Source organism: Lepisosteus platostomus, chromosome 5 (genome assembly GCF_059453375.1).
Source record: "Lepisosteus platostomus isolate fLepPlt1 chromosome 5, fLepPlt1.hap1, whole genome shotgun sequence".
Taxonomy (NCBI): Eukaryota; Metazoa; Chordata; class Actinopteri; order Semionotiformes; family Lepisosteidae; genus Lepisosteus; species Lepisosteus platostomus.
In genome coordinates, this window is record NC_142615.1 from 44,059,960 (window position 1) to 44,120,907 (window position 60,948).

At 44.4% G+C, this 60,948-nt stretch overlaps 2 protein-coding genes, 5 non-coding genes and 3 pseudogenes across 7 annotated transcripts in view; 6 read left to right on the forward strand and 4 right to left on the reverse strand.

Annotated features, from left to right (window-relative positions):
- LOC148666950 (uncharacterized) overlaps positions 1–3,784 on the reverse strand; it is a 34,708-nt gene extending 30,924 nt beyond the window's left edge. The window contains exon 1 of the mRNA XM_088632927.1: positions 3,706–3,784. Within this exon, the coding sequence (XP_088489053.1) occupies positions 3,706–3,784 (79 nt within the window). The remainder of the gene's footprint in view (positions 1–3,705) is intronic.
- A 3,210-nt stretch (positions 3,785–6,994) lies between these two features.
- Positions 6,995–13,316, forward strand: LOC148666953 (uncharacterized). Its single transcript, XM_088632404.1, has 10 exons — positions 6,995–9,685; positions 9,909–10,043; positions 10,162–10,296; positions 10,546–10,611; positions 11,084–11,175; positions 11,297–11,423; positions 11,518–11,638; positions 12,171–12,229; positions 12,337–12,451; positions 13,017–13,316. Exons 1-10 carry the CDS (start codon positions 7,079–7,081, stop codon positions 13,031–13,033), a joined length of 3,474 nt encoding a protein of 1,157 aa, XP_088488530.1. The 5' UTR covers positions 6,995–7,078; the 3' UTR covers positions 13,034–13,316.
- Positions 13,317–19,175: 5,859 nt separating this feature from the next.
- trnam-cau (transfer RNA methionine (anticodon CAU)) lies at positions 19,176–19,247 on the forward strand. The gene has a single exon. It is a non-coding gene; the product is annotated as a tRNA-Met (tRNA).
- Positions 19,248–41,934: 22,687 nt separating this feature from the next.
- On the forward strand, positions 41,935–42,053 carry LOC148666955 (5S ribosomal RNA; annotated as a pseudogene).
- A 2,004-nt stretch (positions 42,054–44,057) lies between these two features.
- LOC148666956 (5S ribosomal RNA) lies at positions 44,058–44,176 on the forward strand. Its single transcript, XR_015937343.1, has one exon. It is a non-coding gene; the product is annotated as a 5S ribosomal RNA (ribosomal RNA).
- A 1,930-nt stretch (positions 44,177–46,106) lies between these two features.
- trnaw-cca (transfer RNA tryptophan (anticodon CCA)) lies at positions 46,107–46,178 on the reverse strand. Its single transcript has one exon. It is a non-coding gene; the product is annotated as a tRNA-Trp (tRNA).
- A 3,996-nt stretch (positions 46,179–50,174) lies between these two features.
- LOC148666958 (5S ribosomal RNA) lies at positions 50,175–50,293 on the forward strand (annotated as a pseudogene).
- A 2,004-nt stretch (positions 50,294–52,297) lies between these two features.
- On the forward strand, positions 52,298–52,416 carry LOC148666959 (5S ribosomal RNA; annotated as a pseudogene).
- Positions 52,417–54,337: 1,921 nt separating this feature from the next.
- trnaw-cca (transfer RNA tryptophan (anticodon CCA)) lies at positions 54,338–54,409 on the reverse strand. The gene has a single exon. It is a non-coding gene; the product is annotated as a tRNA-Trp (tRNA).
- Positions 54,410–56,852: 2,443 nt separating this feature from the next.
- Positions 56,853–56,935, reverse strand: trnal-uaa (transfer RNA leucine (anticodon UAA)). The gene has a single exon. It is a non-coding gene; the product is annotated as a tRNA-Leu (tRNA).
- Positions 56,936–60,948: the final 4,013 nt, after the last annotated feature.

The following is a 60,948-nucleotide window of genomic DNA, read 5'->3' on the forward strand; positions in this document are numbered from 1 at the left end:
GATTTTCTGAAGATTACACCACAGGTAATACACTGGGACAGGTGGGTCGTCTTCATGGCTCAATAGCATTTCAAATACAGCACCCACTCTGCTGAAACCAAGTGTTTTACACACCAGACAGGCCCCCAAACCTCATACAACCTTACTGTAGCTGTGGCCCCTTTCTTTAATTTTTTATGATTTTCTGAAGATTACACTACAGGTAATACACTGGGACGGGTGGGTCGTCTTCATGGCTCAATAGCATTTCAAATACAGCACCCACTCTGCTGAAACCAAGTGTTTTACACACCAGACAGGCCCCCAAACCTCATACAACCTTACTGTAGCTGTGGCCCCTTTCTTTAATTTTTTATGATTTTCTGAAGATTACACTACAGGTAATACACTGGGACGGGTGGGTCGTCTTCATGGCTCAATAGCATTTCAAATACAGCACCCACTCTGCTGAAACCAAGTGTTTTACACACCAGACAGGCCCCCGAACCTCATACAACCTTACTGTAGCTGTGGCCCCTGTCTTTATTTTGTAATGAGTTTCTGAAGATAACACTACAGGTAATACACTGGGACAGGTGGGTCGTCTTCATGGCTCAATAGCATTTCAAATACAGCACCCACTCTGCTGAAACCAAGTGTTTTACACACCAGACAGGCCCCCGAACCTCATACAACCTTACTGTAGCTGTGGCCCCTTTCTTTAATTTTTTATGATTTTCTGAAGATTACACTACAGGTAATACACTGGGACAGGTGGGTCGTCTTCATGGCTTCATGATTTTTTGACTGTAATCAAGTGTTGTGCATTTGTGCAAGTGTCAGGCCTCCTGACCTTTCACAGTCATGCTTTGTTGTGTGAAACTTTAATTCTCTTTTTAGGATTTTTTGAACATGGGAACTTCCACCGAGATGAATGAGGTGCTCTTCAATAGCTTTTTCATCTATACACACAAGCGTATGTAACCAAGACACTCAGAACCAACAGAATCAACGTGAAGTCATAGAAAAACAAGAATGCCCCCGAGACATCTGCACCCCCCTCTTGGAACACTCTGGTATCAACACCCCCAAACCAATCCATACCAGCTAACAAGACTCAGAATCGGTGCAACCCTCCAACCTGGACCAAGAGCAGGATGGGACAAGTACCTGCACCACACTACGCACCCCTCATCCAGACCAGCAGGACAGCCAGACAGCACCATCATGACACACATAATGAGATCACTTTCTGTCAGTATGTGTAACATTCTGGGCCTGGGCTCCTCTGTATTTTGGCTGAAGGGAGTTCAACAACATTATTAAACGGACTGACATCATAATCTGACAAGATACATTGTTTAGGGGAGACTTGTCCACCCACTGTCCCCCTGGTAACGTGAAGATCATTGTCCCTTGGCTTACCTAAACCAGAATCACTTGGGTCTCCGGGGCGGATCGGTGTATGGTACAAAGTCTTAAAAACAGAACATTGTTGAATTGTCTATAAAAAACAACCAATATCCCTTGGATTTCCCAAACACAAAGCTGGAGCAAGTATACTAACTCCATACCCTTAAACTACAAAAGGCCTGTGGCGTAGACAGGGTAAACAGCCACATCATGTGACATAACTGCATGAGCCTAGTGATGAGCCTAGTTTAAAATACTCAACCCCATCCTGAAGTACGGATGTTTTCCTTTGGCCTGGAATCCAGGACTGATCACCTGACCCTAACAACTGCCGGAGCATTTGTGTGAACAGTAACCTGGGCTAGCTATTCACCAGTATCTTCAATACCCTATTACTGGCAGCTTGCCAAATACAGTGTCCTGAATAGAAGTCAGATCGACTTCATATGAAGCTGGCACATATCTGACCACATACGCACTCAACACACACTTTAAATGAACAGAAAAATAGTGACCTGTGTCTTTGATTTCTAAAAAGCAATAGGCTCTATTTTGAACAAATAACAAATATACAAACTTTCAATGTGGGGTAAGAGGTACAGTCCACAACTGATTTTTTTTAGCGTACTCAGAAAGTATAAGCGGTTTGAAAATACTTACATAAATTATTTTAGGAAGACTGTGTTGGTTTTTGTATCATTTGTGTTTGTGTTGACTCTTATTGAGATCTCCAGTCACCTGCCCTTATAGATGCCTCTTTTGCTTATGTGTTGTTAGAAATTGAGCTCGCCTGTGTGCCTGCTTCTAGGGTTTTTTTAAAAAAGGAATAGGTTGGTTTTCTATTTTTTTTACCCCTTGCCCAGTAGCAGTCTACTACAGGGGGGATTCTGGGTCCTCTCTCCATACAGTATGTCTCCTTTTGCATTGTTTCCAGACCTGGGCTGATTTGAGTTTTTCATGGTAATGGATTACAAGGGTAGGTCTGACAGAAGTGAATGTGGTGGATCTGCCATCTGCCCAGGCAGGAAGGTAGATACAGTATATGTAAACAGGTTTTAGCATTAATGTTTTGCATACAATCACCCTTTCCAAAAGGTGAGATAACCAGAGAAAACAGGACACAGCTTTTCTAGGGACTTTTTTTCCCTACAGTATTTATGGTTACGATGGGTTTTAACTCTTTGTGGAGATAAGCTATTTTTATCTTTTCTTTGGTGTAGGTTCATGAATGCATGGGCTTTCTTTTCTTCCATGTCTTGTTCCTTTGTTCAGTTGTTTTGTATTCTTTCTGTTTTGTCCCCTTATTTTTGTGCTGGTGCTAGAATTTCTGCTGGCTTTTCCATGTTTTTCCCTTTTGCTCTTTGATTTAATTTTTTCCTGTGACCCATTTTTCCTTATTTATCTCAATGTGATATTTTCCCCTTCTCCTCAGCTGTTGAGTCTCTTGCACTTTCTTCCCTGTTATCAGTATTGTCTGATGTTGGATTGCATTTTAAGTTCCTTATTTTTTAGTAATCCTGTAATTTTTTTTCCACTGTTATTCTCATCTTTTATTGTACTATTGCTGTTATTGCAGTCTTCCCACAGTTTATTTTATTCTTAAACAACATACTAAATAATATAAGAATACATGTTGTGCTCATCTCTTTCCTGCCACTTGCACTCCTGATATTGTCTTCAAATAATTCCAATATTTTAGAGCTCTATATTTTCAAGCCTTGAAGGCCTAAGGTTGTTTTTTAAAGTGTTTGAATGTGATGTACTAACTACTGTCTACAATAACAATAACATACATAAATTACCAATAACATGCATATAAAAAATAGCCCAGAAATCAAGTATGAAGTAAGGAAATGGCTGCAGCTATGAATCAGAATTTTAATCTATTGGTTTTGTAGTTGGTTGGAACTTGGAACTAGTTAGACAAGGGGTGTGAAGATTCGTTACAGATGTATTTTGCTGTACGCAGAACAAGTGAACAATAGACGGACATAATTTCACAAGACAACCCAGTTGGTTCTTGAAATTTCCAAACCACACATCAGAGTGAAAATTAAAACAAATTGAGGAAGGACCGATAGGAGAAGATCAACAATGAATCATTAACATTACAATGCTTAAGTTGCCTTTATAATAAAGACAATTTTGTCCTTTTGTGAGGATCATGTCCACATTGGACCTGTTTTTTTAAGTTGTTTTGAAATTTCACTTAGGGTTCAGAACATTTCACAACTACTAATTTTTTTTCCTACCACCTCAGCTAATTCTCTCCCCCTTTAGGTTTGGGTGGGGGTATGGGTTTTTTCCAGAAACCTGTTATCATTTCTTTGATGTTGGACACATTTGTCTTCAGGAAGTTTTCTTCACACCTCCTATCATACTCATCTGACATGTCCATAGCTACACTCATTTACTTGCAGCAGACAAACAATGACAGAGTCGTCTGCAAATTTTATTAAGTGTCTGGAGTGGTGAGAGCTCTTGAGGGTGTTTGCTTACAGGACAAAGAGTAACGGAGACAATATGCATCCTTGGGGGAACCAGTAAAACAATACCTGTTGTTGGATAATACATTGTTGACTTTCACACTCTAAGTCTGTTCAGAAATCAGTAACCCCTCTGATGATGTTAAGATCAAAACCAAAGTTTGATAATAGCTTTGCTGCCTGTACTTGAGGTCAAATGCAATTGCATACAGAGGAGGAAGTATAGCACAACAAAAATAACACACTTCTAAATCTACCACAGCACAGAAAAAAACTAGAAAAATCACTTATAAAACCACAGGAGTACACAAACATAACACAAACTAGAATGCCACATAGACAATAATCTGTAGCAGAATATCTGCTTATGTTGTATTTTCTTTGTGGATGTTTTTGGATGTTGTATTGGCCTTGGCAACTCTGTGATTTAACAGTCATGATAATAAAGCATTTTTGAATCTCTATGTGAGTGGAACCTGTTGAATATTAGTTCAGATGGCTAGCTGTGTCAGCAGGTGTAGGCTGCAAAGGATCAAGTAATAGTTTAATTCCATGCTGAAAAGAGAAGAAAGAAAACACAACATTTTGGCTGTGGAGCCTTCTTCAAGGGTTACAGTTGAAGAAGGCTCCATGGCCGAAACTTTGTTTTCTTTCTTCTCTTTTCAGCATGGAATTAAACTATTACTTGTTAAATATTAGTTACACTTGGGTTTCGCAATATAATATAACCAAGAGGTATTGTTATTTTTTTAATACTTTTACAGCAGTCAAACTGGCATACTCTGATATCTGAGAGAGAGTTTAATATAAAAATTTTCTCTTGAACTGTCATGAACCAGTTTAATTTGTTTTTACCTCTCTACAAATCAGCCTTCAAAAGCTTAACTCATGTAGCTGTAATGTACATGAACACCATTAAAAAGTTTTCCTTTCTCTATGTGGCACGTGGAGTGCTGAGAACGCATGCTCCAAGCTGCTTGCTCCTGTAAGGAATTAACAACTTAAAGATTAAGTTAAATTATAAATAGGCCTCACCCTGTACATAGGGAGTTATGGGACATGTTTCGTTTAGAAGGGATTTAAAAGTAAAAAGTAAAGCCTGAAATAAACAAACTGTGCCATGTAAGACCAAGGTAAGGAATGTTTGTTACTATTTGTTTTGTCTGGTTATTTAAACCATTCCGTCTATTTCACACTTAACCAATTTTGAATTAGAAAGACTACAAACTGTGCAAACTTCCAAGTCTGTAAGGGTGTATGATGTAGATCATTCACAAGAGCACACGGCTGCTTGTTATAATTGTAAGAACTGTAGTTCACTACTGTTCTTTTGACTCTTGAGCTTGCATCATACAGCCGTTGGAGTGCATTTCAAACCTAAGAGATATCAAACTCATTTAACCTGTCAGACATATGTTAAATGGGTTGTGACTTTTGGCAAAGTTTTTTGCTACATAATTTGTTTCATGAATACCATTTATCTCTATAACAACTTTCCTGTCCCCAGAACATATGTTTTAAGCTGCTTGATCCCATTGGGTGCAACCTTTCCATTGTATTCATAATGTGTTGTTTGCATTAGGAGTGTGTTAAATAAGCAGAAAAGAGGCCTGTTTTTTCTGTTGCTTCTGATCTTATACAGTGGTCAGAATCTCTCATCCAAAAGCTTATGAGTGGAAAAAAATTAAGTACAGATGCACAATCCATTAAAAACCATTTAAAGAGCATAAGGGTTTTCATCACATGGACTTGTTCGACTGTTGAGGATTTCTGTTTTGGTTGAGGATCAATTAAAGGACAACAACCTGAAACACTATCTTCGATCTTTCCAGAGCTGTAAGTAGTCATTCCAAGTTTATTAACTTGTCTCTTTTTTTCTATGTACTTTTCAATAGCCACTGATGTTATTTACAACAGTTTTTTTTTTCAAAATTGCATCTTTTTGGACAAATTTTAAAGAATTGGCACAATAGGCGGAGGAGTGGCTCTGTGGCTCAGGATCTGCACCGGTGGCTGGAAGGTTGCTGGTTCACATCCCATGGTTGACAGAGGAATCCTACTCTGTTGAGCCCCTGAGTAAGGCCTTTAATCCCAGCTGCTCCAGGGGTGCTGTACAATGGCAGACCCTGTGCTCTGACTCCCAGCTTTTCTCCCTGTCTGTGTGTCTCATGGAGAGCAAGCTGAGGTATGCAGAATATGAAGTCCTAATGCAAGAAAATGTATATGGTCAATACAGTAATCAGATTTATTCCATGCTGAAAAGAGAAGAAAGAAAACACAATGTTTTGACCATGGAGCCTTCTTCAGTTATGATTTGATTTTTTACAATCATACCCACAAAAACTTTGCAATTTTTAAAAATCTTGCAAACACAACCCAGATATGTTGACTTCTTTAAAAACATTTTTTTAAAAGAAACACATACTTCTTTTCTAGTTTTTTTTTATGTGGTGGCTGCCAGGAATCCTCAGTGAAAAGGTATGCAGATCCTGTGCAGACGCAGGAGCAAGTAGTTATTGAGACAAGAGAACAATCCGAAACGTCAGGCAAGATCATAGTCGATCGGCGAAAGGTAGATCAAAATCCAGGAAGTACAGAGAGAAGCAAACAATCCGAAACAGAAGGCAAGGCCCAAGGTCGAGAGGCAAAAGGGAGATCAGTAACCAGTAAGCGAGATTTAGAGTAAACGCGAGGTAGAGCTCTCAAAGAGAAGACTCAATACCGAGGGTTTGGATGGTTAAAATTGTGCTGCTTGCCGCACAGTAGAGTGTGTGCTGATGGATTAACACGTGCGGCGGTGCTTGTTATAATTAACCCGCTGCTGGTAGTGGTTAGTTCTTTTGTGAGTTATTCTCCGCTAGCTGGTGGTTGTGACAGTGACAGAATGCTGTTTTGTGATTGATGCTATATCAAAATATAGGGCCCGTAAAATTAAACACAGAACTAAAACCATTTAATGGACTTGTACATCTGTTGCGCTCCTACACTATTAACATCCATTGGGCATTGAATTTCAATTATGTTTCCAGTCCATTCAGATATGTTCTCTATTTTTCAGATTGCTGGCAATGCCACATGTTAAAGGAGGACAGAGGAGTAGAAGGCCAGACCTGTGGTCAAGGGCTGGTGGAGTAGGGAATGTGATCAACGAATTTCTGAAGTTTTCTAAACTCGAAAAAAAAATTAGGTGGAATGACAGTATGTGGTCAACACTGTCAAACAGACTCCTTGGAGAGGAATGCCCCAGCAACAAGAAATGGTTATCAGTGATTTGGCATGAAGATAGAAAACAACTAAGAACCAAAGTGCTTAGGGCGCAGAAAGAGGAGAGTATTGGTAGGGATTCCAAACCAGATGACAGTACACAATCTATAGTCAATATTTCAAGTCAAAGTGAGGGACATAGTTTGGAAGGCAACACAGAGCTCAGAAGTTCATCAGAAGATACAGAAGATGCATGGGCAGCACACGGCAGCACAGACAGTGGTGACATGTTAGAGGGAGAAAAAATCTGTGTAGAATCAGAAAAAAAGCCTGAAGAGCACAGTGAATATTCCCAGGGGGCAAGCTCATCTGGGACATCACCTCAGGATAAAAGGGGATTAAGAAAGATTATGTCTGTGCCTAAAACTTTCCAAGTATGTTTAAAGGCTGAACAATGGAGAAAAATAGCACCTCTAAAAGGTACATCTAAACTAAGACGACCATGGACCCAGATCTTATATAACGAGTTCAGGAAGATAAATCCTTGTTGCCCAATAGCCTTCAAATACCAATACATCAGGAAAGAGAACAGCAGAAAAAAAAAAAACTTTCTGATGATAAAAGCAGTCTGTACCTTCAGGTCCTGCAATGTAAAATACATTATGACAACAAGACACAAACCAATGGGCAATGATGACATCACAATTGATGTTGTACGAGCAGGGCAAATACAGCACAGTAAAAGGGAAACAAAATTTCGACAAGCACGTCAGCCTTATCGTCGAAAGATTGCCCGTGCCCTCACAAAAGGAATCAGCAATGTGTACTACAGGAACCTGAGCAGAACACCGCTTGCTGAAATTGCAGCAGGCAATTTATCTAAACCACTAACACAGAATGTCCTGAAAGTCATTTCATCAGAGTTCAGGAACAGTAAACGCATTCACTATGATCCAGTGTTTGAATTACATATGGCACAAAAATATATGAAAGCATGCGACTTCGACATTGTCCATTTCCCAGGATATATACAGATTTTGCAGTTAGACACATTTGCTGCCTATCTTTACACAGAACAGAGTATGCGAATTCTTATTGCCCATCTAAAGATGAAGGAGAAAGTCAGCCTTTACCTGGATGCAACAGGAGGGGTAGTCAGAAAAATTCCATCGGAGAACAAAAGAATTTTGTACTACAGTCTTACGTTACCTGGAGGTGGAAAAAGAAAGCCTCCATTACCAGTGTCTGAAATGTTGACAACTGACCACACCATTGTCAGTATAGAACGTTGGCTACGGAAATTCATGTTTGACATCTCAACATGTACTACCAAGAGAGTGCAGCATGTAGAAACTGACTACAGCTGGGCCCTGATTCACAGTGTTCTTTTTGCCTTCAATGGGGACACCATCCATGCATACTTAAATCGTGCAATGAAAGTCTGCCAAGGCAAACTTAAGTACACAGAACTTCAGATGTTCACTGTTCTGCACCTTTGCTCTGCCCATGTCATAAAGGCTGTCTCTCAAGCAATTAGTAAAAAAACAACAGACAAAGGACTGCGAGACTTTGCAACATTTTCCTTTGCCATCCTGCAAAACAGCACAACTTTGAGTGTCGCCAGAAATGTTTTCAAACACATGTGTATTGTACTCTCAAGCAGGAGGTTCACAAATGAAGTCCAATCTAGTGTCTGCCTCCTTAACGCTTACATTTCTCAAACAACCACACCAGACCAGATGGAAAAGGAAGCAGAAGTCAAAGACACAGATGAGGTACTGTACCCAAAAATGAGAGGCAGCCTGGGCCGCTCTCCTTTCGCTGTGGAGTTCAAAGGTATTTATGAAGACAGCATATCAGCTCAAGGACATGATGACTATGGGACACAACACAATGTGAACCCCTATTTCTGTGAAGACATAATAAGATTTCTGTTGCAAAGATACATGGCACTATTTCCACTGTGGAGTGGAATTTTGTTGGGTGACCTGGCAAGATATGCTTCAGACAGCAAAAAAGACATATCAATGTCAGAGGTAGCACAAACAAGAGCCACTAATTGTCATGTTGAGACCTGGTTTGGCATTGTCAAGCATTCAATACTTCAGCACAGGAGGAAACTGAGGCCAGCAGAGTTTATTACGATAATGAGACAATCCCTCCAAGGCCGGTACAGAGAACATATAATCCAAAATGCTCTCCCCAAAAAGGTTTTGACGGCTCCATTGATCACCACTAAGACACGTCATGAACATGCACAGGAACAATGGGCAAAGAGAGCACCAGGTGTAGGCAAAGAAACAAAAAATAAATTCTACAGCGCACCACAGAAAATTCCAATCCCCAAAAAAATGAGAACACAGGAAAAAAAAGTTAGCAATAGAAATATTGAAACAAATGAAAAATCGCCAGATGACAGCAACGGCCTGCAAGTACAGCAGGGGAAAGCAGGAACCACAGAATATAAAGAATGGCAGCACAAAGAAGAAAGGAAAGTGTCACCCAAGCAAGCTGCCGTGGGCATGGCTGAAGTGATCACACCACACTGTGATGCACGCCCCATCTCAAAACTTATAAAAGAGAAAACAGATTTCAAAAAGAAGGTAGGATTTGTATTTCAAATATTTCTCTGTGTGGACATTCACTTCTTTTTCAGAGCTTATGAATGTCATCTTCTACTACTGTAGGTGTTCTTTGTCGTTTCTCTCTAACTTGTTATACTTGTTGACATACTTGTGTTATACTTGTGGTGTGTAATCTCAATTTTCATTATGTTAGGTCCAGTGATCTCTTGTGTATGCTTTTGGCTTGGTAAATCTTTTTTAGGTACACGCCCTTTGGAACATCAATCCGAGTGAATTAGTGGTTGCAGTTTTGCCATCCATGCACAGTGCAGACACATATATTCTCAGACACTCGGAGTTTGTGTCTCTGAAACCAGATGAGTGGCTCATAGGCGAGGTAAGATGAAAGTGTTTGATTGCATGCATTTGTTAAGGTTTCTGAGCTTTTGTGTAATCAAATGTGTGTGAGTGCGTGAAATCACATCTTCTTCAATTGTGTTTGCTTTTTCCATAAGACCATTGAGTGTTACTTTCAAGTAGCGAAAGAATCCATGGACTTGGGGAAGAAGGTTTTCCTAATGAACCACTACACAACTGGTGTAATCATGAGTGGGAATAGAGAGCGCATGGCTAGACAACGTTTGTCCAAGGTAAGGACATCAAACACAAATGTTGATGGATTACATTAGTGAGGGGGCAAACATGGTTTTTCACTAACTGATGATTGTTTTATCAATAGAGAAACAAGGAGAGCTACAAGCAATCAAAACAGGTCACAACTGTGCCCATGGTGCTGCCTAAAGAAACTACCTTTATAGTCAGAAATCAAAATTCAAAGGTAGCACACCATCCCTGTGAGGCAGCCTGTTGTACTAATCTTGTCATTCTTTTCATTACAGGTCAACTTTGAAAACTATGAAGCCATTATTAGCTTTTTTAACACTGGTGTCCACTGGAAATTGTTGGTAAGTGTGGTGCAGGTAATCCAAAACAGCGTAGGTTTATAATTACACCTGGAACCATTACAGTTCAAGTGATTATCCTTGTTGCATCTAAAAAAATTACAAAGTCACAATGTATGTGTTCCTCTCCTGTTAAAAAAGGTGGACATTGATAGTGAGTGTCCAAGGCAATGGTGACAGTGCACTTTTCCTAAATTATTATTGTGAATACTGCTGTGTAATGAACAGACAACCAAACAAGTCAAAGTGTCATGTAGGAAAAAAAGTACTGTTAGGTCATTTCCTGACTGTCTTTGCCGAGGTTTGCAAAATATTAAATGTTAAATAATATATAAATATAAATATTATATATATAAAATATTCAAATATTAAAAACCTTTGTTTAAACAACATAAAACTCCTGAAACTGCCTGTGTGTCTGGCCCCACATTAAATGCAACTTCATGTCTGATGATGGGCCCTTTGTTTCTTGCAGTATCTGTATGCTCCATCCCAGAAAGTCTTTGTGGTCGACCCTATGGGGAGTGATGAGATGGGAGACTCCACTGCAGCGGCAAAAAGGTTCAGGTAAGAAATCAAGCATTAGTTTCGTGGTGAAATTCTGCAGGGGCACACATACATTTCAGGTTCAAGTTCAGCATGACAAATATTTCCTCATTTATCAATAACCTATTGTTTTGATTCACAGGGACTTTTTTAAGATGCGAAGGAATGTCCTAGGAAAAGAAGACTGGTTGAATATCAACTGGCACCCAAGCGTGATTGGTCACACCAGGCAAGCAGATGCCTCAAGCTGTGGGGTCTTTGTGATGCAGGTCAGCATAACCTTTCCACGCCTAAATTTTGGACTTAAAACTATTGTATGAGAGATTTTTAGGGAAATAATTGAAACAAACTTTTGTCTGTTAGATGGGCGCAGACATCATTAACAATTTCCCGGATATTCCAACATATATCGAAATAAACAGCAGTGCCAAAGAAATGAGAAAGTTGCGGGAAGACCTGTCAATCAGAATTCTTGAGGCTTCAGGTATTGTACCATTTGATCCTCATTGCCTACGTTTCTTGGTGTATATTATTTTCCTGAAGCATGTTCTCTCTCTGTAACAAGTCTGGATGAAAAAGATTCTCAATTTATTTATATGCAGAACTCATTTGGGTATTCTTTTTGTACTATATAACACAGTGATGAAAAGTTAATTAAATCACATTTCACACAGTTAAAATTCAATGACACTTTGGCCTTCGTCGTGGTTGACACAACCATTGTCTGGGAAAAGTGTGGGTCTAAATTGCCCATAGTGAAGCAAAGCAAACTGAAACATGATAGCTGTGTTATCATGTGCCCCCTTAAAATCATAGCAACACACGCTGACGCAAAAAAGGGTAACAGGTGTTGACAGGAGTATTCTGAGACATGACAATGTGCGGTTTAAGAAGCAGTAGAACACCTAATCAGGAAAGTGCATACGAAAAGGTCTCTATCAAACTGTCTTCAATTATGCAACAATGATCTGTAGATAACATTGGAAAAATCAGTCTATTTGGCATGTTTATTATAGCTCCTCTCCAGGACATGTGCCTGATGTGTGGAGAAACACCAGTGCGGCAGACAAACTGGGTAAGTGAACATCATCTCTATCTGTATGTGTAATGTAAGCACATAATAACAAAACATGCCAGTGAAAGGTGATAGCTGAACTGATATAAGGTTTACTGTCCGTGTAGATTCAGTGTGACAGTTGTGAAAACTGGTTCCATGAATTGTGCATCTCAAAAGAAGAGTATGAAAGCGCAAAGAATGAAGTAACATGGATATGTACATTTTGCCAACCCCAGTTTGGTGAGTATGCTCTGCATGCAAACTATCACTATGAAAGGGTTTTTTAAGCAGGACATGTAGTTTTAGATTCAGCAGAAACATACAGTAGGATGACATATTTCAGTGGACGTTATAATTGTTTGTTATTGTTAAGAAGTTTGGATTGCAGGCTTGTCTTCTGGCATTAATGGTTCTATAAATTAGAGATAACTTTTCAAAAAACACACCAAAGAAGGCACACATAAAAGATTACTGATAATCTGTGCAATTTATTACATGACACAGGCATCTCAAAGATAGAATTACTGTGTCAGATTAATGATTAGACATGGATGCATCAAATCACTTACTAGGTTTCTTTCCAATAGTATAGAAACAAAGACACAACCATGAACACCTAAAAGAGCTTGCCATTTAGCACAGAAACAATATAACGTCTTGCTGTAAAAACACAAAGTAAGAAAAAAGGAGTTTGATTAAGAGAGATCTGGAAAATTGTGCAAATACCTAGATCTTGATTTGTGACCCATTTATACTCCTTGGATCCTTTGCAGTTCGTAACCCTTCTTACGGTTTTATATTTCAGGCACTGTTGATGAGTGAGCATCCACCCCCTACTCCCGAGCATTACATAAAAGACATGCTGGAAACTCAAGAAGACTGTCAACGTGTTCTCAGCAGAATTCACCCCCAAAAGACACGTAAGTACAAGTTTCAATATCCCCCCAAAAATTTTATCTTGGGTAAGAGTAAACTTTCGTACACTTTGCCAAACAATAATGAAAAACACTAGAACACAAAATCACTAGAAACCATTTGTTATCTATTGCCAGAAACCAAACAAAGTCTGTATGAAAACAGTAAAAAAGTTAATCATGACACAACACAGTCCCTTTTAAATATGATCACTACACACTGTTAACATCACTGTAGTAGTGCAAAGAAATGTAAAACGACAGTATGTCACCATGACATGATTTATGTGAAAGATTTCCAGATAAAATTGTATCCATCCTAGTAAGATAGATTAATCAAGAAATTCCACTCCGTTGTGAGAAAGATCAAAGAAAAATGGCTTCTATCAAATAGAAGTGTATCTAGGGTGATTCCTTTTTATTAGGTTTCCAAAACAGTACTCTATCTACCTTCAGACAGGGCACAGTGCTAAAAGGATTCTAACCGGAACAATAAAACACAATTGCATCATCGAAGTCCGAACCCCACTGGCTTTCAATATCGTACCATGTACATCTCCAGGAGTGGAGACTCATGAAAAAGAACAGCCTAGACACCAAAGTGATACTTTTCTTACAGTAAGGTTAAGGTAGTTGTAGGATGCTGTCTAGATCAATGAACAGATTATGTTAACAATAGCAAGCACGTAGCAGAGCATTTAGGCACACAGCCCCTAAATTGTGGAAATATATGTCAGACCTTTTTAAGGATGCCCCATACCTATAAGCATATTTAACAATGCTGTAGTCTTCTACATCGTCTCTGTAGTCTTCTTTATCCCAAGTGATCTAATTCTTTAGGAGGTGCAGAAACATAGATATCAAGTGGGTAAGTAGACAACCACGTTGCAATTGTTTTTTCTGTGTCTAACCCTTTTTTTTTCTCCACACCATGCCTGCCACTGTTCTCTCTTCGGTGCCTTTGGTTGATATTGAGCTCCGTCCCCCATGACAAGGGATCCTCCTGGATTTCTGAAGCAAGGAACCCAGCCTACAAAACTCAAGATCCTGTACTGCTCAACCCAGTGGATGGGACACACTCAACATTAACATCTAGTCTCACATAATATATGAAATAGAATTCACCGTGTCAATCTGCATGGTTGTGCATGTGAACTGTTTCTAGTAACTATTTGTCATACACAACCAGGACCTGGAGGGGAGGTCAACCATCAGGCCTTGGACCCCCAGAGATTTTTTTTCTCCTTTGGAGTTTTTTGTTTTTCTCTCCTTCGTGCCTGATGGTTACACAGTCACATCATCAAGACTGCATACCACACCTTCATTGTGATTACAGATATAGCTTATTTAAAATGTGAAATTAGGAAAAAACTAAACGAAACATGGGAAATAAAAAGAATGTAAAATAAAATTTTCAGATGTTGTGATGAAGCTTTTGACTCATGAATAGCACCCACCTGTCCCAGTGTATTACCTGTAGTGTTATCTTCAGAAACTCATTACAAAATAAAGACAGGGGCCACAGCCACAGTAAGGTTGTATGAGGTTCGGGGGCCTGTCTGGTGTGTAAAACACTTGGTTTCAGCAGAGTGGGTGCTGTATTTGAAATGCTATTGAGCCATGAAGACGACCCACCCGTCCCAGTGTATTACCTGTAGTGTAATCTTCAGAAAATCATAAAAAATTAAAGAAATGGGCCACAGCTACAGTAAGGTTGTATGAGGTTTGGGGGCCTGTCTGGTGTGTAAAACACTTGGTTTCAGCAGAGTGGGTGCTGTATTTGAAATGCTATTGAGCCATGAAGACGACCCACCCGTCCCAGTGTATTACCTGTAGTGTAATCTTCAGAAAATCATAAAAAATTAAAGAAATGGGCCACAGCTACAGTAAGGTTGTATGAGGTTTGGGGGCCTGTCTGGTGTGTAAAACACTTGGTTTCAGCAGAGTGGGTGCTGTATTTGAAATGCTATTGAGCCATGAAGACGACCCACCCGTCCCAGTGTATTACCTGTAGTGTAATCTTCAGAAAATCATAAAAAATTAAAGAAAGGGGCCACAGCTACAGTAAGGTTGTATGAGGTTTGGGGGCCTGTCTGGTGTGTAAAACACTTGGTTTCAGCAGAGTGGGTGCTGTATTTGAAATGCTATTGAGCCATGAAGACGACCCACCTGTCCCAGTGTATTACCTGTAGTGTTATCTTCAGAAACTCATTACAAAATAAAGACAGGGGCCACAGCCACAGTAAGGTTGTATGAGGTTCGGGGGCCTGTCTGGTGTGTAAAACACTTGGTTTCAGCAGAGTGGGTGCTGTATTTGAAATGCTATTGAGCCATGAAGACGACCCACCCGTCCCAGTGTATTACCTGTAGTGTAATCTTCAGAAAATCATAAAAAATTAAAGAAATGGGCCACAGCTACAGTAAGGTTGTATGAGGTTTGGGGGCCTGTCTGGTGTGTAAAACACTTGGTTTCAGCAGAGTGGGTGCTGTATTTGAAATGCTATTGAGCCATGAAGACGACCCACCTGTCCCAGTGTATTACCTGTAGTGTTATCTTCAGAAACTCATTACAAAATAAAGACAGGGGCCACAGCCACAGTAAGGTTGTATGAGGTTCGGGGGCCTGTCTGGTGTGTAAAACACTTGGTTTCAGCAGAGTGGGTGCTGTATTTGAAATGCTATTGAGCCATGAAGACGACCCACCCGTCCCAGTGTATTACCTGTAGTGTAATCTTCAGAAAATCATAAAAAATTAAAGAAATGGGCCACAGCTACAGTAAGGTTGTATGAGGTTTGGGGGCCTGTCTGGTGTGTAAAACACTTGGTTTCAGCAGAGTGGGTGCTGTATTTGAAATGCTATTGAGCCATGAAGACGACCCACCTGTCCCAGTGTATTACCTGTAGTGTTATCTTCAGAAACTCATTACAAAATAAAGACAGGGGCCACAGCTACAGTAAGGTTGTATGAGGTTCGGGGGCCTGTCTGGTGTGTAAAACACTTGGTTTCAGCAGAGTGGGTGCTGTATTTGAAATGCTATTGAGCCATGAAGACGACCCACCCGTCCCAGTGTATTACCTGTAGTGTAATCTTCAGAAAATCATAAAAAATTAAAGAAAGGGGCCACAGCTACAGTAAGGTTGTATGAGGTTTGGGGGCCTGTCTGGTGTGTAAAACACTTGGTTTCAGCAGAGTGGGTGCTGTATTTGAAATGCTATTGAGCCATGAAGACGACCCACCCGTCCCAGTGTATTACCTGTAGTGTTATCTTCAGAAACTCATTACAAAATAAAGACAGGGGCCACAGCCACAGTAAGGTTGTATGAGGTTCGGGGGCCTGTCTGGTGTGTAAAACACTTGGTTTCAGCAGTGTGGGTGCTGTATTTGAAATGCTATTGAGCCATGAAGACAACCCACCCATCCCACCTGTAGTGTTATCTTCAGAAAATCATAAAAAATATAAAGAAAGGTTCCACAACCCAAAATAAAGCTGGGAAAAGTCAGAGGACCCGCTTAGTGTGCAAAACACTTGCAGCATTGTGGGTGCTGTGGTTTAAATGCTATGGGTTTGTGAACAGAATACCCCTATCCCAGTGCATTGTGCCATATTAAATAAAAGCATGAGAAAAAGAGATTCAGAATGCAAAGCTGTGTCAGTGTTCTGTGTAAAAAATCGGTTTGAACATCATGGGAGCTGTTTTTAATAAGATGCTGAGTAAAGAATATTTTAATCTTCCTGCTGTCAGTAGTATTTTCAATATAGTTGACCCTTACCTGAATGAAAACAGGACGTAAAGGAAGGGTTTCAGAAGTCAAACAAAGCTTTATTCCCGTGCTTACAGTCTGGGTAATGGGAGACTGCGCTGTTCTGCTTCCTATGGTCATATACGGGTTTTTCGCACGAAGCGATTTGAACAGTATTTCTCGCGTTGTGAACGTGTGCACACAGCGGTCCCCCGGGTTCCAGTTCGTGCGTAATTACGCATCGATGAAAAACCGGAGGTTTAAAAAAAGATAATTAGCTCACTGATAGTTTGATGTAAAGAGTGTGGAAATATCTACAAGTCGTGGTCTTTAAAATGCATTTGGTTTGACGGCGTTCTGTGCTTCCATTGCGAAGATATGGACAAAAGAATATTCGTGCTTGGTCAAAAAAATGTCATAAAAACGAAAAAGTAAAGGCTGAGAAAGCATCCACAATGTATTTTATACACAAAACAAGCATTCTCGCAATTCTAAGAGGTTTCGTGAAAGCGCTACAGGCGTGCCAAAATCGTTTTCGAACTTCGAGCTAACTTTACCCCGGTCGGGGTGACTAGGTTTTTATACTGGCAGGACAATGCTACCACACACATGGTCACACTACCGCTCAATCAACACAATCAATTACATACAGAGACCTGGATTGTTCTCAGTGTCTAATTAGAACCTGCTTCCAGTCTGAGGTGGGACTCCGTGAAGCCGCCTGAACACTTTCCCGTGTGTATCTGAGCTCAGCGGAGGAGTTCCACGCAATTTCGACAGAATTAAATCACCCACACGTTGCTCAGATTAATTTATTGTTCAATTAGTTTCTAATTTCCGAGGACAGTGTGTTAAACTCGCTGTCAGACAGAGTACACTTTCTTATATCGAGGGGGCTGTTCTATCAACATGTACCGCAATGAAAATAATTTTACTATTTTTCATGTGTAATTGCATGTCAGATTAAAATGTGTATTACAAGCATTTCTTTGTTTTCCAGTAAAGAAATACTGATCAGCTTTTGACATGATCTGATAATAATTTGTCTGATTTTCCAGAGATTGCTTTTGCTTCGCAGCACTGAGAACCTACGGAAGCCCGTTTCCGCCAGTGAGTAAAAAAAAAACGCACTATGGTATCTCTGAATTGTGACTTAGAATCATAGAATTGCGACCTAAAAACTCAGAATTTTGACTTTATCTCTCACATTTGCGACTTCGAAATAGCCCATATTTCATTGTCTGTCCTTTTGTTATTGTAACGGATTCGGGTTCTAGGGCTTGTGCCCTTGCCGCTCCCACCCTACTTCGTGCCTCATTGTATTGGCTCGAACCCAGGTCTTGCTAGCTAGAACCCGAATCCGTTACAATAACAAAAGGACAGACAATGAAGTTGTACAAAGAATAGACTACTTTGAGCCGTCCAAATTCCATTATGTGAATTTAAGCTTTTTTTTATTAATAACAGCATTAGTAATACAATGCGTGCTCAGAAACCTTACTTATTAGCTTATGAAGCAATAGTGTTTCGACAATTTGCGGTCTTCAAAAAGTAAACGCTGAAGTTTTTATACTTCCTTGTGAGCAGATCACCTTTGATTTAGAAAAGGAAAACTTACTCCCCTGTTGCTTTCATTGTAATATCTGAATCGAGACCCAAGCGCTAAGAAAGCTGAAAAACGCAGAAGTCATAAACCCGATTTTAATTTAGATACACATTTTCTAATGCCGCCTTCATTACCAGACAGTCTATTTCTCGAAAGCGTGTTATGTAAAAAAGAGAAAAACGAAAATATATGGATGACAATATTTAAAAGCTGAAGATTTTACTTTTGAGAAGTTGTCATTTTATGTATCTAGATGCTTTTCAACCACTGCTTTTAGAACTTTGCTGTGCTTCCTGAATCATTTTCAGTGTTATAAACTGGGTATGGAAGTAGCGATCACTTTGTAGAGCAGTTGATAGACTGGAGCTGTTCAGACTACTCTTGTTATTCCTCAAATGCTTCCATCATTTTTCTTTCAGGCTAGGACGCGAGTGTGTACATGTGTTTGGTTTTCGTTTCACTGATTCTCATTGAAGATTTGTGAATTAACAACGAAAGAATCAGTTGCCTCGGAAAGCAGAAGGTTTGGTTCTCAACGATCTTGAAGACACGCCCATGTAGAGCAGCGTGTGATGATTCGTACTATAAAAGACCAAGTGCTCAAAGTGACGTCTGCGTTTACCGTTTAGACTTTTCATCTCGGGCGCACTTTTAGAAAGCAAAGATAGAGCAGTTGTGTTGAATCACACTATGACAGCTATCAGCAGAGTGGCGCAGCGGAAGCGTGCTGGGCCCATAACCCAGAGGTCGATGGATCGAAACCATCCTCTGCTATGTATTTCTTATGCACGATTGATAAGCACACCATCAGTTTAATGAAGTACATTAAAACTGATTTTTCTCTCGTGTGTATGCAAGCTTCACACTTTTCATCTTTACCAATAGCAGATGCCCAAATGTATCTTTGGTTGTTCTGCAATCCTTGATAGTTTCCTCAAATCCTTCAAATGAACATCCATATCAAAGCAATTGTGTTTATATATATTACAATTAAGGTACATATTAAAAATATCAACGCACATTTGTATAATGCTCATTTAATAATAATTGTCAAAGATTGTCAAGTTTAGCTTGCATCATAGTAATTGAGCAATAGTCTGTCCTAATTAAAGAGTACCCAAAGTTTGAAAGTACAACATAGAATAAGAGTACCTTTAATTGCTCTAAAAAGATTTGTGTCTCCCAGGCACCTCTTTTGTCTTTGATCTTTCTGGTTTGTGCCACCGAAGTTGAATTCCATCATCAGTTAATTTGTCTTAAGTCTGAAAACCAAATTATGACTGAGCTTAGACATTTCTGAAGCGAGTTTTCACTCAACGTTTATTTACTCAAATATTTAGTATCAAATGTACTACTGTAATCCTTATATTTTAAAAGACAATTTAGCAGTTTTGCACCTTGCAAATTCAGTGGTTAACAAGGTATCTTTAAGCTAAATTTTGTGGATATTTTAACTTGATCAAAGTAAAAATGTAATGTAAAAACATTTAAAAAATCTATAAGCAATACCTTAACACGCTTTCTATAAGCAATACCTTAACGTCACTTTCAAAGAAAGTGAACACACTTTCTTTGAAATCACTGTTGCCTACTCTCCAAAGTTGGTTTATCTGGAAATAATATTATATTAGAAATAATATTAGAAGCTATTTTTACTACTGGATCTTCACTAATCAACTAATCAGACATACCCATTACACATTTTCACATTTTAACTCCACTTTTCTGCAGTATTTGCTAAGTCCTAGAATACAAAGTGGCCATATTTCAAAGTTCAAAAGTTGTAGTAATTTCTTAGAACATGAAGCTTTTTATAAAACACTTTATTTTGGCATTAAAAGATTAGCAAGATTATACATTATAAACTAAAAATAAGAATGTATGCCAGAGATGGATCCTTGGATCCTATTAATCAGATGTAAGCTGTCATATAATGACCTATCTGTAACCTAGAATACTAGTAGTGAATATTTTCTACACCACAGAGAGAATATAATATCATACCAGTAGGTTTTGATTGTCCATGTTGTCAAGGAGTCACTTGTGTGTACAGGACTCTTCCATTGTGCTCAGCCTCTTGATGTGGAATTGGGAGTTCACCAGTTCTGTACACTTTCCCACATGCCTCAGTTCATCTCTGATCTCTATCAGGAGACCCAATACCCGAAACTCTGAAATCATTCACATTTTGTATCAGCATTTGTAAGGAATTAGGTCAGGATTTTTTTTACACTATTGTTATATTAGCATTACTGTAGTGTTGCTAATGTGCTACATGCAATTTATAATCCTAAAAATGTAAAATTCTCACATTTGTAGTTGATTTTGTGTGATCTTCACCTTCACACTATTTTATATGCCATTTATTGCTTATTAACGTTCTATTTTTAATCAAAATAATATTAAGACCTGTATGTATTCAAATAGTATTATCATTATTTATACTTACACATCAAAAGATGATTTCTGAGAAAAACATGACAGTATTTAACCTAAATGCCAAACAACAAATATCAGCAATGCATTGTGGTATATAACCAGAAAAGATGCTGTGTTAGATATGTTTTCAATTTCAATTATATATGCATTTATTAATGTTGTCAATATTATTACGGTTGCAATTTAACCATGGTGAGAATCCCTGCCTGTCATACAGGAGAGTGGGGTTTGATTCCTGACAGGGAGCTAAGGAGCTTTTTCTATGACCTGTTTACAATTTAAACTGTAGTGTGAGACACCTTTCTTTTACAGAAATCTATTTTTTTAAAAGGAGATGAATTAGTTATAACAACACAAAACATCAAAGTGAAGTTGCTTTTCAGCAACTCCTTGGCTACATGGGAATTTAGTTTTTTTGACAGCAGGGTCATTTGCAAAATTAAACAAGGAATTGATTCACTCCTGTGGAATACTGTATAAAATGGAAGACAGGTTTGATATGGAAACAACTACACACATTTTAGTTTTTTTTCCAATTGTACTCCCATCAAAGTGACATAAGAAAAGTCATTGTCAGAAGTGGGATATGAAAACAAGCCACCAGGAGAGACCGATGTAATAACTTCACCAGAAATATATTGAAAACAAATGGGCTGTCACTAAGGAAATTCATAGAGAAATACAGGTCCCACCATAAAACACCATAAGGAGTGCAAAACATGTTAAGTTATTTCTGTACTTCATCAGTGTCGGTAAAAGAGGGAGTCAAGGACACAAAGACTCTAGTTTGGGATTCAGGCTGAGAAAGGGAAGTGTGACTTTGGACACAGGGCATTGCAGAGAGGAACAAATGGCGCAACGAAACAAAATGCCAAAACCAAAATGCCATTGAACCAGGGACCTTTAGAGCATCAGGCTTTCTCAGCTGAGCTATTTCAACCTCTGTGTATGATCCAACCTCTGCTGTCTGCAGTAGCCTCCCAAAGTTCCAGCATGAGTGCACGAAGAGGAGTGGTAGAGTGTTACTGCAACGTCATTCAGAAGGGGAGTGATCCAGCTCAGCTCTCTGAGGTTTGGTAGATACATCTTCTTCATGAGTAATGTAGGATCAACTTCTTCAGGCTGGAGGAAGGGCTTGCATTTCGGCAGTAGTAACTGACTGAGTAGTGACTTCTAGGACCTGGTCTTATCAGGTTGCTTTGCCACGTTTGTCAGTTCTGCTGAAAAGACCTGCTCTAGGAAATTTAGGAAGCAAAAGAATGACTATCTGAAAGGTGACATGATCTGCTGGCTGTTTGATGTGATCATGAATGACACAGGAAATTCGAATTCTTGCAATAAGACAAAACGAGATCCATAAAACGCTGGCAGAAGTGCAAAATGTGAGAAGATAAAAAGACACCTGTTTCTGCCCGCTTTCAAACAGGGGATCTTGCGCATGTGTGATGAATGTGATAATCACAATATTACAGAAATGACAGCAGCATTGAACATGGCGAGACGTAAAAGATTGTTAATTTCCTTCAAATACTCACAGTGTGTTTATTCTGCTGTATTAATTTACTGTGCTCATCCGGCAGTTACAAACTTGTTATCTACACACTGTTCCCAGAGCTGGATAGGTGACTCCACATTCTACAGCTCTCTAGCAAAAGAGGAAGTCTGACTATAGAAATGGAGAAAATCTCCTTTTCAGAATGTGGAAATATATTCCTGAGAGAAGTCCTTTCTCGAAGTTCAACACTCTCTGCAAGTCACCCATTCCCACCTTGCGCAGTGTAGTGGTTATCACATTCTTTTAACACACCAAAGGGTTTCAGTTTGAAAGCGGGCGAAAACAAGTGATCACTTTTTGCACGTTTGTCACTGCTGACGTTGCTTTATGGGTCTATTTTCTATACTGTGCTGATCAATTGGAAATCAAATGGCAAAAAAGACCCGTTCCCACACCTAAGGTCAAATATTAGGAATCAAAACTGTTCGAGTGTATGGAAGCACACAGCTTTATTAAGATTTCCAAGTGCTAGATCTTTTTATTCCTAAAAGACCCTATTTATGTTGTATGAGAAATATTAATATTAATACAGAATATTTTTTCACCAAATAAATTCCATTTGGTAAATGAAATGAAAACACATACCCTACCAAACCTTGAGTACAGGCCATTCAGGGTGATAATACAAAACCATTTATAATTCAACAAATAAAACCTGTCAACTGGTAATCACCACTTATCATAAAAAATAAGTAGCAATACACAGTAGGGGACTCTTGGGTGCAAGTTAAATCCATGCAAGGAGGGGGTTTAGTGTTACATTTCCAAATCAGATATGCAAATGAGAGATCTGGCCCAGCCAATCTCAAAGCTCCCTTGGTTTGGAATGGAGCTGCTCCCCTCTTCTAGTTATTCACACTGGAGTTAGGTTACATATTAGCACATTTCATCTAACAGTTACTCCAGAAACAAAAACGTAAACAAATGACCTGGAATGTGACCACACCTATTAGAATGTAGTTCAACAGATAACTTGTAAACCTTGTCATAAGATTTTTTTTGTTCTACAAAATATACTTTATTCCACAAAAAAAACATCTCAAAAGGAACATCTCACACATATTAACACTCCATGTAATAAAAAACAACGGCGTAACGGAGATTGATTGTCCGTTATCAATCTTTGCAAGTGGGGGCGGATTTGCGCAATTAAGAGAGCCCCTCCAAACCTACCACTCGCTATTGTCCTTTAATCCCTGTTTATCCCAAAGTCCTTTCCAGCGCTCCCTCGCCGTGGGAAAACCCCATTTGGCAACGTGGTGCTTCGTCCTCCTCCTGAGGTCCGCCAGGATCCTCTCCTCCATCTCCCTCGCCCCCCACTTTATGTTGTGCCGGATGAGAGTGTTCCTCACCTTCCACAGTCCTTGTTTTGTGAGGGACAGCAGCAGCCCCCACAGGTCCTGTGTCCCCTTGTCCAGTCTAGTGGGTGCCAGTCCCCAGCAGAATATACTGGTAACTGAGCACCACACCCGTTCCCAGGAGTTGCATAATGTTGTCCATTCTGTGCCCAACACCGCCTTGGCGAAGGGGCAGCTCCAGAACACGTGCTCCTGAGTCTCCTCGACGAAACACGTGTCCCAGGGGCAATGCGGATTCCTGGAGATCGAGTGTCTGTAGAGGACCTCTCTGGTAGCCAGTCTCTTGTGTACGGCCATCCAGTTGAGGTCCTTCAGTTGGTTGTCAAGTTCTTTGGGCTGTGTCCTTTCCCAGACTTGTCTGGGAACCTGCAGCCTTTCGTCAGCGACCAAATGCCCCCTCACCTCTTTGTACAGGGCTCTGTGGTTGGTGCAGAGCTCTGGCTGTCTCGTGGCCTCGTACCTCCTGCTCCACTTGACAGCGCGGATTGTAGAACTCCGGTTGCCTCTCTGTCTTGAGCCCAGTGTTTGACCACTGGACCAAGTGCATCATCGGGACGGAGAGCCACAGCCTGACAAAGTACTGGTACTTGTGGCCGATGGGCTCCCGCAGCGCCCGACAGAGGTTGCAGTAGAAGATGCAGTCGAGTTTCAGGGGGAAATGTGGGACATCTCGACCCCCTTCCTCGACCTGCTGACACATCCGGTTCCTCGTGATGTACTCGTACCTGCCACCCCAGACGAAGCCGAAGATCATCCCTTGCAGCGCTCGTCTGAGTCTGGCCGGCAGCGGGTACACCACCGCCAGGTAAACCAAAGCCGGCAGGATGTCTGCTTTCAACACCATCACTTTCCCTGTGTAGGACAGCGACCGCGTTTTCCACAGACCCAGAATCGCATTCACCTTGGCGATCCTCTCGGTCCAGTTGATGGTCTCGTTGTCCTGGCTCTGGAAGGAAACCCCCAGTATTTTGAGAGGCTCCGTGCAGAGCTCGAGACCCTCTGGGGCCGTCGTCCTGTGCTTCCAGGGCCTGAAGAACTTCAGTTTGCTCTTTCGGCGGTTGAGTTTCGACCCCGAGGCTCTGGAGTATTGCTCCATGACCTGCAGGGCCCTTCTCAACCCCCTGTCCGACCTCAGGAACAGCGTTGTGTCGTCGGCGTACTGGAAGATCTTCAGGGTTTACCCTGCGCCTCCCGGTATCTCCAGGCGGTTGATGACAGGGTCCCATCTCACCGCCTCTGCTAGGGGCTCTGTGAAAAGAACATAGAGAAGGGGGGAAAGGGGGCAGTCTTGTCATACTCCGGATTCCTGGGGAATGAAATCCCCCAGGTTTCCGTTCACGTTGACTCTGCTGCCTATGTCAGAGTACAGTATCTTAATCCAGAGGCTGAAACTCTCTCCGAAACCGAAGCGTTCCAGCACCCTGAACAGATAGCTGTGGTTCACTCTGTCGAAGGCTTTCTCCTGGTCCAGGCTGACCACCATCAAGGGCATATTCCGGTCCTCGCCCCAGGCGCTAGCGTCTCTGGTCAGCTGGAGGTTCCAGCTGACAGATCGCCCTTCCACCCCCACACGTCTGGTCGCTGTGGATGATGTGGGGGAGGGCGGTTCTCAGTCTGGCGGTCAGAAGCTTGGACAGGATCTTTACGTCCATGCAGAACATCATGATCGGCCTCCAGTTTTTGAGGTCGGCGGCATCTACTCCCTTGAAGAGCAGGGAGATGACGCCCTTCCTCATGGTGTTTCCGAGTTTCCACCGGCGGAAGATCTCCTGCACCACTTCCACCAGATCTGCCGCCAGGGTGTCCCAGAAGCAGGTGTAGAATTCCTTGGGGAGTCCGTCCGGCCCTGGCACCTTGCCATTCTCCATGGACAAGAGCACCGCCTTCAGCTCCTCGGTCACGATCGGACCCTCCAAGTCCTCCCTCACCTCCTCCGGTACTCGTGCCTTCAGCCCCTCCAGAAAAGCATCACCTGCCTCCACCTCTGTCTGCTTTTCTGAAAAGAGCTCCTTGTAGAAAGTGGTGGTCGCTTCTACCTTGTCACTCTCGTCCAGCACTTCCTCTCCATCTCCCCGTCTCAGGCTGTGGATCACCCTCTTTTTCTGGGCTCCACGGACCTGATTGAAGAAATAAGAGGAACAGGTTTTATTATTTTCATAATGCTCCCTTTGTGCCTTGACCAGGAAAGCCTTGGCTTTCTTTCTCGGTGTGCAGCTTGCGGACCCTTTCCTTCACGTCCCATGCCGGGGCTGAATTGAAGGCTCCTCCCCTGTTAGCCGAGCTGTACTCCTCCTCTAGTTGTTTCGGGAGTCACGCAGCTTCCTTCCTCTCCCTGGACGCCTTCCGTCTGCAGTACGTCTGTGCCAGCGTTCGGGTCCTGTCCTTCATGGACTCCCACCATTCCACCACGGAGCTGTAGCCGTCCGTCATGTCGACCCAGCTTGAGTAGTCTTTACTGAACAGTGCCCTGAAGTCATCTTCCTCCAGTATCACCCGGTTCAGCATCCAGTACCCACGACCGAATGCTGGCAGGCTGGTGTTGGCCACCACCGTCAAGCGCTCGTGGTCGGAATACCACGCTGGGGACACCGTCACCGACTCCAGGGAGCAGGTCGTGTGCAGGAAGATGTAGTCCAGGCGGCTGCATACTCCCCGGGAGTTTTTCCAAGTCGTTCCGGCGTCGTTAGGGCGGCACCGTCTGAAGCCGTCTACCAGGGAGAATTGCTTGAGTAGCGACTCTGCAGAGCTAGCGTCGCTCCCCTTCTCCCGGTCAACGTTGAAGTCCCCGCCGAGCACCACCTGTCTGTTGGTGGTGCAGCAGCTGGCCAGGTCAGCAAACACTTCCTTCAGGATAGAGGGTTCTGTTGGAGCATAGACGTTAATCGCTCTCAACTTCTGCCCCCTCCAGTCAATGTCTGCGACCAGGATCCGGCCCTGCACCACCGAAGTCCGGAAGAGTGGACCCCTCCTACGCTCCAGCATGATTATTCCTTCGTCCATTCCCTGGTGAATGTCAGCTTGTCGCTTTCATCCTTCAGGTGGACCTCCTGTAAGAAACAAACTGAGAAAGACTTTGAGGCCAGATCATGAAAGACTCCCCGTCTTTTCAACGGGTCTATTAGCCCTCTCACGTTAGTTGTAAGAAAGGTAAGTTTCACAATCATGATTAAACAAGTGAAAGTTGAACCTCCTCTCTTTGTGCTTACAGTGGAAAACTTGGGAGTCTACATCTGGGCACTGTTTAGCCTAGATGTAACTCCTCTCGTTCGGGTCCTGGGGGGAATATGCTGGGCTCCCTCCAGGTCTCGCTGGGGACTGAAAGGTAAACATGCTGGACAGGTCCAGCCCTACCATCAGTCCCGGCTCCAGGGCGGCTTCAAAGTTATCCTCGTCTTCCTCGAGGATACTCTCTGCCACCGCTTCGGGAAGGCTTTTTTCTTCCCTTTCTCCAGGAGTTTTGGGGACCTCCAGTTGCTCCTGGGCCTCTGGGGAGGGGGGCTCCACTTCCTGGGCTGCCTCTTCCTGTTGTTCCTGGGCCTCGGGGGAGGGGGTTACCTCTTCCTGGGCTGCCTCCTCCGGTTGTTCCTGGGCCTCGGGGGAAGAAAGTTCAGTTTCCTCTAGAACGAGGAAACGGTTCTCCCTTACCACTCTTTTCTTTTGTCCTTCCGAAGGTGGATCCGCCCTGCATCTCTTCTCCCGCTTTCTCTTTCCCTTCTTGCTGGGAGTTATAGGGCCCTTCCTCCGGTCAGCCATTTTGTCCGTCGTCCTGGCGGCCATCTTGTGGCACCGATGCGGCTGGGGGTGTGGCCTCGGCAGTTTAGGTTCTCTGCGGGGGAGGTGCGGGTTCTTTGTTCTCACCTCTCTCCCTTTGTCTTGAGACCGGTTTCTGCCGGCCGGCTTCCACCACCTGCGCAAACGACCTGCGCAGGAGCTCCCAGGAGCTCTTGGACACGACGCACAGACAGAGCGCGGGGAGCCGCCGCCTGCAAACACGGCTCCAGGCAGGACTCCGCTCCGCAGGAGCCGCAGAGCAGAGGAGATGGGGGCAGCTTAGCTCCTGTGCAGAGACCTGAGCTGTTGTTGCTGCGGACGCTGTCTTTTCTGTTCTCGTGGTAGGAGTGAATGTTCAGTTGCCCTTAGAAATGAAGCAGAGCACTTCAACGGCATGGGTGTGTGTGTGTGCGTGCGCCCTGGTGATTCTGGGAGACAGATCGAACCTGGGCTAAAAGAGAGGGGGCTTAGCCCTCTTCCATTTGCTAGTTCAAAGTTGTACAACCCATTTGTATCTGCTAGGCGGCGCAGTCGTCGTGCACAAAGAACGCTTTGAAAAGCGTCAAAAGCAAGTCATTCCGAGTTGGTCGTTTGTGTTTTCCGTTCAGGCGCGAAATGCTGAAATGATCTCTCGGTTCCTTGGTTGTCATTTCTGCGTCGTAAAGGAATCACAGCACGCGTCGCCTTCCAGCACGCTGGGTCGGGACACGATGCCGGGGGTCGGAGAGGGCAATGTCTTCCTTGTTAATAAAGTAACAAGTATCCCTGCCTGTCACGCGGGAGACCGGGGTTCGATTCCCTGGCGGGTAATTGCTTTTCTTTTACCTCCTTAGAGAAAGGACTGCCTTTCACTTCTCTGTTTTCTTTCACAGCGTCGTGCACCTTTTCATTGCTCTCGCTTTCAGAGCCTCCGCACGGCACACGACTCGACATCAGGAAGCACATTGAAGTGAAAGCAGGGAGCGCTGCGACATGCACTGTGCAGATCCCGCCACACTAAGAGGTGAGTGGGTCTGTTCGAAGCACAAAGAACGCTTTGATAAGCGTCAAAGGCAAGTCATTCCGAGCTGGTCATTTGAAAGCAGGATGCGCTGCGACATGCACTGTGCAGATCCCGCCACACAAAGAGGTGAGTGGGTCTGCTCGATCACAGCGCTAGGCGAATCCCCAATCCCCTTTTGTGCGTGGCGACAAAAGAAGTCTGTTCCCGCCCGGTTTTTGAACCGGGAACCTTTCACGTGTGAGGCAAATGTGAAAACCACTACACTACGGAAAGGTGGTAAGATGTGTCCAGCAGCCCAGTGTGATTCAGCTGCTTTCAGTGCCTTTATTGGAGTGCGCTGATGGACCGTGCTCTCTCTCCAGAGACCAGCATGCCTGTCATGGACAGAGCAGGAAAGGTGGCGCCACATTCTACAGCCCTCTCCACGCAATCGACGAAATCGGGCTACTGAAGTGGAGAAAATCGCCTCTCCAGAAAGTGCAAATATCATCTTGGAGAGTATAAATCCTATTGCCGAAGGTCAGCCCTGTCTACCAGAGTAACCCTCCCACCTCCTGCAGCGATGATCAGCTCGTCTCACACGCGAGAAGTTTCGGCTGGAAACAAGCGCCCCCTCTTCTCGCACGTTTTGCACGTTCGAGTAGTTTTAATGCGGCTCTTTCGTACACGGTGCTGATCTTTTGGAAAGCAGGAGGCAAAACTGACACGTCCCCATACCGGGAATCGAACCCGGGGCGCCTGGGTGAAAACCAGGAATCCTAACCGCTAGACCAGAGCACGCAACCGGGCATCGTGCAAGCAAACTAAATAAATATGAGAAAACACGCAAGAGAGTTGTCACTCAGTGTCGAAGGGTCGATGTATACTGGGGCTCAGTTGAAATGCAACGTCAGGACTTTCCCGAATTATGTAAAACGAAGAGAGCACAGCCTTTTCCACCCTGCCACGTGTGTATCAGTAACTCGCCGTGATCGCATAGGGGTCAGTACTTTGCGTTGTGGCCGTCCTGATGTACCCCGGTCTCCCGCGTGTAAGGTGGGGATACTCGCCACTATACTAACGAGGAAGACATCGCTCTCTGCTTAGTGTGCAAAACACTTACTTGCAGCATTGTGGGTGCTGTGGTTTAAACGCTATTGGTTTGTGAACAGAATACCCCTATCCCAGTGCATTGTGCCACATTAAATTTAACACACGAGAAAAAGAAATTCAGAACGCAAAGCTGTGTCAGTGTTCTGTGTAAAAAATTGGTTTGAACATCACGGGAGCTGTTTTTAATAAGCTGCTGAGTAAAGATTATTGAAGCATTTATAGGTTCTTTTAAGAACAAAGGACGAGTGGAGACGCGATTAACAAACAAGCATTAGCTTTATTCGTTAACAACCACACAAAACCAAACACAGGATCTACACGCACATGAGGAGACTGACGGAACACGTACACATCGTTAGGGTGGTAATTACCTAACAACACACTATACTTTTACAAGACTACACAGGGCACTCGAACTATTAGGACATTATTTACACAGGTAGGGTCAGCCGTTGGTCATCGTGCTGACCCTCAGACTCTCCCCGGCTACCACTCCCAGCATGCCCAGCGGTACTACGAGCGCCTGGGGGTGCTTCCTCCTTACCACCAGGCGAGGGCATTACACTGCCCCCACCTGAAGCGTCTGGCGTCTCGTCGACATCGAACACCCCCCTCAAGCTGTACTCGTATTCGGCTAACTGCTGCGGAACCCTGCGTGAGCGGCCGCTGCGCCGCGGTGACGGCTGGCGACCCACGGACGCCCCACTATCGGCCGGCTCCAGCCCCGGCTGCTCCTCTAGAGCCTGACCACACGGCTCCTCTTCCCGGGCCCGGTAGGGGGCCAGGCGGTCTCGGTGCAGGACCACCACTCTCCCCCGTGTTCGCAACCGGACACGGTAGCAGACCTCGCCCACCACCCCGAGTACCTCAGCGGGCCCCTCCCACGACGGCGCCAGCTTAGGGCTGAGGCCTTTGCGGCGGCGTGGGTTGTACACCCAAACCGAGTCCCCGGGCTGGAAGGCAGGCCCCCTGCAGCGCAGGTCGTAGTGCCGCTTCTGCCGGACCCCCGCCTGTGTCAGGTGGGTCCGTGCAAAGCTGTGCACCCGCTGCATCCACTGCCACAGGTCCCACTCGTAGTCCGGTCCAGCCGGCAGTGCCGACCCGTTTTCAGGCAGCGGGCCGAAGACCAGGTCCACCGGGGTTCGCATTTCCTGGCCCAGTCCTATACGCCCAGAGCGCAAGGGGGAGGTGGCAGTCCCAGTCCCGTTGGTGCCGGGACACCAGGGTGAACAGCTGGGTGGCGAGCGTCCGATTAAACCGCTCCACCAACCCGTCGCTCTGGGGATGCAGCGGTGTGGTCCGCGTGGCGCTGGCACACTCTGGCGAAGACCTGGGACTCGAAGTTACGCCCCTGGTCACTGTGTAACTCCTCCGGCACCCCCAGCCTGGCAAACATCCCCTCCAGCAGTGCATCGGCCACCGTGGGGGCACTCTGGTCCGGGGGGGCGTAGGCCTCCGGCCACTTCGTAAAATAATCCATGGCCACCAAGACGTAGCGGTTCCCAGCCTCGGTGTGTGGAAACGGGCCCAAAACGTCCGCCCCCACCCGCTCCATAGGGGCCCCCACCTGGTGTTGTTGGAGGGGGGCCCTTCTGCGCCACGCACACCGCACACGTTCGGCAGTACCGCTCCACGTCCCGGTGGCAAAGACCCCAATAAAAATGGCCTCGGAGACGCTGCAGGGTTTTCTTACTGCCGAAGTGCCCCATACCCGGCTGGCCGTGCACCGCTCGGAGCACCGCCCCGGGGAGCGACCGAGGCACCACCAGCTGCCACCGTACCTCGCCACTGGAGGGTACCCGCCACCCCTGGCGCAGCACCCCGTCCTTTACCTCCAAGGCCTCCCACAGGGCGCAGAGGGCCTTGATGGACTTCGGGTGCGGGGCGGGCTTCTCTCGCGTAGGCCGCACTCCTGCTGCCCTCCAGCGGAGCACCGGCCCCACGTCAGGATCAGCTGCCTGACGTTGCGCCAGGTCTGGCAGGCCCACCCCCAGCGGCCCCTCCCGGGCCGTGGCCGCGGTGCTCACCCCTGCCACGGTGCGGACAGCCTCCTCACGCTGCTCCCGCCGGGCGCAGTGGTGGCGTTCCGCGGCCTCGCAGGGGTGCCGCGGAAGAGCGTCGGCAATGAGATGGCAAGACCCCGCACGGTGCACGACAGTGAAGTCGTACTCCTGCAGGATCTCTATCCATCGCGCCATCTCCCCTCCGGCTCCTTAAAGTGGAGCAGCAAGGTGAGGGACGCATGGTCGGTCCTCAGCCGGAACCGGGTCCCGAACAGGTACGGCCTGAAGTGGTGGACCGCCGCCATCACCGCCAGCAGCTCGCGATGGGTCACGCAGTAGTTCCGCTCAGGCCTAGTCAAAGCCCGACTATAGTAGGCCACTACGCGCTCCCCATCCGGCCCCTCCTGCGCCAACACCGCACCCTCCCCCGAGTCACTTTCGTCGGTGTCAAGAACATACGGCGGGGTAGGCCAGCACGGGGGCCCCCACCAGAGCTTCACGCAACCGGCCGAAAGCAGTCTCACAGCCCGAGTCCCAGTGGAAACGGCGGCTCTTGTCGGTGAGGTGGTGCAGCGGGGCAGCGATGCTGGCAAAGTCCCGGACGAACCTCCGGTAGTACGAGGCCAACCCCAGAAAGCTGCGGAGCTCCGTGACGGTGCGTGGAGTCGGCCAGTCCCTCACTGCGGCGACCTTACCTGGGTCCGTAGCCACCCCTCGCGGTCCAACAACATGTCCCAGGAAGCTCACCTCCCGCCGCAGGAGCTCGCACTTGCGGGGGTTGAGCCTCAGGCCAGCACGGCGGATGCAGGCCAGCACCGCATGGAGGTTCGTCAAGGCCTGGTCGAAGCCCCGGGCATGAACCAGCAGATCGTCCAGATACAGCACACACTGGTTCCGGGGGACAGATGCCAGCACCCTCTCCATCAGCCTCTCGAACGTCGCCGGGGCATTGCACAGGCCAAAAGGCATGACAGTAAACTGCCAGAGGCCCTGGCCGATAGAAAAGGCCGTCTTCGGGCGAGCATCGGGAGCAAGCGGTACCTGCCAGTAGCCGCAGCGGAGGTCCAGGGAGCTGAACCAGGTCGACCCGGTGATGTAGTCTAGGGCGTCATCTATCCTCGGCAGGGGGTAGGAATCTTTCCGGGTGACCTCGTTCAGCTTGCGGTAGTTGACGCAGAACCTCCACGAGCCGTCTTTTTTTTTTACCAGTACAGCTGGCGCCGACCACGGGCTCGCGGAGGGCTCAATCATCCCCGCTGCGGCCATCTCCCGGATCTTTTCCTCGGCAGCAGTCCGCTTGGCGTGAACCATGCGTCCCGGTGGGATGCGGATGGGCCGAGCGTCGCCGGTGTTGATCTCGTGTTGGACCAGGGCAGTGCGGGTGCAGTCCTCATCTATCGCCGCAAAGAGATCCTCGTTCTGGGCGAGTAGCGCCTGGAGCCGCTGCCGCTGGTCCTGATCGAGGCCCTCGCAGCTCCGCTGGTAGAGATCCTCAACGGCGCGCCTCGCTTCCACGCAACGCTCGGCTCCCGCCGCCGCCGCCTTGTCTGACTCGGGAGCAGGATCCAACACGCTCGCTCCCCGGCTCACAGGCCTGGTCTGCCCCGGCGACTGCCTCTTTTTCTCCCGGCTCCGGCAAGCCCGCGTCCCTCGGCCTTCGCCGGGCCTGCCCTCCACCAGGTGAAGTCGCTCCCCCTGCCACACCAACTCAAGTCCAAACTGGCCCCCACTCGCTGCAGTACGTCCAGCCCCAGAATGCAGTCCTCCTGGATGGGTGCGAGGTAGCAGGGGTGGCGCACCGTCGCTGCATCTAGACGGAAGGCAAGCACCTGTTTCCCCCGGACTGCAGCGAGCTGTCCCGTCACGGTCCTAAGCCGCAGGCTGGAGGCCTCCCATCCTGGGGGGTTGGTGCCCTCGGTGTCGGGGAAGACGCCCGGCCGGAGTAGGGTTACCGATGAACCGGTGTTGAGTAGGGCCAGGCAGGGTTGGTCCTCGATTTTGCAGTGGAGGTACAGGCCCCGGCTACAGCCGACTCGCCCCACGGTGGTGTGAGGGGCGCCGGTCTTAACAGCGCTCTCCGGAGCGGGGGTTGAGGTGTTCGAGGGGCGGCCTTCCCCACGCTGAGTCGCCCCATTCCCGTTTCCCTACGCCGATCGAGGAGTGCGAGGTTCGGGTGCCCGGCAGAACCGGGCTCGGTGTCCTCTCTTCCCGCAGCGGTTGCAAATCAGCGTGCGGGGCTGTTCCGCGGGGGTCGCTGCCCGGGCTGGCTCCTCTTCCCCCTCGCTGGATTCCTCCGCACGTGGCGCGGCAGCTCCTCGGGTGAGAGGGCCTTGAGAAAAACCTGGAGAGCCATCTCCCGCTGCGCCTCCAGGGGGAAAGTTGGGTATCCTCCGCGGGCAAGGAACGCGACATCAGCGGCAACCGGGCCCAGTCGCTCTCCTGGTTGGCGCCGCCGCAGGGCCAGCCTCTCCCGCATCAAGTCCGGCGCCTCCTCTACACGAAACGCAGCTGCAGAGCCGCCGCCAGCGCCGTGTATTCGCCTCTGTCCTCCTCCGGGACGTCCAGGAGCACCTGGCAGGCCACTCCTTCCATCTCCGCCCGGCGCAGCCATTCGTCCGGGGCGCGAGCTGGAACTGCGTCTCGTAGATTTCCCACAGCGCTTCCCCATTGTAGCGACCTGGTCGCACCCGCGCCGATGGGTGTGGGAATCGCTGATCGGCTCCGGCAGGTAGAGTATCCTCTATCTGGGGTGCCCGCTGACCAGGAGTAGCGGCCAGTCGCCCCAATTCTACCGGCAAAACCACTATTGAATAGCCCTGGTAAGGGCTGTGGCCACCTGTCGCACCCAGGAGTTGCTCAGGCTCCCTATGTGCGCTGCCGATGGGTTCTGTTTCTTCCAGCATCAGCCGGCACTTAACAGAATCAGGTAGTGTCTGCCACAAGTTGTCCATTCTGCCCGCTTCTGACACCAATGTAGCGTTTGCAGGTTCTTTTCAGAACAAGGACGAGTGGAGACGTGATTAACAAACAAGCATTAGCTTTATTCATTTACAACCACACAAAACCAAACACAGGATCTACACACACATGAGGAGACTGACGGAACACGTACACTTATTTAGGGTGGTAATTACCTAACAACACACTATACTTTTACAGGACTACACAGGGCACTAGAATTACTAGGACATTATTTACACAGGTAGGGTCAGCCGCTGGTCATCATGCTGACCCTCAGACTCTCCCCGGCTACCACTCCCAGCATGCCCAGTGGTACTTCAAGCGCCTAGGGGCGCTTCCTCCTCACCACCAGGCGAGGGCGTTACAATATGGACTCCCAGGAGGCTCCCATACTTCAGAATCTTGCGTTCTTATCAGAACATACTGATGCGCAAACATATTCATTACCATATTTCAAAGCATTGGAATAATATATGTCGTACAGCAACACAAAAACAGGAAGACAAGTATCACAGCTACTATAATCGGTGTTAGTAACTTAAAGAAAAACATTCCCCCTGGCCCAAACAGTGATTCTAACCAGGAGAGAAATGGGTGAGGCTGTAGAATGAGGCATTAAAGCACATACATAACAAGATGCATTAAATTTATTTAACTTTACAGTATGATTTATAAGTTTATACCACAAATTACTCATATCCCCCTCATTATCAGTTTCATTCAGCCAATTTGTATACAAAGAGGCTTCGCCTTTAGATTCTTCCTCTTTCTGGGTGGTGACAGGCTTCCACATAAAAAGGAAAAAGGCTGGGCACATCAGTCCCAAGCATGTGATCCCCATCTATCCCTGTGGAGACATCACTCCTGCACTTTGCTCAGTTCGTTTGTGACCTTTTTACAGTGGGAAGCATGAATTCAGGGCACCCTTTCCGTGACTTTCACAGCAGTCGCAGTGGTCAGCAGCCTTGGTACGGCCCCCTCCACCTGAGTCAACACCACTTCTATTTCCTGAAGTAATAACTCTTAGAAAAATCTACACATTGTTCCACTGCCTCAGCTGTGCCATTTTGCAGAACAATTCTAGCTGAAGTTGTAAAGTTTCTCATTGGCCCGTTCCTGCAAAACATCTTATTATGAACAAACAAATCATAATAATAATGTGCATCTAGGGGAATCACTCCCCCCTTAAAACTATATTGTTTTACCCATCAGGTTCTGCCACTAAAGAGAACCTTTCCCATGAAATCATTTTTTGACCTTCATGATCCCTTCAGGGCATACAATTAGCACAGAAGCAGCAGCTTTAGTCCACATGTTTTTCAAGCAGGATATTAACAGTATGATTATAACGAATAATACCAGACACACAAATATGTATTGAACCAGAGACCCTCTCCAGGTTCCTAGCACAGACTGTAGCCATGCACCAATGCCCCAATCATCTGGATTATAATTATGATATATATTTTTCTTCATCATAGATGTGCTTTGCTAAATCATGAATTTGCTAATAATTGTCTAGAATACAAGTACTGTTTAGTCTTTGCTCACCTAAACAGCTGTCTATCACCCTAATAGAGAATGGCCTAAAACTGTGATTATAGCGAGGAGCATACAGTTATTTCCATTCTAATACATCTGAGTTACACTCAGACTAAAAGCAGGGCTATTTACCCATGCCAATAAACCTAAATAATCACCTCTACCAAAGGGGATTACTCCCATGAGCATCTTTTATAGCAATACAATCCCAACAGGAGCTCTGATTATTATTTGTGGCTGACTGATAAAGTATTGATTCCATATCCCCATTTATAAAAGTAAAACTCCTTACACTTAACAGGTACACTGTCACCCCCCCCTCAGGAAGCTCAACAAACACAGAAACAGTGACAATATAATAATGTTCACTCAGTCTCTGGTGCAGTGGTTCGGTGTCAGTGCAATGCGTAGATCCAGCGATCTCATCCTGTCACTCAGATGGCAGAGTCGGTAGTCAGTTGCACTTGATATGGTCCTTCCCAGCAGTGTTGCAACATCTGGCAGGGTATATCTTCCTCACCCACACCCACTCGCCAGGTATCAGGTCGTGTCTTCCCTCTACTGGAGGTCTCCAAGTGTCCAGCATCTGTTCACCAGCCCCGTGCACCACTTCAATTAACAACCTACAATACTACAATAGAGAATTAGCAAATTCAACAATCCATTAGCCAAATTCATCCCTCCAGGAAGTTTCGTTGATTGGCCTGTGATGATATCAAACAGGCTCTATTACACAGTTCTGTTTGATCCAACCCGCATCCCATGGTGTTCCTTCAGTCTGATGTCTAGTCAATCTTTTCTGTTCCTTCATTCCACTGTTCCAGCAGACTGAGGGTGATCTCAGTCCATCTCACCCCGAATAATCCAGCCACAGCCTGTCCCTTGATCATAATACATGCAGTAGGGCAGTGCCCACCAAGGGCTTATCTCCATCATCAAGTGTTTGGTAGACACAGAGGCAGTGACAGCAACCCACTGGGAAAACAGATTATAAGAGCCAAGGTTGTAAACATTTGCTACTGCATAAAGGTTTCTCAGGAGCAGGCCTTTTGAGCTGTAGCACCTGCACCTGAACTGTAGTTGAGTTCCTTTGATAAGCATCACATTGAGATACCACATAAGTGGCTACTGCTTCAAACACAGTCCCCACCCAGGTTTGGGTAACCAGCACACCATTTGACTCACACCCAGGTGTCCGACAGATAGTCGAGCTACAAAGGGCATTAGGCTGTGAGGGCATGCAGAGCGTCCAGTGTGCTGGCAGCACCACACTCTTTTCTAACCATGTCCTTTTCTCTGCTTTAGAGGCCTCAGCCTGAATATCCTGTAGCTGTCCCCTTTTCACCAACAGAGGTCTCACAGGGGTCTCAGACTCCTGTTCTACCAGGACTGTGCACCTGACAGCTACATCTGCAAAGTTGTTCCCTCGAGTTACTGGAAACATTTCTTTATTATGTGATTTACACTTTACCACAGCTACTTCAGTCAGTAGCTGCAAAGCTTCTAACAGTTCAGAGACAAACCCAGCATTCTTGACTGGAGTCCCTTCCATGTTGGGGAAATCCCTATTCCTTCACTGCCATCCAAACTTGTGGCATACACCAAATGTATATATACAGTCTATATAAATTGCTACAATTTTCCATTTAGCATATTTACAAGTTTCAATTAAATCTTTTCATTCGGTCTGCTAGTTCTACACCAGATTATTCACAGTTTATACAGCCAGGCAGGTAGCCTGCACAACACATAAACACGGCCCCTTGGCCACCGCATCAAGGGGTCCTGAATAATAATAACCCACCAGACTATGCCTATCTCCATGCTCCTGCACCAGCACAACGGCTCACAACCCATTTCTTTCACTTACAGACAGATTACATACAGATGATCAGTCTGAGGGAATACAGTCCAGGGCCAGTGTCTGCAAGAAAGCTTGTTTCAAAACATCAAAAACGGTTTCTGCTGCAGGGGTCAAGGCAATTTTGTCTTTAGACTGCACTACCCCCCTTAAACCAATACGTCACTGGACAAGCTCGTTCTGAGAAGGCATTCACCCTGGCTTTATCATGTAGTTGGTTTTATACCCCTTTTTTCCCATCTGAAGATCTAATACTTGGAGTAGCCCGGCCTTATGGATTCCCTCATTAGGTAAAACAATCACAATATCACATAACTCTATTGAGTTAGTTTACATAAATGCTATTTCATGCAGTAATTCCTTATAAAATGCTGCAGTCTGGGCCTAAAATAGGTCTGGGGTGTCCCCCACCCACATCAATAGTTGAAACTGTACATCTTTTCCCAAGCAGACTGTGACAGCTTATATTTGCTTTAAACACAACCCTTGCACCCCTTCTCCTGTAGCCTCCTGTTACCCGTTAGAAAACTTTATATCACATCTTTATGCTGTTTTAGTCTAAAAACAGGACAGCTGTGCTCCTGTGTCCCCCAGTTACTGCACACTGTAAGATTATTTCACTTTTTTTTAAATCCTGAGATAAATTTAGGAAGGCTACAGAGGGGTCTACTAGATTAAAACTGTTAGTTCACGCACGGCTCTCGTTTCAGCTTCTGACATGTTCTTTAATTGTGAAATCAAGCCTCTTTCTTACAATTTCTCGAAAAATCACCTTTTTTTTAGTAACTGCACACCAGCTTATTAGTAGTTTTGTCTTTGGGGTTTTATATCTCGGTATAACATTAAAGTCGCACAATAATTTCGACAAACTGGCGGCTCCCTTTTCTCCTCCTTGGGAGTCTTTTTACCTCCCATGTGCAGCGCTCGCACTTCTGCATGCATGCTTCGCGAGTTATTAAATCAAATCTGTCTCCGCTGTCCGTAATATCATGAAAGCATAGTTGTACATTCTTGGCAACATCAGGTTTTAACCCACTCAAGTAAATTTGTTTTATTACTGTGGAAGTATCTTCATTCACTTCCTTCTCATCGGCTAACCCCAAGTATACTATCCATAAAGCTATAAACCTTTCTGTAAAATCTGAAACATCCTTCCTTCTGCTGACATGCTGTTACTTTTCTCTAATCAGTTTTCGGTGGGTAATGCTCTTTCAAAAATCTCCACACTAATTCCCACCCTTCTCCTAGATTCTCTCTTCTATTTCTTCTTTTGCTGTTTCTTTTTCTGCATATATAACTTCATTTCGTTCAGCCATTGCTTTTAGCTTTTCCTTCAGAGATTTTTGCGTCTCATCTATGATATTCTGTTGAATTCTCAAATATTCCTCTAAATATTGTTTATTTTTATCCAAATGTTCATACACTTTTCTACATTCCTGTTCAGCCTAAATTCCGTCTGACATATTTCTTTTAAGTTTCACTTTGGATTAATCAAACTTTTTTTTTTCTTCACACCAAACCATTTTCACGTCTCCCACGCGCCCCGCGGAACCCCCCAGTCCAGACAAACTGATGAACTATCACAATTCAGGAACACGGACCAGGTTCCAAATCCTGGCTTTAAACACACAGTTGAATCGAGTTACCATTTTCGGCTCTTCTGCGAGTACAGTTCTAGTTACTACCTTCAGCCGTACTGCAGTTGTGTACCAGGATGCAACACCTGGATTGTTTCGCATGGGCAGGGCGAGACGCTATTCCTTCAGCAATCCCTCTTTTTCTACCCCACCTTCACAAAACAGGCATCTAAAAGCACATACACCATTAACTCATTTTTCTGTTGTACTCGCTTCAGCACCACAGCAACGTGGAGAGGACAAGGGACTTTTTAGAAAAGAGGAGTCCTTATCTCTTTTTAGAAGCGGCCGCCTAACTTTTCCTCTCCATGTCTGTGTGGTTTAATTTAGATGGATACTTCTTCATCATTTGGGTCATGTATCCGCCAATCTGCCTCCTCCTTTTTAGAGGACGTTGTAAACCTTTAGGAACAATATAATCTAGCAACAAGGTTATGTCACTGTAATTAGGCTTAAGACAATCAAGAACAAGGCTTGCCTTTCTTCGAAATTCTTTACGGTCATCAGGCAATTTAGGAAAAGACTTAACTAATGCAAATAATTCACTAGGAGACCAATGTCAATGTACATATGCTGGAGTTCCTTCTGGACCTGTAAAAGTGCACATTGGCATTTCACGAACAAGAGAAAAGGCTTTGGCTCTGGACCGCTTTCTAGTTTCGGTGGAGACTTTTTCTTTTTAGAAGGTATGGCCATGACTTTAGCTGCAGCTTGCTGTTCTTTAGTTTCAAGACTAGTCTTTTTTGAAGCTTCCCATTATTTCTGCGATTCCTCTTTCCATTACATAAGTTTTCCAATTCACTTTCTTTCCTTTCTTCTCCTTCTCTTCTAAGTTTCCCCTTCTTCAGGAAACTTCTTTTTCCTAATTCAACTTTCCTCTGTCCATTCTGATTCACTTACAAATATCCTTCATAGTTATGGGCCCCTAATTATCATATATAAATTATGTGCAAGTTCCCTTACACCTATTACCCTAGCTTTACAGTTCATGAACATAAAACATTTTTTTTTACTCTAACCCAGGCTATAATTGTTTCTCTGAATTTGTCGTACATGTACTTTTGCTGGACTGCTCGGTCCCATTTTCATCTTTGAATTTTAATTTCCCATTTTTACCGATCAGTGCCTTACTTAGAACCTTATCACATCAACTACTCCGCAGAGCAAAAACCACACGTCTGTGTTAAGATAAGTTCTTTATATGAGTCCCAGACTCATCAATCCCGCGTGAGAACACCCCTGTGGCTCGCTTCTAAAACTATTATTTTTTAAGGATCACTTACTGGCGTCAGACAGCTGCCAATTCTCCAGACGCGTCTCTGGAAGGATAAACAATTTATCCTCCGAGGTTCGTCCAATTTTGCTAAAATTTTCCGGGTCCGGATGGAGTTTCAGCAGCCGTTCGCGTTCAGGTTTCTGATCCTGGACGAGCCCCCAAATTGTCATGGAACTATCAAGAAAGCCACAAGAGAGAGTTCTCACCTGAGTAAAGTCTTTATTTCAATATTGCAAGCCCTGCTGCCACTTCGCAAAGTGACTCAATTTGTTACAAGCAGTACAGGGTTTTTATAAGACGTTGCGCTGTAAAAAAGCTCAGCGCTTTGTCCCTTCTAAAAGTTCCCCTTTCCCTAAGAGAAAGCAGATTACATCAAAAAGCGAGAGAAGAAGCACTAGATTTGTTATTCAAAGCTAATCAGTTACTTTCAGCTAATTCTAACGACCCAGACAGCATATCTTTTTTTGGTACATTGACTTCTAAAGTAACCTAAACAGTGTACTTTGTTGATGCACTGTTTTCAAAAAATTCAGCAGGTACTGTAGCACGACATTTACATCCTTGAAATATATTATCTTAAAGCACCAATATATTTTTTGCAAAGCTCTCTACATTTTAAGAAACAATTTACTTATTAGATTTCCACTTCAAGACTTGTTCGGCTGGCGTTCTGGGAGTCGCGTTTTTCAGAATTGTATTGAGATCGTTTTCCACAGAGCTCAGATGTCAATGCACAGCAGCAGCTCTCCACAGCGATCCTCTATAGCGCCCTTTCTCCCGCAGCTCCGTCCTCATTGGAAGGAAGCAAGAGTGAAAGGCTGAAGTGAAATAGAGCGGGGACGAAGGCAGTGAAGAGAGAGAACGTGGGAAGAAGAGAAAAACGCAAGGGAAAAAAAGCAGCGTCGTAAAAGAGGTGACGGAGCTGTCCTCTCTATAAGAAGGGTGCCAGCGAGGCTTGCTCTTGCTTATGGCCACACCCCCTTGAGCACGCCTGATCTTGTCTGATCTCGGAAGCTAAACAGGGATGGGCCTGGTTCATACTTGGATGGAAGACCACCTGGGAATACCAGGTGCTGTAAGCTTTTAAGCGCAGGAGGCGCCCTATCTCCGCTCGCTCGCTCATTCCCCTGTTCACACGTGCAGTGCGGCTTGTCCGTCTGTTTATTTGTCAGGTTTGGTGAGACACGGGCGCTTGTATATTAGCGTGAGCGGTTTTTATTCTGATCATGAACAGTTTTACAAGTCCGCTGTAGGAAAACCGGCTCAGGGACGCCAAATATGTAATCATAGTGGCTCTCTGAAGGCACCAGTTCTGTAGGGTTCGGGCATTTACTGAGACAATTATTAATTGTAGCAGTAAATCACAAAGTTGATTCTTTTGATGGCTTTAGAGTCCAACCATGCGACATAACTCAAACAACGCGCACACACAGGTACTAATACACGAGGATACATTTATTAATACATAGAATATGCATATAAAACTAACAGATCTTATCGAGAGGGTTATCAGAATACAAAAGGTATATATTCAGTCAGTTACAAAGTGTTACACATATCAAGAGGACATACGTTCAGTATATCATTCATTTAGACCGTTTCATAAATGAACTTGGTTATAACTCCTACATTAGATACTCGAAACAAGTACATAACTCTTAGGAATTAAATTGATATCAACTGGTTGGGATAACAATTGAATTCTCGAGCTGTAATGCATTGAAGTTGAATACTCATCCAATCTCTGGGGATTCAGATCTCCTGCGGGCACAAAGAAACAGTTGCAGGCTTGTTGCTGTCCAATCCGCGCTCTCTGGCTCCGTGCCAGGCTGTGGTGTGCGGCTTGCGACGGTGCGCTGCAGATGCTCACTGTTGGCTTTAACTAGCAAAGTTTGTGCACAGGAGAGAAGATGACTGTGGGTCCCAGCAAGTCAGGAAGAGGACTAGTTCGTTCCTGATGAAGAGCTAGTTCTGAATAGTGATTCAGCTGTCCACAGTTCCGACCTGTTCACGAGGCCTGCTGCTGATGCTAACCTCAGGTGAATCCTCTGGTTACTCCCTGGCAACCTCCGCTCTAGACTCTTAGAACAAAGGAAAGTTCTGGCACTCGGACACATTGGCCGTTCCGTGTTTGTCCGGGCTGAGTCTCAGGATGGTTAGGAGGAGCACTGCAAGAATGTTCTGCCCTTGGGAGCCTTCTGCTCCTGGGCCGTCCTGCCCTGGAATTCTCCTTTGAATTCCCTTTAGAACAGTCCACAGAATCCTCTCCAGAATATTACTGAATCTTACTGAATCTCTCAGGCTCTCTGTGTTGCCTGTTTTTACCTGGAGGAACTTCAGCTCATTGATTGGCTGAAAGTTCCATGGGCATCAGAGTCCCACGTGGGTTACTCGGCCCTACCAGTCCCTGATTGGTTGATCAAGGTGAGATATGAGTCTCTTACTCCTGACACTTAGTAATGCAGTCCAGATGTCCAACTGGCACTCCCTAGACAGATAGGCACCAATGGATGACCATTGATCATGATAGCCAGGCTTAGCTAAGTGCATCCCCCTTTGGGAGCTGTCCTTATCAGGAGAAAACATCTTAAATCACCCTGCATGAATAGTCTCTCTGTGGCTGCACCACAGAGATGAACAGAGAAATGGGGCCTCATTTGGGAAGGCTCAGAACCCTTAATTCTTTCTTATTAATAAGCCTCGCCGCTACACCGCAAAGGATCAAGGAAAGGTTTATCGCCAGGTGAAAAGAAACACAGCGCTTCAGCTGTGGAGACTTCTTCGGCTGGCGTTCGGGGAGTCGCGTTTTTCAGAATTGTATTGAGATCGTTTTCCACAGAGCTCAGATGTCAAAGCACAGCAGCAGCTCTCCACAGCGATCCTCTATAGCGCCCTTTCTCCCGCAGCTCCGTCCTCATTGGAAGGAAGCAAGAGTGAAAGGCTGAAGTGAAATAGAGCGGGGACGAAGGCAGTGAAGAGAGAGAACGTGGGAAGAAGAGAAAAACGCAAGGGAAAAAAAGCAGCGTCGTAAAAGAGGTGACGGAGCTGTCCTCTCTATAAGAAGGGTGCCAGCGAGCCTTGCTCTCGCTTACGGCCACACCCCCTTGAGCACGCCTGATCTCGTCTGATCTCGGAAGCTAAACAGGGATGGGCCTGGTTAGTACTTGGATGGGAGACCGCCTGGGAATACCAGGTGCTGTAAGCTTTTAAGCGCAGGAGGCGCCCTATCCCCGCTCGCTCGCTCATTCCCCTGTTCACACGTGCAGTGCGGCTTTTCCGTCTGTTTATTTGTCAGCTTTGGCGAGACACGGGTGCTTGTGTATTAGCGTGAGCGTTTTTTATTCTGATCATGAACAGTTTTACAAGTCCGCAAAGGATCGAGGAAAGGTTTATCGCCAGACAGATCACTTGTGCGCTTTTAACCTTCTTGCAGCTACAGGCGAGACTGAAGCTGGAGATGTGAAGGCACCCACTGGTGCATGTTCTCCAATTTTCACAATCGCGACAGACTTCTCTTTTTTTTTTAAAGTAGATATAGCCCTGAAAAAAGCATTAGCTTTATCAGTTTTTACATTTATCAAACATGATATTTTTATTGCATTTTACATAATAATAATAATAATAATAATAATAAATGTATATAGCGCTTTTCTGGACACTCCACTCAAAGCGCTTTACAGGTAATGGGGACTCCCCTCCACCAATGTGCAGCCCCACCTGGATGATGCAATGGCAGCCATAACGCTCACCACACATCAGCTATTAGTGGGGAGGAGAGCAGAGTGATGAAGCCAGTTCAGAGATGGGGATTATTAGGAGGCCATGACTGGTAAGGGTCAATGGGAAATTTGGCCAGGATGCCGGGATTACACTACTACCCTACTCTTTCGAGAGACGGCCTGGGATTTTTAATGACTACAGAGTCAGGACCTCGGTTTTACGTCTCAGCCAAAGGACGGCACCTGTTTACAGTCCAGTGTCCCCGTCATAATACTGGGGCATTAGAACCCACACAGACCCGCCAAGCGACAGAAACCAGACGGTACCGTGTGTCAGACTCGGCTGCGAGCAGGACAATGACGTTACGGGGACAAAGTAGAGAAAATCAAAACGGTTCTGTAAAAGACCTGTGTCAGCTGGCGGTTCGCAGTCTGGACTTTAAATCCACGAACACCTGAGCTGCGGCTTCTTTCGAGTAGTTATTCAGGAGAACATTATGTTGATCATATAGATGAAACGTTTAATATATTCAGGTATGTAGCTACGTCAGCATTCGTATCTGCAAAGGAACAAGTAATACTGTAGGTTTATTGCATGCTGAAAAGAGAAGAGAGAAAACAAACCTGAAGAAGGTTTCACAGCTGAAACGTTATGATTTCTCTCTTCTCTTTTCAGCATGGAATAAACCTATTCCCAGTGGGCAGTGATTCGTCAAATATACGTATATTCACGGCGAAAATACAGCTATACGTATATATACGTCGCCGCGACGTATAATCAATGTCGAATTGCAACCGTAAAATCGACGATATTAATAAACGCATATATAACGTCGAAAACACATCTAACACAGTGCCTGAGGCTTTTTACTGTATATGTCGTGTGTGCCGCAACTAGGAGTATACGGCACTCTGCATAGTGTACGAAGTAAATTTATATTATTATTTTATTAATAAATATAATAAATAAATTAATTACTGCGAAAGCAATTTACTTCGTACACTGTGCAGAGTGCCGTATACTCCTAGTTTTAAAACTGACAAAAATGTAGAAAATAAGTTTCTCACTTAAAATTTAAGATGGGGGTGGGGTATTACTAGTAGCGGCGCAGAACTCACCATGGTGCAATTCATTTACGTGACGGGCTAGTGGTTTAATGGATAACGCGTCTGATTTCGGTTTATAAGATTGTCGATTCGACTTCTACCGGGGTTGTGTGATTTAAATCACGCTTTTTGTGCAGGGTGCCTTTTCTCTTGTCGTGTTAAAGATGATTCGCTGCATAAGCTCCTGACTGGGTGTTCTGTCCTGCTCTGTTATTTCATTCAGATTACCTAAGTGGTGTACAGATAAAACTCAACTGCATGGGGTAGTTTCCGGGTTCGGCACAGCACAGCATTTGCTAACACATCAGCTGACCTCAACCTGATTTGAACACGCAACCTTCTGATCTGGAGTCAGACGCGCTACCATTGCGCCACGAGGTCACTGGCCGCAAGTGCTTTTAATTCCCCCAAAGAGAACAATCAGCGTCCCTGAAAAAGATTTTTTTCATTCTCTCCTGTGAGGAGCGCCGCTCTTCCAACGAGGGTCTCTTCTTCCCAGACCACAGATTCTTCTTTCCGCCCGGCTCTCTCACAGAGAGCAGACACACCGTCTCCACTGATGTGTTTACTACATCTATAGATCTGACCCCCTACAGCCCCGATATTCCTGGACAGGATATTTACCACCAGCCTCATGAACTTCTCATCTTGACCTCTCCCAGGAGGAGCACAATTAACACAGAATCCTCTCTCCATTTAGCAAATAACACAAAACACTGTTTACCTGTCAAGACAGAAAACCAGGCTGCTCCAGGTGAGGCTTGAACTCACAACCTCGGCATGACTCCACTGATTATGTTATTTTACATAGCCTGAACCAGGAAAGTGACTGGAAGTCGAAAAGTTATGGTTTTGTTTTAATACTTGCCTACTCTTTCAATTTTTCCGTCAAGTCTTTTATTTGGGAGTACTTTCAATTGATGTTAATCCTTGTCCCGATGCACGTTCTGGGCCATGGTGCATCTTGAATAATGTTCTTATAGGCTTCAGTTTGGAAAAGTGCGCTCTTCAGAAGCTACCAAAACCGCTAATGGTTACATAACACTTAATGCAAAAGCAACGTTCGGGTTTGAAAAAAAATATTACTTGCTATGAATACAAACACTGTTACAGGAGGCGTGTTAGGGCTATTTTAGCTTAGATCATCAATTAATCTTACATTTCTTCTCCATCTATATCAACAGCGTCATCGCTACTGAGCGCTAAAGGCAGGTCCTGGCAATACAATCTTCTTTAGAAAACATTTTTAAAACTATTTCCACTACCATACGTAAAGTAAAAGATTCCAATTGCACGCAACTAATAAATTATCTTTTCCAGGGACGTTGCAGCTAGATGCAAATTACAATCGAAAAAATCAGTATCAGCTTTAATATTTTCTTTTGGATCCACAGGACGATCAGCATGAGCCATCAAAGAGCCTGTAGCAGCAAAAAGTTTAAAAGCGCACAAGTGATCTGTCTTTGGTCAAAGGAATTGCTGGAGCAGTAGGACACAGAGCAATATCTAGCAGCTGTAGACGATGTTCGGGGAAGAGATAATTCTGTTTTCAGCACAGGGAGTGAGAATGAGCTCAGTCTAACGGGCTAACCCCGAGTATACTATCCATAAAGCTATAAACCTTTCTGTAAAATCTGAAACATCCTTCCTTCTGCTGACATGCTGTTACTTTTCTCTAATCAGTTTTCGGTGGGTAATGCTCTTTCAAAAATCTCCACACTAATTCCCACCCTTCTCCTAGATTCTCTCTTAAGGCGTTCTATTTCTTCTTTTGCTGTTTCTTTTTCTGCATATATAATTTTGTTTCGTTCAGCCATTGCTTTTAGCTTTTCCTTCAGAGATTTTTGCGTCTCATCTATGATATTCTGTTGAATTCTCAAATATTCCTCTAAATATTGTTTATTTTTATCCAAATGTTCATACACTTTTCTACATTCCTGTTCAGCCTAAATTCCGTCTGACATATTTCTTTTAAGTTTCACTTTGGATTAATCAAACTCTTTTTTTTCTTCACACCAAACCATTTTCACGTCTCCCACGCGCCCCGCGGAACCCCCCAGTCGAGACAAACTGATGAACTATCACAATTCGGGAACACGGACCAGGTTCCAAATCCTGGCTTTAAACACACAGTTGAATCGAGTTACCATTTTCGGCTCTTCTGCGAGTACAGTTCTAGTTACTACCTTCAGCCGTACTGCAGTTGTGTACCAGGATGCAACACCTGGATTGTTTCGCATGGGCAGGGCGAGACGCTATTCCTTCAGCAATCCCTCTTTTTCTACCCCACCTTCACAAAACAGGCATCTAAAAGCACATACACCATTAACTCATTTTTCTGTTGTACTCGCTTCAGCACCACAGCAACGTGGAGAGGACAAGGGACTTTTTAGAAAAGAGGAGTCCTTATCTCTTTTTAGAAGCGGCCGCCTAACTTTTCCTCTCCATGTCTGTGTGGTTTAATTTAGATGGATACTTCTTCATCATTTGGGTCATGTATCCGCCAATCTGCCTCCTCCTTTTTAGAGGACGTTGTAAACCTTTAGGAACAATATAATCTAGCAACAAGGTTATGTCACTGTAATTAGGCTTAAGACAATCAAGAACAAGGCTTGCCTTTCTTCGAAATTCTTTACGGTCATCAGGCAATTTAGGAAAAGACTTAACTAATGCAAATAATTCACTAGGAGACCAATGTCAATGTACATATGCTGGAGTTCCTTCTGGACCTGTAAAAGTGCACATTGGCATTTCACGAACAAGAGAAAAGGCTTTGGCTCTGGACCGCTTTCTAGTTTCGGTGGAGACTTTTTCTTTTTAGAAGGTATGGCCATGACTTTAGCTGCAGCTTGCTGTTCTTTAGTTTCAAGACTAGTCTTTTTTGAAGCTTCCCATTATTTCTGCGATTCCTCTTTCCATTACATAAGTTTTCCAATTCACTTTCTTTCCTTTCTTCTCCTTCTCTTCTAAGTTTCCCCTTCTTCAGGAAACTTCTTTTTCCTAATTCAACTTTCCTCTGTCCATTCTGATTCACTTACAAATATCCTTCATAGTTATGGGCCCCTAATTATCATATATAAATTATGTGCAAGTTCCCTTACACCTATTACCCTAGCTTTACAGTTCATGAACATAAAACATTTTTTTTTACTCTAACCCAGGCTATAATTGTTTCTCTGAATTTGTCGTACATGTACTTTTGCTGGACTGCTCGGTCCCATTTTCATCTTTGAATTTTAATTTCCCATTTTTACCGATCAGTGCCTTACTTAGAACCTTATCACATCAACTACTCCGCAGAGCAAAAACCACACGTCTGTGTTAAGATAAGTTCTTTATATGAGTCCCAGACTCATCAATCCCGCGTGAGAACACCCCTGTGGCTCGCTTCTAAAACTATTATTTTTTAAGGATCACTTACTGGCGTCAGACAGCTGCCAATTCTCCAGACGCGTCTCTGGAAGGATAAACAATTTATCCTCCGAGGTTCGTCCAATTTTGCTAAAATTTTCCGGGTCCGGATGGAGTTTCAGCAGCCGTTCGCGTTCAGGTTTCTGATCCTGGACGAGCCCCCAAATTGTCATGGAACTATCAAGAAAGCCACAAGAGAGAGTTCTCACCTGAGTAAAGTCTTTATTTCAATATTGCAAGCCCTGCTGCCACTTCGCAAAGTGACTCAATTTGTTACAAGCAGTACAGGGTTTTTATAAGACGTTGCGCTGTAAAAAAGCTCAGCGCTTTGTCCCTTCTAAAAGTTCCCCTTTCCCTAAGAGAAAGCAGATTACATCAAAAAGCGAGAGAAGAAGCACTAGATTTGTTATTCAAAGCTAATCAGTTACTTTCAGCTAATTCTAACGACCCAGACAGCATATCTTTTTTTGGTACATTGACTTCTAAAGTAACCTAAACAGTGTACTTTGTTGATGCACTGTTTTCAAAAAATTCAGCAGGTACTGTAGCACGACATTTACATCCTTGAAATATATTATCTTAAAGCACCAATATATTTTTTGCAAAGCTCTCTACATTTTAAGAAACAATTTACTTATTAGATTTCCACTTCAAGACTTGTTCGGCTGGCGTTCTGGGAGTCGCGTTTTTCAGAATTGTATTGAGATCGTTTTCCACAGAGCTCAGATGTCAATGCACAGCAGCAGCTCTCCACAGCGATCCTCTATAGCGCCCTTTCTCCCGCAGCTCCGTCCTCATTGGAAGGAAGCAAGAGTGAAAGGCTGAAGTGAAATAGAGCGGGGACGAAGGCAGTGAAGAGAGAGAACGTGGGAAGAAGAGAAAAACGCAAGGGAAAAAAAGCAGCGTCGTAAAAGAGGTGACGGAGCTGTCCTCTCTATAAGAAGGGTGCCAGCGAGGCTTGCTCTTGCTTATGGCCACACCCCCTTGAGCACGCCTGATCTTGTCTGATCTCGGAAGCTAAACAGGGATGGGCCTGGTTCATACTTGGATGGAAGACCACCTGGGAATACCAGGTGCTGTAAGCTTTTAAGCGCAGGAGGCGCCCTATCTCCGCTCGCTCGCTCATTCCCCTGTTCACACGTGCAGTGCGGCTTGTCCGTCTGTTTATTTGTCAGGTTTGGTGAGACACGGGCGCTTGTATATTAGCGTGAGCGGTTTTTATTCTGATCATGAACAGTTTTACAAGTCCGCTGTAGGAAAACCGGCTCAGGGACGCCAAATATGTAATCATAGTGGCTCTCTGAAGGCACCAGTTCTGTAGGGTTCGGGCATTTACTGAGACAATTATTAATTGTAGCAGTAAATCACAAAGTTGATTCTTTTGATGGCTTTAGAGTCCAACCATGCGACATAACTCAAACAACGCGCACACACAGGTACTAATACACGAGGATACATTTATTAATACATAGAATATGCATATAAAACTAACAGATCTTATCGAGAGGGTTATCAGAATACAAAAGGTATATATTCAGTCAGTTACAAAGTGTTACACATATCAAGAGGACATACGTTCAGTATATCATTCATTTAGACCGTTTCATAAATGAACTTGGTTATAACTCCTACATTAGATACTCGAAACAAGTACATAACTCTTAGGAATTAAATTGATATCAACTGGTTGGGATAACAATTGAATTCTCGAGCTGTAATGCATTGAAGTTGAATACTCATCCAATCTCTGGGGATTCAGATCTCCTGCGGGCACAAAGAAACAGTTGCAGGCTTGTTGCTGTCCAATCCGCGCTCTCTGGCTCCGTGCCAGGCTGTGGTGTGCGGCTTGCGACGGTGCGCTGCAGATGCTCACTGTTGGCTTTAACTAGCAAAGTTTGTGCACAGGAGAGAAGATGACTGTGGGTCCCAGCAAGTCAGGAAGAGGACTAGTTCGTTCCTGATGAAGAGCTAGTTCTGAATAGTGATTCAGCTGTCCACAGTTCCGACCTGTTCACGAGGCCTGCTGCTGATGCTAACCTCAGGTGAATCCTCTGGTTACTCCCTGGCAACCTCCGCTCTAGACTCTTAGAACAAAGGAAAGTTCTGGCACTCGGACACATTGGCCGTTCCGTGTTTGTCCGGGCTGAGTCTCAGGATGGTTAGGAGGAGCACTGCAAGAATGTTCTGCCCTTGGGAGCCTTCTGCTCCTGGGCCGTCCTGCCCTGGAATTCTCCTTTGAATTCCCTTTAGAACAGTCCACAGAATCCTCTCCAGAATATTACTGAATCTTACTGAATCTCTCAGGCTCTCTGTGTTGCCTGTTTTTACCTGGAGGAACTTCAGCTCATTGATTGGCTGAAAGTTCCATGGGCATCAGAGTCCCACGTGGGTTACTCGGCCCTACCAGTCCCTGATTGGTTGATCAAGGTGAGATATGAGTCTCTTACTCCTGACACTTAGTAATGCAGTCCAGATGTCCAACTGGCACTCCCTAGACAGATAGGCACCAATGGATGACCATTGATCATGATAGCCAGGCTTAGCTAAGTGCATCCCCCTTTGGGAGCTGTCCTTATCAGGAGAAAACATCTTAAATCACCCTGCATGAATAGTCTCTCTGTGGCTGCACCACAGAGATGAACAGAGAAATGGGGCCTCATTTGGGAAGGCTCAGAACCCTTAATTCTTTCTTATTAATAAGCCTCGCCGCTACACCGCAAAGGATCAAGGAAAGGTTTATCGCCAGGTGAAAAGAAACACAGCGCTTCAGCTGTGGAGACTTCTTCGGCTGGCGTTCGGGGAGTCGCGTTTTTCAGAATTGTATTGAGATCGTTTTCCACAGAGCTCAGATGTCAAAGCACAGCAGCAGCTCTCCACAGCGATCCTCTATAGCGCCCTTTCTCCCGCAGCTCCGTCCTCATTGGAAGGAAGCAAGAGTGAAAGGCTGAAGTGAAATAGAGCGGGGACGAAGGCAGTGAAGAGAGAGAACGTGGGAAGAAGAGAAAAACGCAAGGGAAAAAAAGCAGCGTCGTAAAAGAGGTGACGGAGCTGTCCTCTCTATAAGAAGGGTGCCAGCGAGCCTTGCTCTCGCTTACGGCCACACCCCCTTGAGCACGCCTGATCTTGTCTGATCTCGGAAGCTAAACAGGGATGGGCCTGGTTAGTACTTGGATGGGAGACCGCCTGGGAATACCAGGTGCTGTAAGCTTTTAAGCGCAGGAGGCGCCCTATCCCCGCTCGCTCGCTCATTCCCCTGTTCACACGTGCAGTGCGGCTTTTCCGTCTGTTTATTTGTCAGCTTTGGCGAGACACGGGTGCTTGTGTATTAGCGTGAGCGTTTTTTATTCTGATCATGAACAGTTTTACAAGTCCGCAAAGGATCGAGGAAAGGTTTATCGCCAGACAGATCACTTGTGCGCTTTTAACCTTCTTGCAGCTACAGGCGAGACTGAAGCTGGAGATGTGAAGGCACCCACTGGTGCATGTTCTCCAATTTTCACAATCGCGACAGACTTCTCTTTTTTTTTTAAAGTAGATATAGCCCTGAAAAAAGCATTAGCTTTATCAGTTTTTACATTTATCAAACATGATATTTTTATTGCATTTTACATAATAATAATAATAATAAATGTATATAGCGCTTTTCTGGACACTCCACTCAAAGCGCTTTACAGGTAATGGGGACTCCCCTCCACCAATGTGCAGCCCCACCTGGATGATGCAATGGCAGCCATAACGCTCACCACACATCAGCTATTAGTGGGGAGGAGAGCAGAGTGATGAAGCCAGTTCAGAGATGGGGATTATTAGGAGGCCATGACTGGTAAGGGTCAATGGGAAATTTGGCCAGGATGCCGGGATTACACTACTACCCTACTCTTTCGAGAGACGGCCTGGGATTTTTAATGACTACAGAGTCAGGACCTCGGTTTTACGTCTCAGCCAAAGGACGGCACCTGTTTACAGTCCAGTGTCCCCGTCATAATACTGGGGCATTAGAACCCACACAGACCCGCCAAGCGACAGAAACCAGACGGTACCGTGTGTCAGACTCGGCTGCGAGCAGGACAATGACGTTACGGGGACAAAGTAGAGAAAATCAAAACGGTTCTGTAAAAGACCTGTGTCAGCTGGCGGTTCGCAGTCTGGACTTTAAATCCACGAACACCTGAGCTGCGGCTTCTTTCGAGTAGTTATTCAGGAGAACATTATGTTGATCATATAGATGAAACGTTTAATATATTCAGGTATGTAGCTACGTCAGCATTCGTATCTGCAAAGGAACAAGTAATACTGTAGGTTTATTGCATGCTGAAAAGAGAAGAGAGAAAACAAACCTGAAGAAGGTTTCACAGCTGAAACGTTATGATTTCTCTCTTCTCTTTTCAGCATGGAATAAACCTATTCCCAGTGGGCAGTGATTCGTCAAATATACGTATATTCACGGCGAAAATACAGCTATACGTATATATACGTCGCCGCGACGTATAATCAATGTCGAATTGCAACCGTAAAATCGACGATATTAATAAACGCATATATAACGTCGAAAACACATCTAACACAGTGCCTGAGGCTTTTTACTGTATATGTCGTGTGTGCCGCAACTAGGAGTATACGGCACTCTGCATAGTGTACGAAGTAAATTTATATTATTATTTTATTAATAAATATAATAAATAAATTAATTACTGCGAAAGTAATTTACTTCGTACACTGTGCAGAGTGCCGTATACTCCTAGTTTTAAAACTGACAAAAATGTAGAAAATAAGTTTCTCACTTAAAATTTAAGATGGGGGTGGGGTATTACTAGTAGCGGCGCAGAACTCACCATGGTGCAATTCATTTACGTGACGGGCTAGTGGTTTAATGGATAACGCGTCTGATTTCGGTTTATAAGATTGTCGATTCGACTTCTACCGGGGTTGTGTGATTTAAATCACGCTTTTTGTGCAGGGTGCCTTTTCTCTTGTCGTGTTAAAGATGATTCGCTGCATAAGCTCCTGACTGGGTGTTCTGTCCTGCTCTGTTATTTCATTCAGATTACCTAAGTGGTGTACAGATAAAACTCAACTGCGTGGGGTAGTTTCCGGGTTCGGCACAGCACAGCATTTGCTAACACATCAGCTGACCTCAACCTGATTTGAACACGCAACCTTCTGATCTGGAGTCAGACGCGCTACCATTGCGCCACGAGGTCACTGGCCGCAAGTGCTTTTAATTCCCCCAAAGAGAACAATCAGCGTCCCTGAAAAAGATTTTTTTCATTCTCTCCTGTGAGGAGCGCCGCTCTTCCAACGAGGGTCTCTTCTTCCCAGACCACAGATTCTTCTTTCCGCCCGGCTCTCTCACAGAGAGCAGACACACCGTCTCCACTGATGTGTTTACTACATCTATAGATCTGACCCCCTACAGCCCCGATATTCCTGGACAGGATATTTACCACCAGCCTCATGAACTTCTCATCTTGACCTCTCCCAGGAGGAGCACAATTAACACAGAATCCTCTCTCCATTTAGCAAATAACACAAAACACTGTTTACCTGTCAAGACAGAAAACCAGGCTGCTCCAGGTGAGGCTTGAACTCACAACCTCGGCATGACTCCACTGATTATGTTATTTTACATAGCCTGAACCAGGAAAGTGACTGGAAGTCGAAAAGTTATGGTTTTGTTTTAATACTTGCCTACTCTTTCAATTTTTCCGTCAAGTCTTTTATTTGGGAGTACTTTCAATTGATGTTAATCCTTGTCCCGATGCACGTTCTGGGCCATGGTGCATCTTGAATAATGTTCTTATAGGCTTCAGTTTGGAAAAGTGCGCTCTTCAGAAGCTACCAAAACCGCTAATGGTTACATAACACTTAATGCAAAAGCAACGTTCGGGTTTGAAAAAAAATATTACTTGCTATGAATACAAACACTGTTACAGGAGGCGTGTTAGGGCTATTTTAGCTTAGATCATCAATTAATCTTACATTTCTTCTCCATCTATATCAACAGCGTCATCGCTACTGAGCGCTAAAGGCAGGTCCTGGCAATACAATCTTCTTTAGAAAACATTTTTAAAACTATTTCCACTACCATACGTAAAGTAAAAGATTCCAATTGCACGCAACTAATAAATTATCTTTTCCAGGGACGTTGCAGCTAGATGCAAATTACAATCGAAAAAATCAGTATCAGCTTTAATATTTTCTTTTGGATCCACAGGACGATCAGCATGAGCCATCAAAGAGCCTGTAGCAGCAAAAAGTTTAAAAGCGCACAAGTGATCTGTCTTTGGTCAAAGGAATTGCTGGAGCAGTAGGACACAGAGCAATATCTAGCAGCTGTAGACGATGTTCGGGGAAGAGATAATTCTGTTTTCAGCACAGGGAGTGAGAATGAGCTCAGTCCGGCTCCCAGCAGAATCCATTCTGGTTTGGTTACTGTCAGACTGTGCGTCTGAGGCTCTTTGGATCGCAACGTGAAAAAAAAGAACAAAAAACATTTGCTCACATCTTGTGATTTCCACGAGAGGAAGAGAAGATATCACTTTAAAAAAATCAGAACTGAAGATTTGGATCCGGGACCTCATACTTGTCAAATGATTAAAATAATAATTATGAAAATATCAGGTTGTGTTTCTGCAACATATCGAGCACAGTATGCCATTTTTTTCTAAAAATACAGTAGATTGTACTTCATAAAAATGTACAATTCACCGCTGGTATAAACAGATGTGTGCTGTGTTTGCCTTTGTAAGCATTTGTTTAAAAAATAAGTTCACAATACGATAAAAAACACAGAAAGCACAAACGTAATAATATAATGATACAAAATCAATACCAAATCATAAAGCCAATTAAGTACCTATCCTTTGAAAACAGTGACATTTGTATCTACTTTTGAATTACAAATCAGACAGCGTAGTCCCTTAATTCAAAGATAAGATATTTGCCAAAACAAGACAACCAGATGTTAGCTGAATTCGGAACAAGAGCCTCTGCTTCATCGTTTATTGAGCTTTAGATCAACGTCTGAGTGAAAAAGATTCGCTATTTTAACTATTTGATTAAAGTTCACAAAAGCACCTTCCTTCGAGCTCGAGTCGAAACAGCAACTTAAGGATTCCTAACTGTTTCTAATACAGTCAGCCGCACTACCAACTGAGCTATCGAAGGGATTTAAAGTGCTCCTCTCTGGCACATATTGCCTAATGTAGTGAAATATTCCGGGTACTTAAATTCCAGTTCGACATCAAGTTTCCAACTCGTTTCCTTAGTCTTGTTTACCTTGAATTTAAGCCACAAACCAGGATTCTACTGTATAATCTTCCGGGGATGTTACAAAATGTTTGATGGGGCATCAATCATTACAGGCAGAAATTCACTCCTTTTTTTTTCTCGAGGCATCATATTAAACATTTAATTTGGATCGAGAAGAGGATCACCATGAGAGACAGAACAAACTGTTTGATTCCGTCTTTATTGGGAGCTGTATCACAGCTAATGCATGTAAAGCCTTCAGTATGCGATAGTGAGAGCTCAGTTATGCCAGGGAGTGGGAGTGAAGAGAACTGAACTGAAATTTAGTAAATTCATATTTAAATAGAGTGTAAATCATCAAAGTGTTCTGTCACTTAAAACTTATTACAAAACTACCAGGAGGGGGGATTGAACCCACGTGGACATTTGTCCATCGGATCTTAAGTCCAACGCCTTAACCACTCGGCCATCCTGGTTTACAGCGATATGCTCTTCAGTTGTTTAACATTTAAATATGATTCAACAATTAAAAAAAAAATAAACCACGAAACCTCTTAGAGTTGCGAGAATACTTCCGTTGTGTATAAAATACATTGTGAATGCTTTCTCAGCCTTTACTTTTTCGTTTTTATGACATTTTTTTGACCGAGCACGAATATTCTTTTGTCCATATCTTCCCAATGGAAGCACAGAACGCCGTCAAACCAAATGCATTTTAAAGTTCAAGACCTGTGGATATTTCCACAGCCTCTACATCAAACTATCAGTGGGCTAATTATCTTTTTTTAAACCTCCGGTTTTTCATCGATGCGTAATTACGCACTTACTGGAACCCGGAGGACTGCTGTGTACAGACGTTCACAACGCGAAAAATACTGTTCAATACGGCTTTGTGTGAATAACCTGTATATGACCATAGGAAGCAGAACAGCGCAGTCTCCAATTACCCAGACTGTAAGCACAGAAATAAAGCTTTGTTTGATTTATGAAACCCTTCCTTTACGCCGTTTTCATTCAGGTAAGGGTCAACTATATTGACAATACTACTGACAGCAGGAAGATTAAAATATTCTTTACTCATCATCTTATTAAAAACAGCTCCCATGATGTTCAAACCGATTTTTTACACAGAACACTGACACAGCTTTGCGTTCTGAATCTCTTTTTCTCGTGCTTTTATTTAATATGGCACAATGCACTGGGATAGGGGTATTCTGTTCACAAACCAATAGCATTTAAATCACAGCACCCACAATGCTGCAAGTAAGTGTTTTGCACACTAAGCAGGTCTTCTGACTTTTCCCAGCTTTGTTTTGGGTTGTGGAACCTTTATTTTTTATGATTTTCTGAAGATAACACTACAGGTATACACTGGGATAGGTGGGTCTTTTTCATGGCTCAATAGTAATTCAAATACAACAGCCACACTGCTGAAACCATATGTTTTACACACCAGACAGGGCCCCTAACCTCATACAACCTTGCTGTGGCTGTGGCCTCTTTCTTTATTTTTTTATGATTTTCTGAAAGTAACACTACAGGTAATACACTGGGACAGGTGGGTCTTCTTCATGGCTCAATAGTGTAGTGGTTTGATGGGTTTACTGAGACAATTATTAATTGTAACAGTAATCACGAGGTTGTTCGTTGTAGCTTTTAGAAAATCAATCGTCAGAACAACTAACAACGCACACACACGGGTTCAATACACGAGATACATTTATTAATATAAATTGTGCACCAAAGATATACTAGTCTGCCTGGATACGAGCGGCAGACCTTACTGTGAGGGTTATCAATATACAAGGTATATAATCTCGAAGAGATGCAAACACAAAGAGATACACAACAGAGAATATATGTCAATATATATCGTTCGGTTATCAAATCGCTAATCAGTGTTATTACCCACTGTTACTCTAAACTCGGAAATAAATACATTACTCATGAATTAAATTGATAACAACTTGTGTTGAGGTACAATTGAATTCTCGAGACGCAATGTAGAACATGGGGTTTACTTATCCACTGTGTATGGATTTGGAATCTCCCGGCACGAACACCAAACCAGCTGACAGGCTCTGTTGCAGCCTCTGTTGCAGCGGTTGTCCAATGGGCGTTGTGTCGGCGTTCTCTGGCTACCGGCCAACCAGTCGAGGTGCAGCTCGGAGTAGGACGGGCGGAGGAATCTGACTGCGGCGCGCAGGGCAGTCGTTGCTCCGAGGGGATCTACCAGCAGTCCGGCTGGCTAGTAGAAAGTCTCTATGCACAGAGTGTGACCGCGAGTCCTCACAAGTCACTCTTTTGCCTGGGAAGAAGCTGGTTTGTTCCCGGTCCAGCTCTGCTTCTGAATAAGCTATTCAGGTTGTCGACGAGAGTCCAACTGTAGGCTGCCGTTGATCAAGCAAAGCATTCACGTTGGTAGAATTCTGAGTACGTACGGGATCCTCGGCCTTGCGCTTAGAACAAAGCCCAAGTCCTTTTGCAGACAACAGCAGTTGTCACGTGATTGTCTCTGAGGATGCACGAAAATGGCCAAGGAGAGCCCCGATCTGAGCTTGCGCTCCCTTTTTGACCAAGACCCAGATGTGTGCTGATTGGTTGAGAGTTTGGCGGGCATTGGAGACCCACATGGTATTACCACGCCCTGCCAGTCCCTGATTGGTTGATCAAGATGAGATATAAGTCACTTACTCTTGACACTTAGGAATGCAGTCCAGATGTCCATTCGGCACTCTCTAGACTGATAGGCGCCAATGGATGACCATTGATCATGATAGCCAGGCTTAGCTAAGTGCGTCTGGGAGCTTGTTCCTTATCAAAAGAAAACATCTTAAATCAGCCTGCATGAATATTTTCTCTGTGGCTGCACCACAGAGATGGAGGGTGAGATGGGGCCTCCTTTAGGACAGCATACCAACGCTTAATTCTGTCTTATTAACAAGCATTGCCGCTACAATAGCAATTGAAATACAACAGCCACACTGCTTAAACCATATGTTTTACACACCAGACAGGCCCCCTAACCTCATACAACCTTGCTGTGGCTGTGACCCCTTTCTTTATTTTTTATGATTTTCTGAAGGTAACACTTCAGGTAATACATTGGGATAGGTGGGTCTTCTTCATGGCTCAATAGCAATTCAAATACAACAGCCACACTGCTGAAACCATATGTTTTACACACCAGACAGGCCCCCTAACTTTATACAACCTTGCTGTGGCTGTGGCCCCTTTATTTATTTTGTAATGATTTTTTCAATATGGCACCATTAGACAGCCGGTACATGGGGATAGGGGGGTGCTATTCACGAGTCAATAGCTCTTCAAGCACAACAGCCACAGTAATGCAACCAGGTGTTTTACACACCAGACAGGCCCCCTAACCTTATACAATCTTGCTGTGGCTGTGTCCCTTTTCTTTATTTTTGTATGATGTTTTCAATATGGCACCATTAGACAGGCGGTACATGGTGATAGGAGGGTGCTATTCACGAGTCAATAGCTCTTCAAGCACAACAGCCACAGTAATGCAACCAGGTGTTTTACACACCAGACAGGCCCCCTAACCTTATACAATCTTGCTGTGGCTGTGTCCCTTTTCTTTATTTTTGTATGATGTTTTCAATATGGCACCATTAGACAGGCGGTACATGGTGATAGGAGGGTGCTATTCACGAGTCAATAGCTCTTCAAGCACAACAGCCACAGTGCTGCAACCAGGTGTTTTACACATCAGACAGGTCCCCTAACCTTATACAACCTTGCTTTGAGTTGTGGAACATTTCTTTATTTTTTAATGATTTTTTTACTGTAATCAAGTGTTGTGCTCATTAATAATAATAATAATAATAATAATAATAATAATAATAATAATAATAATAATTGCTTACACTTATATAGCGCTTTTCTGGACACTCCACTCAAAGCGCTTTACAGGTAATGGGGACTCTCCTCCACCACCACCAATGTGCAGCATCCACCTGGATGATGCGACGGCAGCCATAGTGCGCCAGAACACTCACCACTATCAGTGAGGAGGAGAGAAGAGAAATGTAGCCAATTCAAAGAGGGGGATTATTAGGAGGCCATGATTGGTAAGGGCCTATGGGGAAATTTGGCCAGGCCTCCTGACTTTTCAAAGTCATGCTTTGTTGTGTGAAACTTTAATTATCTTTTTAGGATTTTTTGAACATGGCAACTTCCACCGAGATGGGTGGGGGGTGTTGGGGTGCTCTTCAATAGCTTTTTCATCTATACACACAAACGGATGTAACCAAGACACTCAGAACCTGTCACGCAGGGGCTGACTGCTGAGGATAGGGATCCAATGCGGTGCCCTTGGTAGGGTTGGCGCGAGACGCAGGCGTAGTCGGAGTAAACAGGCAGGGGTCCGAGTCCGGGAAGGCGTATGTCGAAGAAAACTCAGCCTTCACTTAGGTTGGGAGATTGTCAACAGAGATCTTTAATACAATCAGCTGAAGGGGAG

What these genes read in the sequence shown, in the direction of transcription:
- LOC148666953 (XM_088632404.1), top strand. Translation starts at nt 7,079, where the DNA reads ATGTGGTCAACACTGTCAAACAGACTCCTTGGAGAGGAATGCCCCAGC. An exon ending in ATGAGTGGCTCATAGGCGAG is followed by an intron (nt 10,044 to 10,161) that starts GTAAGATGAAAG and finishes TTTTTCCATAAG; the next exon opens with ACCATTGAGTGTTACTTTCA. An exon ending in CTAGACAACGTTTGTCCAAG is followed by an intron (nt 10,297 to 10,545) that starts GTAAGGACATCA and finishes TTTTCATTACAG; the next exon opens with GTCAACTTTGAAAACTATGA.